Here is a 72,089-nt window from a genome sequence, read left to right as displayed (position 1 = left end):
TGTGCTTCCACAGTATTTTCATTTAGAGTTCATGCGACGTTGGTGTTTTTCATTTCTATTTTTTTGTATTTTACCAAGTCGGTTGTCGCGACCGACCTGCACAACTGCTACCGTCAACCAGGTCATGTCAAATTGGCTCCCCGCAGAGGAATCACCTCCAGTCTAAGTCAGTGTTAAGGTAAGAGTTTTTATTCACGCTGACATATACTTCGGATAAATTGCTTATTATATTAGTATTAAGATATTTTAGCCAGGTCTGTGTTTTCCGGTTAGCTAGGTTTCCCCAGTTAGAATTACGTAAGAAGTATTTTAGTACGTAAGGGGAATTCCGTCTCGACCGCGAATAACCGTGAAACGGCTGTGGGAAGTAGTTAGAATATAATAGCATTACAGCGTTATATAACACAACCCACCTAACACTTGCCTTTCGTACCGTGACACTATCGCAGATAACAGCGCGGCGTACGGGTAAGAATACTCAAACACGTATCGTTTCCGTCGTCGTAAGCCGCCGAGACAAACTGGTTTCACCGCCGCCGCCGAGTTAACCTAAGAGTAACCTAATCACGATATATTTAGACCGTACCGGCGACGCTGCAATAAGCCACACAGCTGATTAGCATTTTCGCGAGCGTAATCAAAACATCGCGCAAATTACGTTTTTTTTATATACGTTATAATATTATTTATTTGTTTTACTCTAATTTTTCGCTCACACCCACAACCGAATAATCTCGGAGCATCCGTCCCGTATAACAAGCACAGGCTACCGTCTACGCGATAGTTAACGTCCACATTTGTAAACTCTTGCAAAAGAAGTACAACATGTCAGATAAATCATTACAACAATTGACGACGGCGCAGCTACGTAGCGAGTGTACGGCCGGAGAAATAAGCATGTCCAGCTCTCTAAACCGGACATAATTCTCAGGCTCGAAGAATATATTCGGGAAGGAGAACAGGACCCCGGGAACGTTAGGTTCTATCCCGTGCAACCACCAATAAACATATTTTACATATTGGCGAACGATACGGGAGGGCAACCGGACGTTTCTCCAATGCTGGCAGACACGAGCGCCAGCCAGATATTCGGACAGCCGCCCGGGGGGATTTCGACAAGCCTAACAGCAAGTCAAAAACCTACGGGTAACCTGTCGGAATACTGCGAGAATCAGTCGACCATGCAACAGGGACAGTCCGCAGGGCCGGTAGAGAGCGACATATTTAAAACCGCGGCGGAACAGTTAAAGTTATTGACACAAACGTTGCCACAAACGAACGACTCAAAATCGTTCGAGGCACGTTTACGGGCGCTTGAGGCAAGCATGACGAGTTTCTTTACAGAGACACGTCGTGCAGCAGCACAGCAGCCTCACAACAACACAGTCCCACGGATCAACATGCACCCGTCACCGACACACGTAACAACTCGTACACACGATAATTACCAGTCGGGTAGGTCGTATGAGTACGATGAAGGCAGCGCTCATCATAGTGTTAGCCACGTTGCCGCCGCGAACAACCGACCGTTTTTCACGCGCGAAACTCAGAACGACTATACGGGTCACACAATACGAGCGCCACATTACACGACATACGAAGCACGCACACATGAACGTTCGGTGTTAATACTGTACGAGGACTTGCGTACAGCAAGAGCCTCGTTACCCGAGTTCACTGGAACAAACCTACGGGGTCCTCGGCCCTTGTTCCAGTTTTAAATAGCAAGGAATACATTAGGAAATTGTAAATTCATCGAATCGAATAAAGGAAATGTGAAATGGGCACATATTTTATATTTACATAGTGTACAAAATGACATAACTTTTAAATTTAGTAATAAAATTAGTGCAGCTCATGTTCATTGGTATAATAATACGATGAAAGTAAAATATGCTGCTCAAACGTTAAGTTCTTCTACAGCTGATGCTTTAGAATACTCAAATAAAATTAATGTAACTGGTTTTGCTGATGTTGAAGCAACTGTTGAGTACTGTCGAGTTGTTGACAGAGTTTTTGATTTTCTTAATTCAAAAAGTTTATTTTCAAAAGGTTTAAAATCTACAATTTTTAGAAATAATATTAGCTCTCTTAAAACTATTATAATCCCCTTAATTAAATATCTGTACTCTTTAAAATTTAATAATATTCCTTTACATAAATCAAATAAAAAAACTTTTATAATTGGATTTTCTGTTGCTGTTAAATCAGTTTTCAGTATAGCAGAAACAATATTTTCAGAACATTATTCATCATTAAATATGAATTATATTTTAACATATAAATTTTCACAGGACCATCTTGAGTTATTCTTTGCTCAAATTAGACAACGCTATGGGTCAAATAACAACTCTAATGTGATACAATTTAAGACAGCTTTAAAACAGATTTTATTTAAAAATTATATTAAGTTTAAATCTAATGGAAACTGTAACGTATTTGATGACTATGTTTCAGGAGGGATTTTTGAGTTTAAATGGATGGTACAGAAGGCAAAACAATATTGATGAGATAACGTGTAATGAAGAATTGGATGAGGACATTTGTAATAGATTAGTATTACTAAATACTTTAAATACGTCATTAGCTGAAGCCAAAAATAATATTTTATATTATATACTAGGATATATCATCAGGGGAATTGTAAATAATTTGAGTTGTAATTCATGTATTACATGTTTATTTCCAAAAATATCTGAACATAATTATAGTCATTCATCTGTTTCTCGATTTCTAAATTTAAAAAATAAAGGGGGTTTAATATCAGGGTCTGAAGATGCATTTAAAATTATTGTAGAAACTGAAAAATTATTTTTATATTATACTCACAATTTAAAAAGATTAAATTTTCTCAACTTAAATATTATAATACTACGTCAAATCATCAATAAATTTTCTTTAGATCACAACATTTTTCAGGACTTAAATTGTGAAAATATTTCCATATTAGATAGACCACACAAAATTGTTCTTATTACTTTAATTACTAACAGATTTTTAAGTATCCGTCTCAAATCTTATGGAAAAATGTTTTCTTCTAATATCTTAAATCCACATTGCAAGCGTCATACACTAACTAAACAAATATTATTTTCACATCAATAATGCACTTACACTATTTGTCTATGAGTTTTTATTAAATTATTTATTATTCTATATATCTAATAAATTAAATTTACTAATAATTGTAATTGCGTAATTTGTCTGATGTATATATATTGATCCGTCAGAACATCTAGTTATTTCCATACCTAGAAAATAATCTAAATTACCCTGTGTAATCTCAAACTGTTGTTCAAGACCTTGTAACAATTTATCTGTTTTTATTTTGTTGCTCGACGCTATCAAGCCATCATCAACAAAAATAGCTAAAATTAATGTCTCATTATCATAATGATTAAAATAAATACATGGATCCGATGTACTTTGTTCTAGCTTGAACTCTAATAGAAATTGCTTAAATCTATTATTCCAACATCTTGGCGATTGTTTTAACCCATACAAACTTCTATTTAGTTTGCATACCCGATCTGTCGAATCTTCGAATCCAATAGGTTGACTCATATAAATGTCTTCCTCTAGATTACCATATAAAAATGCCGTTTTTATATCAAACTGTTTTAAATCGTAATTTTCTGCTGCTGCAACAGCTAAAATGATTCTGATTGATACCTTACTACTGGCGAAAATGTTTCCGTATAATCAATACCATATTTTTGTCTTGATCCATTAATGACTAACCTAGCCTTAAAACGATCATTATGTTTTATTTTATAAACCCATGAGTTGTTTATAACATTTGCTCCGACCGGCTTTGATACCAAAGTCCACGTTTCATTATCACCTAATGATTTAATTTCATCGTTCATTGCTTCTACCCAATTAGTTGCATTTTTGCTTGAAATGGCTTCACTATAATATGTTAATGGCTCATTTTCCACATAATTGGTAATAAATGATTGTGCAACATACCTGTCTGGTGGTTTTAATCTAGTTCTATCACGTAGCTGCATTTGATGCTGTTCTTGTTGACTTTCTGTGTCGTTTTCCACTGGTTCTGTTTTGGTCTCATGAACCTGTTGTTGATTTTCATCATACACTGTTTCTTGTTGATTCATCTCATTCTTAAAAATAATATCTCTAAATATACTTATATTATTTGTAACCGGAAACCATACTCTGTAACCTTTAGTATTATTGCTATACCCAACAAAAATACCCTTTTTGCTATTAACATCCCACTTTTGCCTTTTCTTTTTTGAAATGTGAGTGAATACTTCTGTTCCAAATACTCTCAAATGACTTATTTTTGGATCTTTGTTAAAATAAAGTTCATACGGTGTTTTCCCTTTAACTGAAGATATACCAGTTAAATTCAATGTATACACAACTGTATGAACACTTTCTGCCCATAATGATATATCGAATTTCTTTGAATGTATAATTGTCCTTGCAGCTTCAACTATTACCCGATTATCACGTTTAATTTTTCCATTTTGTTCTGGCGTGTATGGGATTGTTGTTTGATGACTAATTCCGTATTTCTGCAAAATACTGGTTAGGTCATTATTGTAGTAAACCGACGTTTTTAGAATAAAAACGTCGTTCTAAAGTCCAGTGGCCTATAACTATATCACGCCACCGAGTCGGACCACTAATGCCGTTTCCTGATTGGATTAAACACATCACGCCACTTCATAGACGTAGATCATCCGATTCTCCATCACGGCATGTTCCATATAAATATGAGTCCTCATCATAGATTTAATTAGAGTTAGTTAAGAGTCAATTAGACTTAGTCAGTGTTGTCACTTGCTCTCCGGTAGTTAAGTACTTGTGCTTACGCTAACGAAAGCCTTTTCATTTATTATTTTAACAAGTTAATAAACGTATCAATTATCTTATTAATCTATTGTTAACTTATATACCTCATCTCTCCAACCTACGACGGAACGTGCATTTGTCGTAAAAGAAGCGTGCAGTAACTATCACTGGTTACTACATAAAATTTGGTGTCAGGTGTGGGGTCATACTTAATCAAACGAACATTTTTTTTGAGTCAAATCAAAAAATAAGTACTTTGAGACCCACCGACGAAACCACGTTCACGACAGGAAGGAGAACAGAGAGAATTCAAGCAAACGGTCTAGTCCATTGAGGACAGAAATCAAATTCCAGAAGGACGGAAGTCAACTTTTCAAACGATCCACGGTTAAAAATGCAAGCTCTGTAAGTCATTTGAATAATATATTGTTATAGTATATTGTATGTCTGACAGAGATACCACAAATTGGCAAGTAGTATCATATAATCCTGAAACATTTAAAATAAAAATGGTTAACCCAGAAAAATTAAATTTACAAGGGGCAACCGCATTGGTTCCTGCTTTTTCGGGAGGAACAGAGTCCGATTTAATTTCTTTCGTGGCTAAATGCGAGTTCATTTTTAATAATATTTCCGATGCTATTAAACCTAATATATTAGAAGCGATACTGGCACAATTAACGGGTAAAGCATTATCGGCCGTGAGGTATAAAAAAATTACTACCTGGGATGAATTAAAAAAATTATTTAAAACCGTTTTTGGGTCGACACATTCAGTGTCTTACTTACAAGTACATTTAAGTCAAATGCGTCAGAACGCAAATAAATCAGTTTAAGATTTTTCTATTAGAATTGAAAAAAAAGCCCATGAATTAATGAACGCGTTAACGGTAGGTAGGGACGCAATAGAATCAGAAATAATAGCGCAAACAGTGCGAGCTCACGCACTAAGCGTATTCATAGCGGGTATCCCACAAACTATCGGTTTATTATTAAAAGCGCGTAACATACAAGGTTTCGAAGAAGCCGTTTTAATTGCAATGGAAGAGGAAACAACAACAGAATTTTATAATAGCATAAACGGGTATAACAAAACACCGAATTATAAAAATAATAAGTTTGATAAAAAAAATACTAGAGATAAAAGCTCGATTAAATGCCATCGTTGTGAGAAATTTGGTCATTATGCTAATGAATGTAGAACAAGCGAGCATAAATTAGCTACTTTCAGGAATCCGAATAATGGACAAAGTCCAAAGACCGAATTTAAACGCGAATATTCTAGTAAATTCTGTAAATATTGTAGAAAAGCGAATCACGATATAAGTGAGTGCCGTAAATTAAAACGTAACGAACAAGATAAAACCGCAGAAGGAGATGGTCAGGAAAATCACGATAGGTCTATCAGTGAAATACAATCGGAAAGTAACGTTCGTATTATAACACCAATAACACAGGAACATATTACGTGTTTTTCGGATAAATTTGTTAAAAACGAAATTAAATTTTTAATTGATAGTGGTTCGGAAATGAACATTATAAAAATTTCAAGTTTAAAAGAACACATAATCGTGAATGAAAAAGATAAAAAAAAGATTAAGGGCATTAATGCAAGTCCAGTAGAAAAAGTAGGATCTGTGGTAATTCCAATTTACATTAACAAACAACTTTTTACAGTTAAATTCGATATTGTATACGATGATTTTCCAATACCTGAAGCAGGTATAATAGGCATAACATTTTTGAAATTAAACAAAGTCGTCTTAGATTGGGATAAGGAAATATTAATAGTACCAGAAAAAAAAGAAATCGATAATAGCGCGTTAATTATTCCACCGCGAAGTAACTGCGTTTTACAAATTAGAGCGGACGAACAAATTAAACACGAATTTATTACGATAAAAAAATACGAGATTAACGAGGACGTAATTATAGCTAATAGTATCAGTCCAGTAAAAGGCGATAAAATTATAAGTAATATAGTAAATATATCGGAGCAACCATTTATTATCGATCAATTAACCACGAGTAATCTAAAGTGGGAACCTTTTAATGATTGTGTTTTTATTGCTAGCGAAGAAAAATACGCGGATAGTAAAATTAGTAAAATGAAGGAAACTATTAAAACGGAACACCTTAACAACGAGGAACGTGATAGTATAATAGACCTTTGTAGCCGTTTTTCTGATTTATTTTTCTTTGAAGGTGATCAATTAGGTGCTACTGATATAGTTACGCATAAAATTAACACTCCTAGGTGCGTTAAACCGATAAATATACGTCCATATAGGTTACCACATGCATATCAAGATGAAATAGAGAAACAAATAAAAGAAATGAAGGAAGCTAATATTATACGTGACTCGGTATCACCGTTTAATTTTCCTTTGGGAGTCGTTAAAAAGAAAAAAGATGCAGAAGGGAAACAAAAAATGCGAGTATGCGTAGATTTTCGGAAACTTAACGAGGTCACTGAAAACGTAGCGTATGGGTTACCAAATATTCTAGAAATATTGGAATCATTAGGTTCATCAAAATACTTTTCGACTTTAGACCTTGCGAGCGGTTATCATCAAATAATGGTAGATAAGGGGGACACGCATAAAACAGCTTTTTCTACAAAATCAGGTCATTACGAATTTTTGAGATTACCATTTGGACTTAGTTCAGCGCCTGCAACGTTTACACGGGCCATGAAAGCAATTTTAATGGGTTTAGAGGAGTTATGTACGGCGTATCTAGATGACATCGTCGTCCATGGGTCAAGTTTACGCGACCACCAAAATAAATTAGAACAAGTATTCACACGTCTGAGATCGCATAAACTTAAGTTACAGCCAGCGAAATGTGCATTCTTACGTAAAGAGGTGGTATATTTGGGGCATTTGATTAGCGAAAACGGGGTAACACCAGATCCGAATAAATTAAGTTGTATTAAAGATTATCCGAGACCTTTAACTGAGAAGGACGTTAAATCCTTCTTAGGTTTACTTAATTATTACCGCCGATTCGTGGACAATTTCGCCAAAATTGCTAAACCTCTAACGAACTTATTGAAAAAGAACACACCATTCGTATGGACTGACATGTGCGAAGACGCTTTCCAAGAATTAAAAAAAGCATTAATGAACCCACCTTTGTTAGTATACCCTAACTGGGAGAACGGGAATTTTAACTTAATGACGGATGCAAGTCAATATGCTATTGGGGCCGTCCTTTCACAAGGGGAGGTACCAAAAGATCAACCAGTAGCTTATGCAAGTAGAACGTTAAATAAGGCCGAAACAAATTACAGTGTAATTCAAAAAGAATTGTTAGCGATAGTATGGGCAGTTATTAATATTTTAGGCCGTACCTATACGGAAAAAAATTTAAAATAATAACTGACCATCGACCATTGACATATTTATTTAATATAAAAGATGTTTCATCTCAATTAATGCGCTGGCGTTTACAACTCGAAGAGTACGATTACGAAATTGTCTATAGAGCGGGACCACAGCATGCAAACGCGGACTGTTTATCACGTATACACGTAGTTACAAATAATGAGCCAATTAACGATTTCGATGAATTTAAAAAGGCGGAAATAAACCGATATTTAATTCTAAAATAAAAGAAATAGAAGGCAGTATTAAACACGCAAAACCCGACGAAAACGTAATTTTACCTATAACAAGCGATAAAATAATAACGCATCCGGCGATAAGAAAGATTATTGGTAGTAACAATTTGCTAGGTCAAATAACGTTTAATGAAAGTAATTTTTTTGTTGTTAAACAATTAGACAAATTAATAATATTTTACAATTTAAAAAATAATTATTATACAGAGATGAACGCAGAACAATATTATAACGCGATAGCCGAAATTAAAGTATTCTGTGTCGGTGAACAAATTAAACAATTTTCAATCATTAGATTAGAAGGGTTAACGACATTGACCTGTTTCGAGCGCATACGCGCAATGTTCCGTTTTGTTTTTAAAAACACTGATATAGAAGTAACGATATATAAAGAACAATGTTTTACGGAAGACGAAAAAAATCAAATAATTAAAGAGTATCATGACACATTGGTAGGGGGGCATCAAGGTACTTCCCGTACAATAAAAATATTAAAAATGAAATACCAATGGAGAAATTTGAAACAAGATGTAAAAAATTACATTAAAAAATGCATTATTTGTCAGGGAAACAAATCGGGTAAAAAAACAAAACAACCTATGTTAATTACTTCTACCGTATCTACTACGTTTCATAAAATATGTTTAGACATAGTAGGACCATTACCCGTAACAAGTTCAGGTAACTCGTATATTTTAACTATACAAGATGAATTGTCGCGTTATGGCGTAGCCATAGCGTTAGCCTCCACAGACGCAACGACAGTAGCACAAGCATTTGTAGAATGTTTTATATGTATCTATGGTATACCAGTTACTATTCTAACAGATTGTGGTACCAATTTCTTATCAAATTTGTTTAAAGACGTTTGTAAATTATTGAAAATCGAAAAAACTAAAACAACTCCGTGGCATCCCCAATCAAATGGTTATTTGGAACGATCACATTTAACTTTGAAAACGTACTTACGCAGTTTTGTAGACAAAGATAATAATTGGGCCGCGTTAATTAGTTATGGTATGTTTTGCTATAATACCACGGTGCATACTTCAACAAATTATACTCCATACGAGTTAGTTTTCGGGAAAAACCAATAATTCCGACACGTTTTTTTCAAACGACTGAACCACAATACAATTATGATAATTACGCATTAGATTTAAAAAGAATAATGCAAGAAACACATAAGATAGCAAGGGAAAATCTATTAAAAAAGAAAAATTCCAATAAGCAATATTATGACCAAAACGCATTATGTTTTAATTGGTCAGAGCCATACGAGGTGATAATGATTCACGACAATGAAAATATAACAATAAAGAAAGGGAGGAAGGACTACAGGATCCACATTAATAATACAAAAAAATATTTCGAGACCGATTTATGAACACTTCAGGTGTCATAACATATTAATTATATATATAGCTGTAGGATCCTCTAAGTTTTTTTATTTGTTATAAGTAGTCATGGTTATATCATTATCATTAGTATTATTTAGTAAATTCGTTTATCAGGTATGATATATCGAAATATGACATCCGAAGCTAATATGAGAAGCTTTCTAGCGTATCATTTTATTTAAATCAATCTAATATTAGAAATATATAAAGCCGAGACCGATATATTATTCGACGTCATACAAGCAGTCAAAGTAGGATTAATACACCCAAGCTTATTAACCCCCAAAGAGTTACTAAAACAGCTTTTAAATATTAAGGTAGGGATGCCAAGTGGTACAGACTTACCCATAGATTTAAATGAAAGTAATGTACAAGAAATGATACCCCTCTCAGACATAACGATATATTATTCAAATGACAAAATTGTTTTTATTTTAAATATACCTTTAGTACATCAATACGAATTGACACTTTTTCAGCTAATACCTTTACCAGATTGTAATAATAATAATTGTGTTTATATATAAAACCTAATTATAAGTATTTAGCTGTAAGTAAATCTAAAGAAATGTATTCAGTCTATGATGAAATTGATCAAAGCCTTTGTAAACATGCCGGCGATTTCCTTTTATGTCCTGAAATTTATCCTTTACATCCTAGAAGCGGACGTCCTATATGCGAGGTGCTTTTACTACAAGAGCCAAAAGAGGTTCCAGACAGATGCGAAATCATGCAAGTGCAGTTGCGAGCAAATCTATTTCACAAATTGAAGTTCAAGAACGAATGGATCTATGCTACTCCAGGAGAAACCATATTCATTACATGCGACCAAGACAAGAGAAGTACAAATCATTTCCTAGAAGGAGTAGGTATACTATCATTAAACGAAACGTGTAAAGCCTATGCGTCACGCGACCTATTGATTCCACATAAAGTCGAAGCAGATATTGAACTAATTGATTTTGTACCAAATTCTCAAATTAAAGAACCTGAAGATCGATATGCTAGGTTAACGACTAATATTTTGGAAAATAAGCATATTCGAACCAACCAGATGTTCGATTTAAATATAGTCGCTAAGTCAACATCAGAAATTAGGGAAATGGTGATCAAAGATGCCAAAACAGAACAAATACGAAATAGTAAACGCAGACACGACTATTTATTATATGTAATTAGTACAATAACAATTATCTGTATTGTTCTAACTATAATAAGATGCACAGAAAAACAACCATGGTGCACAATAAACGGTAACAGGAGATCCAGTCGAAATATCGCAACAGACCCAGAAGTAGAATTATGGAATTTTCAAACTCCAGTACAAGTCGAAGAACCATACCAGACAGAACCAAACGAAGACGTTCCAGCAACTAATCGAATACAGGACCAGATCAAGGACGACATCATTCCATTGCCATCCGCACCTCAGATCAAGACAAGGTATTCCGTGTACCCCCCCGATGTGATACGGAGTATCGTCTTATAGGGGAGGAATGTAGTAAACCGACGTTTTTAGTATAAAAACGTCGTTCTAAAGTCCAGTGGCCTATAACTATATCACGCCACCGAGTCGGACCACTAATGCCGTTTCCTGATTGGATTAAACACATCACGCCACTTCATAGACGTAGATCATCCGATTCTCCATCACGGCATGTTCCATATAAATATGAGTCCTCATCATACATTTAATTAGAGTTGGTTAAGTGTCAATTAGACTTAGTCAGTGTTGTCACTTGCTCTCCGGTAGTTAAGTACTTGTGCTTACGCTAACGAAAGCCTTTTCATTTATTGTTTTAACAAGTTAATAAACGTATCAATTTTCTTATTAATCTATTGTTAACTTATATACCTCATCTCTCCAACCTACGACGGAACGTGCATTTGTCGTAAAAGAAGCGTGCAGTAACTATCACTGGTTACTACATTATTAACGAATTCTAAACCATTATCCGTTCTTAAAACCTGAACTCTGAAACCCGTATCAGTTTTAACTTTTTGTATAACCGTCCTGATTATATTTTTGACTTCACTTTTATGTTTCAAAAAGTACACCATTCTGTAATGCGTATAATCGTTTTTTATTAATAAGAAATATTTTGACCCACCAATTGAGTCTTTCTGCATCGGTCCACACAAATCTGAGTGTAATATTTCTCCTACTTTATTACTACTAGTCGTACTTGACTTAAATGATAATTTACCCAACATACACGAGTCATAAAAAAATGTATTGCCCTTATCAAAAATCGTAATATTATGTTTTTCTAAGCAATTAATTACATATTGTATATTCTGATGTCCTAATCTTTCATGCCATAATTGCAGCGAGTTTTTAATCGCAATATTAACATGATGCACAGTATTATTTAATAGTTCGACTTTGAAATGTAATTAAAATAATTTTTCTTTCCGCTCAGCTATGTACACAGTATTATTGTTTCTAGTAAACATACATTTATGCTTATCACTAATCATTTTCAGTCCTTTATCTAAGGCCGAACCGCAAGAAAATAAATTATATTTTAATTCTGGCACTTGTAACACATTTAATAGATAATTCTTATTCCAATTAACTTTAATAAATGACCAAATTAATATTTTACCTGTACCAATTGCGTACATACATGTTCCGTTCCCAATCTTGACTTGAGTAGGGATTTCTAATTTTTCGTAATCTCGAAACCAATCATATTTTGCACATATATGATCTGATGCACCTGAGTCCAATATCCAATGATCATCATCTTTGATTGATACTAATGTTGACCCACTTATAAATGCGTTGTCGTCTTTATCCGACGATCGTTCTTGATTTTTGAGAAAGTTCCTGCATTCCCTCTTGATATGCCCAACTTTTCCACAGTAAAAACAAGGACCTATTTTTTTTGTATTATTTGAACTACTAAAATTATGTTTACCCTTTTTATGACTTCCACCTTTCCAACCAGCTTTATTCTAAGATTTCGTAGTAAATGCGTTTGATTTTTCTACATCAATACTGCAATCATTACTATGTTGTAGTAAACGAGATTCTTCCAATAACAAACGACCTGTTAAGTTATTAATCGTTTTACTCTCCGATAACATTGAATCCCATGCACTGTAAAAATGCTGATAGCTGTTTGGTAAAATCATTAAAATTTTTGATATTAACATATTATCTGAAATATTTTCACCTGCTAATTTTAAATCATTAGCTAATTTCACTAGTTTAGAGATGTGTGCTGCAATGTTATCTTTGGGATCCTTTACGTAACTAAAAAACTTTTGTTGAAGTAAATACTTATTTACCTCAGATTTTTGTTCGTAAACACTTAATAACTTTTCCCACATTTGATAAGCACTCTCGCAATTAATCAAATACTGCATTGGACCACTTTCTAATGAAGTTACTATTACTTTTTGACACTTTGTGTCTGCTTTTGTCCATGCGTTAAATTGATTTGTATACCGGCTTCTTGCCTCTTCATCGGATTCTTTGTCCGAAATTCTAGTTATCTTGGAACCGGGTTTCACCCATTCCCCTGTAACCAAACTTCTTCCTAACTCGTATGAGTTAATGATTATTTTCATCTGGAACTTCCACAATGGCCATCCTTCTGCGTTCGCCAACTTTGACACCTTGACCGAGTCCTCCATGACTTGATCAAATATATGAACTGCAAAAATGTACCTTAGTCTATTAGCTCCCCGTTAGAACCTGACAATTTCTAATGTTGAAATTTTTCTCTTGTTGTCCTGTAATCACAACCGATGATGATCTGGAGATCTAGTGATCTGGGGCCATAACCTGTTGAGTGAGGATTATAAAATGGATCGACAAAAGATTAAATATACAACACAATTAGTTATAATAAGAATACGTAATATTTCACTATAACTAAAACACATAACTAAGTATGAAAAGTAAATTGTCTTCTAACAATGTAAGTTCTATGCTTACGAGACATACATGACGTACACCTAGACAATACTAAAAAATGCCCGGCCCCATAATACACTCATACACAGCCTTATATACTAATGATCTGTTGACCCATGGCTCACGCCATTTTATAAGCTCTCTTACTAGCTAATATAATATGCCATATGTGGTGTGATTTTACAGATTGTAATAACAACTTACTATGTTGTTGTTATTGTACATTATAATGCTACTTTTATACAATGTTAAATTATATTCAACATGATACTTATCCGGTACACCAGACAACTATAATTGTTATGAAAATTCTAGCTGGAACGTTAAAAACGCAACACAATCAGCAAATGATAAAGGGGAATTTAGTGCTTTCATTCCATTGAAATATTAACTAGGTTTTTTTGAAGACTATAGAAAAATATTAGTTAATTCTAGATTGGAATTAATATTAACTCGAAGTCATAGCGATTTAAATGCATTAAGCTTGAAAAGTGGTATAAATATTATATTACTACAGCCAAAGTTGCTTTAAACAAAATAGTATGGAAGGTTCCACATATCACTGTTGACGATGGAGAAAGGTTGAAATTATTGAAACTTGTAGAAAAAGAAAAAAGTTTGTTTATTCCTTTCAGATCGTTTGAAACTTTTGAATACCCTGAACTAGGAACCGCTAAAAAAGTTGTATGGAAGTTGAAAACTGCATTTAAATTAGAAAAACCGCGAATTATAATAATCGAATTGCAAAAAGGACGTAAAAATACGTTAGAAAAAGACTGTACCTAGTATATTTGATCATTGTAATCTAACAAACATTAGAGTATTTCTGAATTCAATAGCTTATCCGTACGATAATTTGAATTTAGATTTTACAAAAAATAATTTTACCTTATTATATGATATGTATACATCATTTCAAGAATCGTACTACGAAAAAAGTATACGGAATCCGATATTGAGTCTTTCTACTTTTCTTTCAAACGCTCCAATTAGAGTCATTGATACTTCGACACAGAACGATTCAGCCACAGCCTCAGCAGTAGATGTACAATTAGAAATTGAAGCTTCAGAACCGCTCACAGGTGTAACTGCTTATTGTTTATTGATTCATGATCGTATTGTAGAATATGTACCTTTTACTAGAGAAGTAAGAAAACTTGTGTAAATACAATTTATAATAATAAAAAGTTTATTTAATAATTTGTGTTCTTTTCTTGAAATAATTATTTCAGTAGATAGACAATATATGTGTTAACACTGTATTGTGTTACACGGTAAATCTGAGTTAGCGTAACATTTTAACAAAAAAAAAAATATCAATTTTTTTTTTTTGTCACACAGTGAATGTATGTAGAAATCTCTTTGTAAAAAAGGTGCTCAGAACATACAAATATATACTACTATTATTGTAATCTTAAGTATATTATATTATATTAATTAATTTTAAAATATATAATGCAATAAAATTAAAAAAAAAAAAATTAAGCAGTATAATAGGTAATAGGTATTGGTTAATTTACATGAGATATTGCGTATAATATATTTAATTTTTTTTTTTTTAATTTCATTTTCACATAAAAATGATGAAAATAGAAGAATTTTTGTGAATAAATTTAAAATTAATAATAATAAATAACATAATACATTTAATAAATTCATATTTACCATATTAAGTTACTATAATAACATGTCCATCCAATCTGTATCGTAACATATTATATTCAGTCATAATACTTCTGCTTAAGTATACGCACACAGTAATGTAAGTAAGTATATATATATATATATATTGGTATATCCTCATAACAGTGTATGTATTGAAATGTCACACTTATAATCATAATCATAACTATACACTGTATAAACTCTTGTTTCTTATCCATATGTCAGTGTTGCCAGACGTACGGATGCGGTTGGGGGCATACGGTAATTCTCCACGGTGTACGGTCTGCGGACGGATGAATACAAACGATAAAAAAATACGGTAATTTGAATTTCTTTTCATATAAATTTTAAAATTATTGATACCCTACCATAAAAAAAAGTTTTAAAATTGAGATATTTCCTTATCCGTTGCGCATAACCATATTATAACGATATATTCATCAAAAAATTAATTTTTTTTCTTATCACTCCGGGAGAACTGGGGTATCACAATATTCATCTCAATCATATCGTAATACCATATTATACCATTTTTCATCGTCTCCTCCATACGATTTACGAAATGTAGAAAAATGCGGACCTCCATCGATGGATCCAATGATGGCTCCATGCCTCCACGTTATCCCGGTTGAAAATAAAAAAAATATTGTTTCTTGTTAAATGTTAGTTACTAAATACTGTATACTTGTATAATACAAGTATAGTTAATAGTTATATATTTATAATATAGTAAAACTATATATCATTAATTTATTAAAACTTACCATGGCCGATTCGGATGAAGAGATGGACATTAAAGTAAGAACACCTAGGGGAATACAAACTAAAAACTTAAGCCATAGAAAACAAAAGTTTAAAGATGAATGGCTTAATATGAAAAAGTTCAAATTTGGTTAAGACCTGTGAAGGAAAATCCATTAAAAGTTTATTGCTGTTACTGTCGTTTTGAAATGGTATCAGAACTTTCAACAGTAAAAAAACATATGAATAGTATCAAGCATAAATCAGCTATTAAATCAATAACTGCAACTAAAACCAATATGTTTTCTTCAATAATTCCAACTAGAAATAATGACCAATCTATTAAAAGAGCCGAAATAAAAATATGTGGGTTCTTAGCAGAGCATAATATATCATATGACAGATGTTTTAAAACAAGCTTTTCCTGACTCTAAAATTGCTGAAGGTCTTCATCTCGGTAGAACAAAAAGTATCAATATAGTAAAACATGTAATTGGACAAAATCACAAGGATGAACTAATAAATGATGTTAAAAATACTAACTTCAGTATTATCATTGATGAGAGCATGGATGTAGGGACTGTTAAAACGTTATGTATATGTGTTCGCTATTTTGACTATAAAATTAATAAATTAAAATCAAAATTTTTTGATATGGTTAAAGTATTTAAGGATAGTGATCCTGCGAATGAAAGAGCCACAGCAAACAAAATATACACTGAAGTTTTCAATTCATTTGAAAAAGAAGGTATAGCCTTTGAAAATGACATTGGTTTTGCATCGGATGGTTGCAATGCCATGATGGGGCGATGGAATTCAGTGTCCAGTCGCTTTAAAGAAGACATTCCTGGTATTATCATACAAAAATGTATTTGTCATTCTTTAGCGTTATGTTCAAGCGAAGCTTGTAAAGCTCTTCCACGCAGGTACCTACATTATATTATGAGTTTATAATATTATTATATAATGAATTTAATATTTTAGATTCTGAACGGAGTGATGAATGTATTGATTTTACAATGATGTGGGTTTTTTTTGTGTCTGTCGACAACATTTGGAGCAGTAAAAATTTGACTTCAGCCCCTCTTTGAAAAGGAAATTGAATCTAATTGGTACTTTGGAGGGTCAAAAGTTAAACAATTTTTTAAATATTTTTTAAATGTATCAGGAAAAACCCTAAAAAAATGAGGGAAAAACGGGATTTTTTACGCAAAACCAATTTTTGTCAAAATCGAATTTTTTATTTTGCTATAACTCAAAAACTAATCGATTTAAATACTTGAAATTTTCACCAAATGTTTATATTAGCGTTCTCCAAACACAGTTAAATTTTCAAAAAATTTTGACTTTTTTTGAACTATTTATAGACAATTGAAATTTTGCATTTTTCTAAGTATTTTTTTTTTAAATAACGATAAAAAATTTTTGGCTGACCAGAAAATCTTGAAAATTTAATACAAGGTTTCTTATAAAATGTTCTTGAAGTGATAAAAAAAAATCCGAAATTGTTGGTCACAATTTTTTTTTATAAGTGCTTAAAGTTCGAATTTATACGACATATGTCAAAATTGCGAAAATTTGCAAGTAATTTTGTGGTTGGAAAATCGTAAAAATTTTTTCTTTTATAACTAAGTTTTGAAAATTTGGTACAAGGTTCTCCATACATTTTTCTTCAAATATCTGTAAAAAAAACTTTACCGGATTCAGATAAAAAAATTTTATGAGTGTTTGAAATTTAAATTTTTACAAAACCGCGTTAAATAACAGTTTAGCCTCAAACGATTTTTGATACTTGTTATTATTCAAATAGTATAAGTCGTAAATACTTAAACATTTTACCAGTTATTTAGATTGTCATTTTCTTTACGTGATTTGATTTTCAAAATATTTTGACTTTTTTTGAGATATTTATAGATTTGTATAATTAATACAAAGTTCCTCATAAGTTATACTTATAGCGGTAAAAAAATTATAAGAATACATTTGCACAATTTTTTTTTATTAGCATTTGAAGTTCAAATTTTGACAAAAACTCGTCAAAATCATGAATATTTGCAAATTATTTTGTAGTTCAAAATTCATAAAATTGTTTATATTTATATCTAACGTTAAATATTTAGACTGACAAATCATCTCTGTTCAGAATCGTTTTTCGTTTACAATGATACCTATCATTGCATTCAAATTTAACCTACTCTAGTCCGAGGTCCACCCCACCCCCTAATGTACTGCAGAGCGGTACCCACTTGCCGACTTATTTTTAATTTATAATGTTCGTATGCTAGTGAATTAATCCCATACTTTGTTATAAAACATTTATCATCGTTACCATTTAGTACAAGCTTATTCATTGTTTTAGAATGAACAACATGTTTATTCGATTGAATAAAATTCATGTTTCTACAAGTTTGTTTATTATTAAGAGAGATATGGTTTATGTACGCATTTAATACTTCTATATAATTTTTAAAATACATATGTTGATTAATTACATATTTTTTCACACCTTTAGCATTTTTAACTTCATCGTTGTTTTCAGTCTTGTAAGCATATAATTTCGGTCTTAATGAAACAAATTCTTTTAAAATTTTTCCTCCTATTTCATCTTTAAAATAACCAGGTTGATTTTTATGATTTTCGCTAAAACAATAATGATCTTTTGGGTAGTTTGATGTATCCAAATACGGAAATAAATCATATCTAATATCATTAAAAAAAAATAAATGTTCGAATATTATATATCAGAGAATCTTTATCTGAGTACAATAATCGTATTTTATTATTATATTTATTTTTCATTACATTATAATGAAAATCATACATAAATGTTTTCGAGACATCTAAAATTGCAGACCCTACATAAATTGCTTTATCGAATTTGATAGTTTCCTTATGTTGGTGAATAGCCATAAGATTTTCAGAGTATATAGTTCTATCTTAAAAGTATTTTTCATCATCAATTTATTTGCTTGTTTATCTGATGAAACCAGTTTTAAAGAAACTCTAGTTCGAACATTCTCCATACATTTACCAAAAACGCTATTAATTAATAACTTCCAAAAATCTTTTTCAAATCTGTTTTTAGCTTCTCTCCTCATTCTCGTAAATAGTTCGATATATGAGGCCATCCATTTACTCTGTGAAAATTTGATTGCTCGATGAATTTTTACTAATTTAAGACCATTAGCAATTGCTTGTTTTAAATTTTTATAGTGTAATATATATTTTTTTTTTGATGATAAAGTAGTTAATAATTTTTTAACTTTTGAATTTGGAGGACATTCGTTTGAAGGTAAAAACGGGAAATCATTATGTTTTTCATGTAAATATTCAGGATAATCAATATCAACTTCTAATATATATCCGACTTTTGAATCATCAGGAATTTTAGTAACATCTATGTTCAAGTCATCAACCCATTCGAAATCTTTGAAAGGTAGCTCAGTTGACATCGACTTTCCATATAAATTTACACAATCAAGATATGTAATCCATGAAATTGATTTATTAGGATTATAGTTCAAACCTTTAATGTTTGGTATGTTTGCTTTAGCATATCTTTTAACTGATTGACAGATACCCCCTCTGATTGAGGGTTCAAAATATAAAAGCATGTTATAATCAGTTAATTTTTCTAATTTAACCTTAGTATATTTAAGCATACAATCGAAAGCAAATCCTCGAGCAATCATATAATGAGCAGGATCTAGACTAAGAGTAGATAAACATAAATCTCTAAAATTTTAGAACACATCCGTTAGTATGGTGACATCAGTTTTCAAATAAGGATCACTATACTCACCCAAAGTTTTAGTATTAAATACTTTCCAAATTTTTTTAGCATGAGAATAATCATTATTATTAATTTCTTCATCTTTTAAAGAGTTATAAAATGCAGATTTTGAAAGTAATCGAGTTTCGTGTAATTTACTCCAACCATCAATATACTCATAAGGGAAAACCCCTTTTCGTGTGACTAAATCAAATGTTTTATTAGAAAATAATTTTAAAGTTTATTTAAACCTTGATTTATCTTCAAGTAAATTTTCTGCAAGCTCGCTTAATGAGGACGCCATAAAACGGAATGTATCAACGAATTTTATACTAAATCTCAGAGCAACCTCTTTATCAAAATATATATATTTTTCAACAGAATTTGGAATAACATGTATATTCTTATCATCAAAACCAAGTTCTCGAATTATAAAGTGACTATCGTATGATAAGTTATGAAAAAAAAATGGAACAAATGATGGGTTGGTTATTTCAAAATTACATTTAAAACAAATACATTGTCTATATTTACCAGTAATATGACAGTGATCTCTAACTTTATATAATTTACTTTCTTCACAAGTTAATAAAACATATTTTACAAACCATTGCTATCTGAAATTCTTTTTCCTCCTTTTCAGTCAACGTAACCATTGGTACATTGATAAATATCAAAAAATATCAATAATATCAATCATATTACATAAACTTTTTTGCCGCATCAATATCTCTATAAAACATTATGTTTGTTGGAATTTTAAACTGTTGCATTAACTTTTCTGTGATAATATTATAGTCAACTTTTACATAAAATGGATAACTCATAATTTCATGTGTAATGTGATATAAGTTTTACTAGTTTCAGTGAATTCATTTGTCTGTTTAGGTTTTAAAATACATTCAAAGTCAGTATAAATAACAAATGGTATTCTAGAAGTGTTTTTATAATTTTTGAAAAATATGAATTTATTTTCTTTTCCTTCTTCAAACATTATCGGTCTTCCTAATTCATTCTTACTACACATTTTTTTATGTTCAGTTAATCCTGTTTCACCCCAAAGTTTACTTTTACATGGTTTATTTCCAAAAGTTGTAAAACACCTCTTGCAAATAATTAATTTAGAACAATTATGCGATGTTTTATGATTATTGACAAAAAATAGATCACAATGATTTTTTTTTTCTTTATTATTTATAAATAGAGGGAAAATAGTACCTTTATTATTTAAACTATAAACATTAACTGAAACATTATTTAAACGTTCAAATTTTTTAATTTGATTTATTGGTGTTGGAAAATCAATACATTAAAATCTAACCCACTCTTTTTTTCAAGAAAATCAAAATATTTTGGTTAAATCGTGATTTATTAGAACGCGTATCATATTTGGTTAGTATAGAATATTTAAAACAGTATTTATCTTTATTTTTAACGTTTATAATAGCCTTTTTTTTCGTATAAATTTAGGTAAATCTAAATATGCACCTCCTTTTAATGGATTTACTAAATTAATTCTCAACTGTAACCCATCTATTGAAACAAGTGTCCATCCTGAACCTTTAGCAATAAATTCAGATTCTTCAGCTAATATTTTATCAAACTTTGTGTTTAACAAACTAGCGAAATTGGATGAATTACATGCTAAAACATTCGAAGTTTTAAAAGCCACATCTTGTTTATCATGTATTATAGGACGTGTGTAAGTAGCGTCAACCTGTAAATTAAATTTGATCGACGTTTTAATACACGATTGTTTTAACTTTAAAATTCACCCATGTGAAATATAGTTAAAAAATAATTTGTAATCTATATAATTTTCACAATTCTTAATTATGAAAGTTTTTGAACCTTTTCTAAATCTTTCTATTTCAATAAGTCCACTTCCAATCGTGTTCATACGCTGTTTTTTTGTTATTATATTTCTGTTCATAATGAGACTGAAATAATAAAAAACACATAATATTTATATATAAATGTATGTTTTTTTTTGTTTTACATTTGTTTTACATTTTAAAATAAAATAATAAAAATAATAATAATAATAATAACATTCTTAAATAAACAGCGAGTACTTAGTTCTTAAAAAAAATTCATTTTAGATTCAAACAAAAAGATTCTGTTAATAAATTTAGACCTTCCAATAATGTACAATAATCGCTATGCAGATGATAAGCTAACGTCTGTTTTCGAAATCTAACATAATCATACAAATCATAATATTTATTAACAAATAATATTTCATTTCTCAAATTTATTATATTTTCTTTTAAGATTTTTATTTTTTTCATATCTTGTAAAAGTGTTTTAGCTAAGTATTTTTCATATCTTAATATTTACATTTTTCTTTTGATTAAAATTATGGTTTTTCTTTGTTCATGTTTACTTTGTACTTCCTTCTCATCATTATCATCGATTTCTTCATCCAATCGATAAATTTCAATTAAGATATGGTTAAGTAAATCCATTTTTTTTAAAAAAAAACATTTTTTTAATGTTTTGGAAAAGCTATTGTGAACAAACTAATACTTCTATACAAGTAGGTGTATAAAAAAGAAAAAATGGAAAATAGATTAAAGAAATAATAATAATTAAACTAGCTTTAATTAGGTTAAAAAAAAAAATAGATCTATTTAAACAAATTTATTTATTAAATCTTCTAGTTGATTATTCAAAATTAAGGAACGATAACGTAAACGTCTATTACATTGTAGACCAATATAATAAGAAAAATTATAATCGTCTAAAATGTTTCTTTTTTCATTTCTTAACTTGTCTATTTCAATTAGGTTTATTATTTTTTGTTTATATCAACCATGAATCTTTTTATTTAAAACTCTTATATTTATTTTTTTTCTTTCTTCATCTTGATCAACACTTTTTTCGTTTTCTAAAACTTTCAATTCTAATTCTTCTATCAAAGATTGGATATATATGATTTGAGGAGATTCCATTAAAAAAAAAAAAAAAAAAAAATCTGAAATTATAGGTAAATATTTATTCGTTTATTTTTTTTTTTTAAATATAAAAAAGGTAAGGTAAAAACTATATCTCATTTACACCACATCTAAAAAAAAAAATGTATTTTTTTTAATAATTTGTACCACTTTTCAAGTTTATAATTCACACCAAATAAAATTTTAAAAAGGGGCATTATCTAATCTGTACCTACCAAAATTATAATTATAATAAAATGTATATATAAGTAAAAACTATGTACATCAAAATCAGTAAATTGTTGTTTAGTAATAATTCATAAAACATATAAAATCAATCATACTTTAATTATAAATAAATGTATAAGTAAAACAAACTCTATATAATATATATTAAATAAGTAAATTCTTGTTAAGTATATTATACTATTTTTTAAAAAAATAAAACATAATTTATAATTATTTATAACAACTAAACTCTGTAAGAAACGAGAAAAAGCTAGTAACTATTTTTGTTTATATATATATATACCACAGAATATATTCCGTGTATATACCGCACATTTACTACAACTAATCTGATAATAATAAAAATAATAATAACTATAATTAAGTGTATAAGACGTAACAACACAAAATATTGTTTACGATGTATCTGTGTATATGTGGTTTGGAAAAAAACTATTAAAATATTTATTTTTTTTTGTAAAATGTGAAGATATAAAATTATACATGTAGTAATCCGGCATATTACATTACTATTTAATTACATCATTCCTGTTACCCTGAGCTGATATTAGTTGTTTAGATTTAGAATACTAAATATTAATATATTATATTTAATAATAGATAATTAGATAATTGGATTACGAACATGGTTTTAATAATCGTTTATATAGATTTTTAAGATTAAAATTATGTATTTAAATAATCGGTCATAGTAAACATGAAATAGAAACTTATAGTCGAATTTCCTGTTTACCATGACAAGTACGTATATTTTGGGGACTACGCCCAAATAGTTTAATATAAAAGGGGTTGTGGTAGTATTAAGAATTAGACATAGTTAAGCCTCACTCACGCATAGACCGATGGCGTTGTTCTATACTTAACAACACGTCGGCTAGCTTTTATTATATTCAGTGAATAAATAACTTTAATTTTAAATTTCTTACACATACGACAAAGTGGACTTCGTATAAATAACTTTTAATTCAAACGAGTTGTTTATTAACTTCAAACTTCCTACACTCTGAAGAAGACATACGACAAAGTGGACTTCATCGTTAAATCGTGCTGAGCCATCTTCACCAAGACCGGCTCACTACATACATATTATTATTATTATAAATGATTAATTAAAATAACATACTTTTAAATGTTGTACTACACACTAATCTTTTCGTACTATTCAAAATGTCTCATACTATACTCAATTTTAGGGCTGATACAAATTACATAATTTATTTCGTTTTCTGACGTGGCGTAAAAAAATACTAAAATTAATTTATTTATGTAACGCAAATACATGTTATATTTTTGATACAAATTACATATGTATTTAAATGAACCTATTTGTGGTGCAAATTATAATAGTCAACCGATTCAAATAATAAAACTTAAATTCTACATGATCATAGTAAATATTTAATTTAAAGCTAGTTAATAGTAGTAAAGTAATAGTATTAATAAGTAGGTACTTACATTTCTGTTAGCGTGGAGATGCTTGAAAAAAATATACTGGCTTCTAGTGTTTCTACTGAACTAGCTGTATTCATGATGGAGCTTATGATTTTTTATAGTCTAAACTCGCCACCTCTTAAAAGGGAATACGGTACATTGATCGGTAGAATTAAAATATCCGTCCCCGGTAACACATTGTATTAGATTCTATTTTTTCGATTATGAGAGGAACGTACCTTCCTAAATTTCATATAACCTTTCAAATCTGTCATTGAAATGTAGAAGTCAATTACATTCTATTAGATTCAAATCACACTTGTAATGCAAAAAATATGAAAATGTCTTAACGAATTTCATAAAACCTTACAAATCTACCATTGTAATATAGAAGTCAATTACATTCTATTAGATTCAAATCACACTTGAAATGCAAAAATATGAAAATGTCTTAACGAATTTCATAAAACCTTTCAAATTTATACCGTATTAGATATAAATCTGTCATTGTAATGTAGAAATTAATAACATTCTATTGGGCACAAATCCCACTTACAATGCGGAAATTAAATAGATTCTATTTTTTCGATTATGAGAGGAACGTACCTTGATAAATTTCATAATATTGAAATATTTTTTCACATTGTATTAGATTCTATTTTTTCGATTATGAGAGGAACGTGCCTTGCCAAATTTCATATAACCTTTCAAATCTGCCATTGTAATGTAGAAGTCAATTACATTCTTTTAGATACAAACCACACTTGTTATTACATTCTATTTTTTCGATTATGAAAAGACGTACCTAGGTCAAATGTTACAAAACCTTTCATATTTTATTCTAGTTAGTGTTTTAGCTGAACTGATTATTTTAGACTTAAGAGGAGGAGTAGAAGTGGTTACATATATAAGAGACTCATCGATACAGTATATTCAGTATATTCAACAGATTTTACAATCTAGACTTTTTTAATAAAATTAATTAAATTTTTTAAATAAAAAAAAATGTCCTGCTACTCTTTTAGAAGCGATGACGAGGAGTTGGTTGTAGTGTCCGAAGTAAGTAAAAAACATTTTTTGTTTTATTACAATAGATATAATTGTTTTAATTAAAAGACATTTTTTTTTTTAAAAAAATTATTAAATATTTTATGAAAAATTGATTTTGTAAACCGTCATCAGCTTATCGTTTATTTTAATTTATTGCAACAACATCTCAAAAAAAAGGTACATCGAAAAGGTTAGCTGTGAAACCGGAGAAGAAACCGGTATCGAAAAAGACGAAAAAGGTGAGTTATATAAGTTTATAACATATTACGAAAAAGTAAAAAAATATAATTTAATTATTATTTTATAGAGCACTGCTATCTGTTATACAGACAACATATTGGATTTAATAACAGATCCAACTATACCAACCGATGCAGAGAACACCTTGAATATAAAAAAGGATGATTGTTCATTAACGGTTAAGACACCTGTAGAGAATACGGCTGTAGATAACTGGACTATAGCACATTATAAATGTGCTAAATTTGCTAATGTTGCTCTGCAAGATAGGTAATAATAATAATAATAATATATATATGGACGGTGTTTGTGCAAAAGGGCTCAAGTCCAAATTTTTCATTTTTCATATTATACATTAATTTTATATGCAATTTTGCGCCGCGTCTACTGGTACCACTGGTTTGAACAGATGTAGAACCGTTATCAAGTTATTGTTACGTGCGTTTTGTCACAAGTCATAATAAATAAATTTTGTTTGTGAAAAAGGACATAACTGCATACGTAAATATTGGTTATCGTGTAAAACGACACAAGTCTAATATTTAATTGTGTAAAAGGGATCAAGTCTTTATATTAATTTTATACGTTATGTGGTTAAAACGTTTTAATAATTATTTTTTAACTTTTTTATTCAAAAAATGATTTCAAGAAGAGCTAAAAATCTTTTTTCACTAGCAAACAATAGTAAAAACTTAAAAGAAGGTAGAAACCAAGTTATGCACTTTACATTAGTGTCAATATTTCTATATTATATTATTTTATTTACCTACCTATGTTGTTAGTAAAAATTACACGTAAAATATTAATTTATAAGTTATTTTGTATTATTTTGTACTAAAAGGGAATGATAGTAATAGCAATAACTGTATGAAGAACCGTACAAAGAAAATATTGACTGTTAGACGAAATTTAAATGATGAGCTAAATGCTTCTAAGATATCCAACTTGTATGAAAGCAAACAAACAATTATGGTTATTCAAATTTATTTATATGATTAAAAATATATATGCCTATTAAGCAAGTTACTCATATTATTTTCATATTTTTTATTTTAGGAATGGGTTGAAGATGTTAATAATGTTAATAAATTAACTTCAAAAGATGTTAGTATAATATTATTTATTATGATAAAAAAACTCATGTATTTAATTAAAATTGAAAATACTATAAATAATATTCAATTTTATAATATTATATTATATTTCATGAATACATAATATTATTATGTTATGTTATTGAGATACTCAGTTAATTAGGTTATTAGATAGTAAATAAGTTAATATTTAAAATTTTAGGTTGTTGTCATACCTACATTAAAAAATTAATTATATTTATCTATTAATATTATATTATACCTCATTACTCATTAGTCCTTACTCACCAATACTCTTATTTTATTTTAAAACATGTTTTAACTATCAGGATTATAGCAAAATAAATGATCATCTGGAAAATACAAGTATGTATTGTATTGATAAAGTTTTAGAAAAATATAATGAAAATATTGAATCAAATTTTCCTGATGATATCTTATCCTTGTATAAAGTAAATATTCTTTTTTAATAAATAAATAAATTCTCACTCCTAGCTTTTTAATTTAACATAATATTGCTTTTATTGATTATTTTAAGAATGATGGTCTTCAAAACATTAATGCTAATCATGCTTACAATGCATTTAATGTTAATTTTGCGATTGCTGATGCTAAAAGTCTTAATAAGGGTTCAATTAATACAAATAAAAGTGTATCTATCAATGGTACCAATGAACACATGGTGAGTTTTTAAATCCAACTAAGCTATTTTATAATTATTTAAATAATATAGGTATCTACTTAATTATTTTTTTTTTTAGAGTGTAGATAAATTATTTGATGATGATATTGTATTAAGTGAATTGAGTAGTTTCAATAGTTTAATATTAGGAACTCCTGAAATCAAGGTAAATATTAAATTGCACCTATAGTATTATTTTTAAATATTATGTATTAGCTTTTTTTTTAATACTACCATGGGAATTTTTTATTAAAATTATATAGAATACATTCACAAATCAAAATCAAGTAAATAATAATATGTGCACAGATGAAAATATAAGTCATGTGTCTGGTACTGAGATATCTATGGATTTGGTTGATTTTACTGTTGAAAATTTAAAGAAAAAAAGAAAAAGTATAAAAGGAGATTCAAGGGAATATAGAGATTTAATAAAACATAAGAAAAATTCAGGAATAGAGTATGTGACAAACAAAGGAAAGATTGTTTTCGGTCGAAAGTGTATACCTTTGTCAAAATGTAGAGCTGATTGCAAAAACAAAATTGATCTTGAGTTACAAGATTAGTTATTCACAAATTACTGGTCAATGAAAAACTATAATAATAGAGTGTCATATATATCTGGATTAATAACTAGTAGCAACAAAAAAACACAAACTAAAAATGAGTGCACACCAGAAAAACAGAAAAATAGAGTAAAGGTTTATCATTATTCTGTTCCAAAAGATGGTATACTTATTTCAGTTAGTAAAATTTGTTTCCTAAAAATATTTGGTGAAACAGCCAAGTTCACTAGAACTATTTGTTCAAAAAAAGTTGATTCTCCTGTCAGTCGGTGTACACCTGATAAAAGAGGAAGGGCAGAACCTCGCAATAAAATAACTGCTGAAGTTCTTAAATGTGTTATTGATCATATAAATCAACTTCCAGCTTATGAGAGTCATTATTGCCGCCAAGAAACCAGTAAAAAGTATTTACCTCCATATTTCACGTTGCAACTTGCCCATAATGAATATATTAAAACGGTTGAACTGTTGAAAAAATGAAAACCCAGTAAGCCGCTCAATATACGTAAAATATTTTAAGTTGTCAGGTCTAAAAGTAAAAAATCCCAAAAAAGATACCTGTTCTTGTTGCGACAGGTTAAAAATCCAAATTAATAATACTAATTGCTCTAATGAACAAAAAACCATACTAACTAATCAACAAACACTACATCACGATGAAGCTGAAGAAGCTTTTAATTCGAAAAGAAATGATATTTCTACATCTACAGAGTCTACATGTGTTATTGCTTTTTATAAAAGACAATTATGGACATATAATTTCACTGTCCATAACACTTTTACCTCAAAAGCTGTATGTTATATTTGGAATGAAACATTAGCTAAACGAGGGGCAAATGATATTGGTTCGTCCCTATTTCATTATTTGAAAAGTTTGTCATCAGATATTTCGCATGTCATAATGTATAGCGATTGTTGTCCAGGGCAGAATAAGAATAGCATAATTATAGCCATGTGTATTTATTTTTTAGAGCATCAAGATAAAATAAAAACCATTGATCATAAATTTATGGTGCCTGGGCATACAAGGATGGAATGTGACTCTGACCACGCCCGCATTGAAAAAGCTCGTAAACGTTATCCTTTCCCTATAAACCATCCCCATGATTGGGCAAAATTAATAAGTTGGGCAGGAAAAGATAAATTTACAGTCGTTGAAATGAAACAAAATGATTACTTTGATTTTAATAGCCTGTTAAAAAATAAATATCAAATAAAAAAAAAAGATGAAGCTGGTAATGCATTTGTTTTTCGTGATGTAAAATGGCTTTGGTATACAAAAGAAAACAGTACTATGGTACAATACAAAAAAATCATTAAGAACAGAAGATAATTTTATTTACTTGAATATGGCTCGCAGAAAATATGTAAGAAGTTGTTTATTACCTCAAGCATATAGTACAACACTTGCAATATCTGAAGAGAAAAAAAAAGATCTTCTTTCTCTATTAAATTTAATACCAGATGTGTATCACGATATTTACAAAAGCATAAAATCAAAAACCGATGTCCAAGATCCGATTGTATCTTCTGAAGATGACAGCTCTTAAACTATTATTATTAACAATTATAATTTGTATTTTTAAATGTTCAAACTGTAATATTTTACTATTTTTTTTCTTATGAAGTCTTATTTGCTTATAATTTTATTTGTGTATAAACTATGAAAGTTTGTTATTTATTTTTATTTTTAACTATTAAACCTGAAAAATAAAATAATTAGGTACATTTTTGCTATGAAAAATATTGTTCATTTTTATTATAACTACCAATTTAATATCATTAATAAATAATTAATAAAAATGAGTTATTTGTTAATTAATTAATCATTTAGGCTTAGTAAAAAAAAAATTAAAAATTCTAAAACTATGAGAACACTGGATAAATCAAAATGTTATTATATAGGTACTATTTTATATGGCACATTGGTATCTTTTACATTTCTGTATATTGCGAAAAAGGGCACAAGTCGTAAAAGTGGTTGTAATATATTCGCGCACATGGGCATAAGTCAATTATAATAATGATACAAATACTTAAGGTAGGTATGTAATACTTAATAATTCAAAGTTTAGATGTTTAAATTACCTATTTGTAAAAAAAATCATTCATTTATTGTTTTAAATGGCCAATACACGTTTTTTACGTCTACTGTAAAATCGTGTTTTCTAACATGAGCCCTTTTGCACAAACACCATCCATATATATATAACTAAAGTGAAACATTTATAATAAAATTTAATTTAACCTAACCTAACTTTTTTAGATGGAAGCATGCTGAATGCTCACTCAAAATATCTCTCACAGAGCAGCATCCGGATGATTTAACTACAGCCAAAGAAATGGTTACGCTCATTCAATCTGTTTTCGACAAAATGATGCGACATCCCGACAAGAAGCTTTTCAGACACAGACCAAAAAAAATAAACTTATAAAATGTGTGTAATAGGATATGGTGTTGGATTAATTTTATTTAAAAAAAATTTTTTTTTATATTTATATTTATTTTTATTATTTAGATAAAAAAAAATATAATAATACATTTATAGGTTAAAATAAAAATAAAAATATTGAAAGTTAGTATATAAGTGGTATTAGTAAAATAACAGTTTTTTCAGCAAGACTGATAAATTAAAATAAATTAAGAAACTTTTTTTATATTACATCACTAAATCTTGTAATATCATGTTTGACAATGAATTAAAATGAAATTGTAAAAACCCGTACATAAATGAACAATCTTCACTTTGTATATTACTGTAGCTGAAATCATAATTTTGAATATATTGATTTGTAAATTCGTTTTGTTGACAAGATGATGGTAACCCATTTACGTCAGACTTTATTAACGTATAAGCTGTATCAAACGTTTTTTGGTATGATTCCAATTTTTTCTGTTTTTCAACAATATACAAGTCAATACAATGTTGTAATTGTTTCAAACGATGAAGATCAATATGAGATAATGTTATATAATTATCATTAGAATATAAAACTATAGTTGATTGGTTTACATTAACAGAGTAGAAAAAATTATCAGCTATCTTAACACGTTTACAACGAGTATGTAAATTTTCGATAATTGTATTAAAATTGTTTTCGCACATTAACTTACACCACTGATCAAGATCTAACGTTACAACTTTTTTAGTTAATTTACATTCTAATAATATAATAATTGAAATTTGCTTATTAATTATAAGTCCAACGGTTACACTTTTCTTACTAAAAGGACGAATATCGAACACAGATTTTGATACAACGATTGATGGATTCATATTGATAAAATAAAAAAAAAACAGTAAACAGTATTTTTTTTCTAGAAATATGAATATGATCACTAGACAGCTTAGCTCAAACTAACAAGTTTTCTTTATTCATACATGTTATATACTAAACAAATGTAAGGTTAAAAAAGAAAAAAAGAAAAAAAAACGTGAACGTATAGTGTCTAGTTGGATAAACAGTAGAGTTATTATACTTACCTACCTTCTTCTTGTCGTATCGGTTTTCATATTCCCTTCGCTCCCCAATAAGCCGCAATTTGTATTGCTTTGTCTGAAATTGTATGCGTCAAAAAGTCTTCCTTTCTACACTTATTCGGTAATTGTGGGCATACAAACAGATGGTCCGCATCCTGCTCTCCACCACATTCGCATTTCCCATCACCTTTCAATCCCCATTTTTTCATATTACTCGCTGTCCTTCCAGTTTCCGTTCGTAATCTATTTAGTGTCTTCCATACCGGCCATGGTAAGTGACTGCTGGTAACTTACCTACCTAATTCGATAGAACCTGAAAAATTTTTTTAAAAATCATTAACATATTAAATTTAAATTAGACGCGTTATCCTACTAGGCTATACGTTCACGAGGTATTAAATAAGTTATTAACACATTTAAGTTTATTAAATTCAGATTTTTTTTCATTGAAATATAAAAAGTTAAAAAAAATTATTTATTTAATTAACTAAACAACAGTATCATATGACCTAGATCCACAATCACAATCACAAATATCGATAATCTTACCATATTTTTTTACTACATTTTCAACAAACTGATTTCCTTTTGATAATAATACAAAAACACATTTCGGATTCCATCTTGAGTGTTCAATCGATGGATTATCTTCTTTTTCCCAACGATGCAATATAAGACCGCAGCAAAAACATTCAACAATATCTTTTTTCCCTGAATCTATAAAACCGCTTTCAGCTAAAGAGTATTTATCTTGAGATGAAGTCAACGGAAATAAATTGAATGTTTTCAATCTTGGTATAAATGTAGTGAATTCTGGATATGTAGGATATGCATTGCTTCGTACTAACGAAACAAGTGAACAAAAACTGTTGTTAATTTGTTGAAAATTCATTTTTTATAAAAAAATAAAAAAACTTAACTGAATTAAATTTGATTAAAAATAACAGAACCTGATTGAACGATGGTTGAATATTAACTGAACTGTCTGAACTAGAATGAATTAAATAAAACGATTTTTATCTATAATTTATTAAAATGAAATTACAGTGTAACTTGAATGTTTAACTTACAAGGGAAATAAATAGTGTTGAAGTGTGTATACACTGTTTAAACTTTATGTGTAACAGGGGAAATGATAATTAGTTTAAGGGGAAACTATACCTTAAATTTTAAAAATTTCTGCAGTAAAAAGTGCTCAAAACATACATAATGGTTTTTGAAAATCAGTGTTTTTTACTGGTATAGAGGAGAAAAAAAAAGTTTGAGGGAAAAAATCCCCCTTAAAATTTTGCAATCTCCGCAGTCAAAAGTGCGCAGAACAAATGTATACTACTTAGGGCGATAACAAATAGGTTTTATTGGAAGTCGGTACGGGAGTCTACCCGGCGCTACGTGGCAGCTCGCCAAATTTGTGCGTGTACCAAACCATTAAATAATAAAATTGATGTCCCGTTACATCCTAGAAAACCAACCCAACAATGGGAAGTGGTTTGTGTCGATTTAATGGGACCTTATCCACGCACAAGTCGGGGTAAGACCAACATCTTAGTAGTCACTGATTGTCACAGTAGGTGGGTCGAAGCGTATCCCTTGGTGGCGGCAACAGCCACCGTGATTACCAAAACTTTGGAAAGGGAGTTGTTTGCGAGATTTGGTTACCCACGAGTGCTATTAAGCGACAATGTCCCTCAGTTTACCTCGGACGTGTGGACAAAAGCACTCGCTCGATGGGGGGTGAAGGGTTGGACTACCCCAGTATACCACCCGAGGGCCAATCCGGTAAATAGGCGTAATCGGGAACTGAAAAGCGGCCTGCGGGCACTTCTGGTGAACGATAGTTATCGTTCGTGGGACCAGAAATTTTGTTCGGTTCTGTTTATATTGCGCAACCGGAAGAACGATAGGACCGGCATTTCACCGTCAGTTTCGGTGTTTGGACACGAAACCAAAAGTCCGGGAGATTGGGCCCTAATCTTGAGGTCCGATAGTAGGCCACGGGTTCCGGCAACATCGGACATCAACACGGTTGCTGGTAAATCGAAGGAGAACCGGCGAGCGTTTGCCGCCGGGGACTAGGTTTTCGTTAGAGCACACCCACTCTCCAAAGACGATCAGGGTTTCCATGCAGGGTTTGTCACGAAGTGGATGGGTCCCGTCACACTTAAGGGAAAACTGGGGAAAGGGGTTTTCTGGACAGATCAGAACCCACCGCGCACAGTGCATGTCTACAGTTTGAAACCCGCGTACACGAAGTGATACTCGTTCCGCAGTCAGCCAAGTCGTGCGAAAACAAAAGAAAGGGGTATTACGGTGGCTCACCGGAACCTGCGTGGTGGTATCACAATTAACTTTGATTATTTTTTTATTTTTTCTAGTTTCTTTTGATACATGGCTGTCCCCGTATAGATGTCACGCGGAGGCGAGGAAGCTCTGGCGGGCCGGGACAATCGGTGGCGGCCGAGCCGAGGCCATATGCGGTTGAGCTTGGAGGACTTGTTGTGGCAGACCACCTCCCAACTCGACATCTTGCGGCAGACCAGATCGACGCTGATCGGGCTGGGAGCAGAGTTCCCTCAGGACGCACCGCAGGGGCTGTCGGTACAGCAGAACGGCGACGTGGACACGGCGGAGCTGCGGGCTAACCCTCGTCTGTAGGCCCTAGGACCCGGCCTCCAGTCCCAGATACGGGAACGGCAGCCGGAAACCCTGGTGGACTCTTTGCCCCAGGAGAGGACCCCGACCGTGGACGAAGATGCTTGTCAGGCCCCCTCCAACGTTCGTGTCACACAAACCAATGGAGGTGGGCGGTGACGACATCCTTGTCGATATCGAGGCCCTATACCGGGAATAGTCCTCTAAAGTGGGAAACTGGGCGGTAATCGTTCCCCATCGCTACTGTAGGTGTCCGGGGCACCCGATGGCACCGCACGACTCTAGACAAATGTAGTGAGCCGGTCTTGGTGAAGATGGCTCAGCACAATTTAACGACGAAGTCCACTTTGTCGTATGTCTTCTTCAGAGTGTAGGAAGTTTGAAGTTAATAAACAACTCGTTTGAATTAAAAGTTATTTATTCACTGAGACAATGTATATAATAAAAGCTAGCCGACGTGTTGTTAAGTATAGAACAACGCCATCGGTCTATGCGTGAGTGAGGCTTAACTATGTCTAATTCTTAATACTACCACAACCCCTTTTATATTAAACTATTTGGGCGTAGTCCCCAAAATATACGTACGTGTCATGGTAAACAGGAAATTCGACTATAAGTTTCTATTTCATGTTTACTATGACCAATTATTTAAATACATAATTTTAATCTTAAAAATCTATATAAACGATTATTAAAACCATGTTCGTAATCCAATTATCTAATTATCTATTATTAAATATAATATATAATATCAGTATTCTAAATCTAAACAACTAATATCAGCTCAGGGTAACAGGAATGATGTAATTAAATAGTAATGTAATATGCCGGATTACTACACTCCTCCCCCTTAAGACAACAATCACCGATTTTTGCATATTCAATATGAAGCTTTCATTTTTGGGTATAGTGGTACTGATTGTTCACCTGGTTCGTCATTGTACTGCTCCATGGCTAAATGTGGTTGTGAACTTGGTATTGCTGAAACGTTTTGTTCATTTCGAAAAACTACCGAAGTACATAGGTTCCTGCCTCTTCGTGTTCTGTATAGTTGTAAAAAGTGTGTCATAATGTTAATTATAAAAATTAAAATTCCGCAACCTCCAATGAAAATTGTTATTACTAAAACATAATCATATATTGTTATCTTCTGTTTAAGTTTTTCTAAATCGCTTATATTACTGTCTAAAAATTTTAAGTAATTATGTGTATTTGAAACTGCGTTTAAATCGTCCATTTTGTTGTTTATAATGTTTTGGGTTTCCATTATTGCTAAATTTGTTACTTTCATAGATGGTTTTAGTACAGAGTTCGGTATAAAATCTGGATAAGGTTCTTGATTAACTCTTCCTGGAATTAATACATTTCGCGTTGCATATCCTTTGCATTGTTGAGTTTAAGCGTACAATACCTACTCCTTCTATTGTGTGGCTGCTCGATTCCTTATCTGAGTCGCAAGTAACGAAAATTGTTTCTCCACTTGATGCGTATAACCAAGCGTTTTGGAACTCGAGTTTGTGAAAAATAGTTGTATTTATTTGTATTTAGGTTATGATAACGGCGTGAAACGAAATAACGGTAGGCGCGCGGCGTGTCACGCTGGGGGTGCTTTTATTTATTAGAAATGCTTAATGTGCATCCTACGTTACATAATAAAATAAAGTAATATGGTCGGATTACTACACTCCTCCCCTTTAAGACAAAAATCACCGATTTTTGCATATTTAATATGAAGTTTTCATTTTCGGGTATAGTGGTACTGATTGTTCACCTGGGTCGTCATTGTACTGTTCCATGACTAATGGTGGTTGCGAACTTGGTGTTGTCGTAACATTTTGTTCGTTTCGAAAAACTACGGAAGTACACCGGGTCATTCTTCACCGTGCTCTGTATTGTTGTAATAAATGTGTAAAAATGTTAATTATAAAAAAGAAAATTCCGCAACCTCCGATGGAAAATGTTATCACTAAAACATATTCATATATCGTTATTTTGTGTTTAAGCTTTTCTAAATCGCTTATGTTATTGTTTAAAAATTGTAAGTAACTATGTGTATTTGAAACTGCGTTCAAATCGTCCATTCTGTTGTTAATTATGTCTTTGGTTTCCATTGTCGCTAAATTTGTTAGTTTCATTTCTGGTTCTATTATTGAGTTTGGTATGAAATCTGGGTAAGATTCTTGATTAATTCTCCCTGGAATTAATACATCTCGTGTTGCGTATCCTTTGCATGTGGAGTTCAGGCGTACAATACCTACTCCTTCTATTGTATGGCTGCTTGATTCTTTATCGGAGTCACAAGTAACGAAGACTGTCTCTCCATTTGATGCGTATAACCAAGCGTTTTGAAACTCAAGTTTGTGAAAAATAGTTGTATTTATCTGTATTTGTCGTATTTCGCAGCTTTTAGGTACTTTAACTGGATCTTGTAGTAATTGTATTTCGCATATTGGTCTTGTGTTTCTAGGATGTAAAGGATTAATTTCAGGACATAAAAGGAAATTATGAGCTGATTTACATGCTGAGTAATGAAATTGTTCATAAGTTGTATACAATTCTTTCGTTTTGCTAATTGCTAAAAAGTTATAACTAGGCTTAATATAAATACAGTTTGTTAGTTTACATACAGGTTTAGGTATTAAATGATATAATGTTAGTTCATTTTGATATACTAAAGGTAACGTAATAATAAATACAATTCTGTTATCGGAACAATATACTGTCAAATCTGAGAGTCTGAGCAATTCGTAAGCGTTTACTAGGTCAAGTTCGATTGGTAGTTCCGTTCCTGATGGTAAAGATACTTTGATGTCCCTTAGTTGTTCTAAAAGGTCGTTTGGTGGTAACAAACTTGGGTGCATTTGTCCTACTCTAGCCATTTGAATTGTTTCCAAAAGGGTGTTTGTTTCATAAATATATTTAGTAAGTACTAAGTTTGCGAAACTAAAATGAATCGAAAGGTAATTTTTCATAAACTGGTCAGTAGTCTTATTTTTAAGGTCGTCTGACGTTATCTCTACTTTTTTAATTTTTAAATCCTCTTGATCTTGTTTTAAACGAATAATTTTTATTTGTTCCTCGATAAGTTTAATTTGGTTATCGTTAGTACCCGTAAATCGATTAATAATTGTATTAAATTTGTTCATACAATCTGCGTTGCATAACCCGAACAAGAGTCGCGCCGTTTTACTTATTTTATCAACGATGCTACGTCTGGTTTTAGTTTTGAAACCTATTGAAGAAAATACTAGATCTTTTTTATGTTTAATCTCGTTAAGAAGTTTTAAAGTAAATGGTAGAAAGTCCCCATAGTGGTTGTCTACGTTATTTTTAATTGATGCACACATTACTTCAGTGTCATTTATAAATTGGTCAATTTTCCCCCAACGTTGCTCATATGTTGTTATGTTAACGTATGCAGTTAATTCCCAAGTAGTGGTTACTATTTTAATTGGTCCTCGATTTTCGTAATAGATACCCGATTGTTGTGAGAGTTTGTCGTCAGTAAATCGTTGAGTGTTCACGCCAACATAAAAAAATGTCAGTGTAAATAAAATCCTGAAACAATTTAATGTGTTAGGAAAAAAGGTCTTACCATTCTTCTGTTAAATAATTAACTAAGTTATTGTATTTGATACGTCTAATAAGTTTGTCAAAAATACATTTCGTTAAAATTACATCGGTACATGGGTCATGTAATTCTATTGAAAACTCGTGTTTAGCACCGCACATTAGCGTATGCGTTTCATTTAAATTAAGTTGTCTACCGGCTTTGTCTAAAGTGCCTACGGGCGATTCATAAATTATTGTTTTATCCCGTTCATCGATTAAACGTATTATGTAATTATTATCTAAATGAACATCGTACATTGTTATGTTAAGTAGCACGTGCTCAAGGTTAAGTTTGTTTAGTATCTTCTTATCGGTCACTCCGTTCCACGTAACGAAAACTGGTTCCGTTTTATTTCTATTGACGTATGTGTTGATGAAATCTGTGTTCAATGTGTTATTAGTTGCGTGCATACTGTCGTATAGTTGCGCTAGAGTAACATACATTAGTTGTTTGTTCTTCTCTTTAAAAATCCGAACAACAGAAGTAGTATATTTTGGGGGATTCTGACCGCTGATCCACCGCATCCACATCCCACATCCCACCGCATCCACATCCCACCGCATCCACATCCCACCGCATCCCGCATCCCTCCTCGCCCACCGCGTCACTGCACCCTCACCGCATCCCACATCCCTCCTCGCCCGCCGCGCCGCCATATTCCCTACGTAACCGACATATCGTACAAGCATTATCATTTTCTTATCACTGTTATCAAGCATTTATCAGTTATAAAATGTTATCACATATTATCAATCATTTATCAGTTATCAAATTGTTATCAATCATTTTTTATCAGTTATCATATATTTAAAAAATATAATATTCTGCGTTAGAATCGATCCGGGAGGGTATGAGCGTATCATTTTACCACCTTCCCACCTCGACTCTAACCCATTGAACAATATAGTCAATACTGCTATATTTAAATACACGCTAAATAATATACATAATCATATAAATATTCTATAGCTACCTCTTATACTTAGGAAAATCATATACAAAAAATGTAATTAAATTTAGACTCAGTTATATATTTATTACCACCACCACCCATTGAAACTATTACATTTAAATACACGCTAAATAATATAATCATATAAATACTCTATAGTCTCCACTTATAATTTTAGAAAAATAAGTGAATATACTTTTGTATATATATTCGCTCGAGTTGCCAGGACGTCGCCGACTCTTAATAGCCACAATGGCCATTTATATTGAAAGACACTTAACAATAATAGGTATATTATCCGTATTCAATTAAATACCTATTCACATACCACCTGGACATTAGTGATTGAAAGACATTTAATAATGGTAGTAATAATCACAAATAAATGTCTTCTTAATGTGCCCTACCGGTCGTCAGGATGTCGTGGAATCTTAATAGCCACAATGACCATTTATAATGAAAGACACTTCCGCCTTATCGGCATTAAGAGACATATCCTTATTCAATTAAATATTCACTAATAGCTCTGATTATATTCTGACAGCTTAAGTTTCCCGTCATTAAGATATTTATTTAACAAAAAGCCTAAGGATTTCGCATACTCTTAATAATATTTTAATAGTATAACTAGTAGTTTAAAAATGTATTATGTTTAGCAATATTAATTGATCTTTAATAGCGGATACATTAGAATACACTTAAATATCGTAGAAGAGACAATTCACATGACTATTATACTAATGTTGCAAACTACGCTGAAACAACTGACACTTGTCTTTAGTCCGTCTGCCACCTTAAACTGGTGTACACGTATTTTTCGCTCGCTCCGTCTTTTTAAATTTTAGTGAGTTTTTATTTTCAAAAATAATTTTAAACATGGCTGGTTCTATCAGAAACATGGAAGAAATTTACAAGAAAAAGAAGAATTTTACCTATGTTCCACCAACACCACCTGCCGAACTCATCGACTGCAGTAATTTTATACTTGACTTCACTGGCCGTAAGTTTTTGAATGTAGGACTTGATTCGGAAGACAAGTTCAATATCATAGTCCAAATAATCACACCGTCGCGGTACGTAAATATGCCATCCGATTTTTTACGACGTATATTCTCGCTGATGGGAAATATACTGTCATTCGTACTCGACGTACCTCAAAAATACAAGCGAAATCTTTTTGGAAACAGATAATATTTCGCTATCTAGTATGGTGTATCAAGGGGAAAATATGCTTGTAATCGAGTCGAAAACTGTAAATGGTTGTCGTGTTTTGCTAAATCGTACAGATTTAATAAAATTGCAATATTTGGAATGGTCTATTGTCGAAACGGTCATACGAAAAACCAATATCATACGACCACTTGTCTTAAAACAGTTTGAAATTATTGGAAATTATATAGACCGGGAATTTACCAATGTACAATTGCCACCGAAAACAATCGAAGAAATGATTATTTTTATTAAAAACCTTAAGGCTGAACACATCATAAAGAATGTCGACTTAAATTTTGCTAGCCAGCTGAAAATGTTTGCAGCACCAAAATTAGCTGAGCAACGTTTAAGATGGAGCCGAGAAATATCACCAGAGGTAATTAAACCTTAATATTCTATAGAATAGTTATTTTATTTTTATTATTTTTAGTTATTTGTTGATCCAATTTCGTCATTGTCCCCGGCCATTATTCCGAAAAAATATTCATCACCGTCTCCGCAATATAACGATGACAACGATGCGCAGCCGGCCCCACGACAATCATTCTCACCGTCTTTTTTCGATGGAGAATGTTCGCAGATAAATCCTACACAGGCAACATATTGTGTACAAAATCAGGAATCCAAGCCGAAGGTAATTTTTGCATTTTATTTCGATGATATATATATATTAACAAATTATTATTTGTTTAGCCTACCAGTCTACCATCGTTCGACTGTTTAGACAACACAGCTGATGGATTTGATTCGGACAATTTTACGCAAACACCCCTATGGTATAATAACCGAGTAATGCATTCACCACCAAGCATTGCTGTTGATGAAAACGACGGTCCAACGCCTTTCAACAAATCACCATCTATTCCGAAAAAATATTCATCACCGTCTCCGCAATATAACGATGACAACGATGCGCAGCCGGCCCCACGACAATCATTCTCGCCGTCTTTTTTCGATGGAGAATGTTCGCAGATAAATCCTACACAGGCGACATGGGCACCAACCAAGCCGAAGGTAATTTTTGCATTTTATTTCGATGATATATATTAACAAATTATTATTTGTATAGCCTATTGATGATTCTGAGAGTCTACCACCGGCGATCATAGACAATCATTCTACAGGACATGATTCGGACAATTTTACGCAAACACCCCTATGGTATAATAACCGTGTAAGACCCCCACCAACGAGCCTCGCAGTTGATGAGAACGACGGGCCGACGTCTTTTAACCACTCGCCATCTATTCTAGACAGCAAGCCCACGAAAAAGCGGAGTGCAAAACGGAAACTGTTTTTTGAATAATATTGTTTATTAATGATTTATGTAAAATAAAAACAAGCGTGATACTTAAAAACTTTTTTTTTATTTATTAGAATAAGTTTGTATAATAAGGTTTACAATTTATACTTAAAACAAGGTATTAATTACAAGGTATAAAAATAATTATAAAATATATACAAGGTTTACAATTTTCTAACATCACCGCTAAACGGGTTATAAGTTATAATCTGGTCATGTAGTATTAAACAATAAGCTGCAGTCTTCTCAGGAATTACTGTATCTGTTTCAAATTCTATTCGTAGGTCTATGGTCGATGATTTAACGTTATCATTCTGATGCGATAAATCGACAACGACGATTGGAACATATGTTTGAAAAACATTTTTTGATAACAATGGTTCACAATAATCTCTCTCGTAATATGATTTTTGAAAGTCTGTATAAGCCTTATACAGTAAGCTGGTGGTATTTTTTTTTAAAATCGGCTCGAAAGTCTTCATATGGAAACACTTCAGAATTTAAGTGTACCTTAAGATTTTTTAGTTGGCAGTGATCGAAGCGTCCAGCGTCGAATTCTATATTTTTTTTTCGATCTGTTTGTAATCCAAACAAAATAAATCTAGGTTTTTCAAGCAAGCTGCTAGACTTTATCGTCCATGAATGTGAAGTATTTCTAGGGAGTACCGGATATTCACATAGATCCCAGGTTCTGAACGCACATGACAAGGTTTTGCGCGAATCCAATACTTTCAGCAGTTTTAATTTTTCTTTATCAGTGACTTTGATTATAGGCATCTTCCACGCCACCTTAGTCAGTTCAATAGTAATTTTTTTATTTTTCTCAACGTGTTCGGTGGCTCCGGCACCCACAACACGTATTGCGTCCAAATCAGTAGACGAGCGATTTAAAATCAGTTGTTGATTGCAATTAAGTAATATTTTTTTATAATCTTCACAAAATCCGAATAAATGTTTTAGAGGGATGCATCCGGCAAATACATTGTCGGTCATAAAATTTTTATTATCTTCACCGTCCATTTCTGTATCCCAAGCACAGTTGTCTAATGTATTCAAGTCATTTGGTGTATATGAACAGTATGCTTTCAAACAAGACGACACTCCGGGTGATTTCAATTTTTGTATTTCTATTCCGTTATTTCATATCGCATCTCGGAGAATAAAAATGCCAATCCATTATTTGAAAAACGTACGTCTCCAACAGCATCGGAAGGTTTTTGTACATTCCCTTCAATGTAAAGAAAACTCTCACACGGTAAAGTGTAAGAATCCATATTCTGGATATTTATTCTAATTTCATCGTTGTATGAAAAAGACGTGTTTGAATATGGTGTAAACGAATGATATTGCATTTGTGTTATTTTACAATCATCGACATAGTCAGCAGTCACGTCTAAATATGAGTCTTCCATCATTGTAACGAACGAAGAAAATTTAAATTATTTTTCGTGAGCTTGATTTTGTTTATTATCTTCTTCACTGACGGTTTAGATGTAGGCTTCTTCACTGTCGGTACTACACTGACGGGTTTTTTGATGGGAACAGTTTTATATTAATTTGAGTGCCATATCACTGTGTTATTTGTAAACGAATTGTAATCGGTTCTCCCGTAGATTTATTAGAAAATCGTTTTGATCTTTTAGTACAATATTTACTTTACTTATTGAAGTCGTGTTTAGTCTGTAAAACACTGGGTGTCTAGGTACCTCAACGATCTTATAACCTGCAGGCACAGTCGGGTAAAGTTCATGTATGATCTGACTCGGCGTTCCGTCACAAAATGAACCAACAATTAAGTTGCACTCTATTTTTATACAGTTTACTTTCATTATGTTGACTGTATTTTCAGATTCGTGAGTAACACCGGTAGTGTATAAAACGTTTCTAAAACCCAACAATTTAGCAACGCTGTTTTCGACTGAAAAGTCAATCTCATGGCTACAGGATATCATACACTTTAATGTATTGCTGTTTGCTTTTAATTTAAAATGAGTAACATAGTCGGGCATAAATTTGTTTATAACAGACTCTAAGTCATCCAACTCGTACGAACCAGTAGGTATAATTACGTTTTCAATTTGTCCAATCATATTCCGAAAACCTATGGTATTGCAACCAGGTTCTATGTTTGGAATTGAATTATTCGTCTGCAAGCTCAAAAGACAAATCTGCGCTGTTTTCTACTTCTATAGGTGGAAAAATATCGCATGACAATTCACTCGAGTTTCCGTTTAACGTTATCGTGTACATGTATAAATTTTAAACAAGTGTCCACAGTTTGTAGTGTTATATTTTTGTTCTCTGCTATAATTATAATTAATAGCGCATCCGTGAAAATAGTTCTGTACTTCGAGTGGTGGTGGTAAATTTCCAAAACTATCGTAATATTCTACTTTTTTTCCGATTTTTTTATACGCTACCCAATGAGTTCCTGTACTATTCGCCGTATCCAAGTTGATAATCCCAGATTCTAAGTGTTTAGGACGAACTGGCAACTTATCTCTGGTAAACACACCGATGAAATGAGGTATATCACGAGCGAATTTTAAAAGTTCGTAATCGTACAACGCTCTATTGGGTAACGTGGCTATTAGTTTTTTTTCGTTCGTATACCCCCTCCAGTTTTATTCGGTGTTACTATTTTATATGAGTTGCCTTTATATGGCGCGAGATATACTCCATTACCTAAATGTGATGGAGTTTTTCTATTAAACTCATTAGCCATCTTAACAACGTTAGCAACACCACCAGTTAGAGCTCCCAAAGCCGATAGACCGGCAAAAATTGGAATGAGCGGCAACACACCGCCTTTTTTCGGTACTGTTATTATTCTTGGGGCTTTTGTTTTCTTAGTTTTAAATGTTTTTCGTGCGACAGCTACACATTTTTTGCTCAATTTCAACAAGTTTTTTTCACCTATATTTTTCTTGATAACATTTTTGGCTGCTTTTATCGCCGCTTTGTATCCACAACCACCACCGATTTTTCGTTTTGTCTTCATGGCAGTAGTCACGCCCCAAGCTACAGCTTTTTCTTTTAAACTAGAATCTTTTGCCTTAAACCTGTCCCAGGCTCTTTGTTCTAATATACGGTCAGCTTCGTTACGATCTGTGATAGAGTTACTACGCTCGTATGCTATGTCGTGGTCTCTACAAGCAGAGTCCAGTAGGTTTATACCTTTATCACCTCGAGTTAATCGTTTTTTTAAATTTGTACCCGGTCCACAGTATTGATAACCTACAAAAAAAAAAAAAAAATATTATTATTATGATAATATCGGATTTAATAAACTTACCAGGCACGTGAAGTTCGATCGGCAGTTTGTTTATAAGTGTGTTGATAAGACCACCACCTTTATTCTTGTTGCTTCTTCGAGCGGGTGACATCGTGCACTGATCGCATTTTCATCGTTACAAAGATATTTATAATGAAATTCATCAAGCAAGAAATAAAACTAACAGTTGAAAACGTGGATCCACCTACATTGTTTCAAGAACATAGGCATGGAGCGCTTCTACCTAATACGATACGTTCACTCATTGTGGGACCTTCCGGCTGTGGAAAAACGAATTTAATCTTTACTTTATTAACAAATATAAACGGAATAAGATTTCATAACGTTTACATATACTCTAAAACATTAGATCAGCCTAAATATAAAATGCTTGGAGATATTTTATCGGGTACTGATGTTGGATTATTTACATTCTATGAAAATGAAAAAGTATTGCCACCTGAAGAAGCATTACCAAACTCTGTGTTTATTTTTGACGATATTATTTCGGAAAATCAGAAAATTGCAAGAACTTACTTTTCCAGAGGTCGGCATAATTTAATAGATGTATTCTATCTGGCTCAGAGTTATTCAAAAGTACCTAAACAACTCTTGCGTGATAACGCTAATTTTATTGTATTATTCAAACAAGATGAGACCAATTTAAAGCATGTATACAATGAGCATTGCTCTGGTGATATGTCGTATACAGAATTTAAAGACTTTTGCACTTCGTGTTGGGCGTAAGGGTAGATTCGATTTTATCGTCATAAACAAAGACTGTGAACGCGACAACGGAAGATATCGTCATGGTTTCGATACATTTGTCATTATATAATACGGTGTTTTATGAAAATTCGTCATTCGCAAACATGGACGCTAATGGTGAAGTACTCGGAGAACTGATTAAAGCCAAAGAAAACATTAAGCGAAAATATTCAGAATTAAAACATGGAAAAGCCGAAATTCATTCACTGGTATCAGATACGTTAAGTCCGATTATCGAACCATTGAACGACCTAAAAAATTATAAGCCTTTACAAGTTCAATCTACTCAGGTTCCACCTACTCAGGAAGCAGATGATTATCAAGATTTTGAAATTACCGACTGGTTTAAATCTTACGATATAGACAAGACGTACGGGCCTAAAATAAACACAAACGGAAACATGTATTTGGGAAAAAAAGAAATTAAGCTTGTCGATAATACATTGACTATTGAAGACTCATCTTATCCGATAACACCAGGACTAGGAAATTTAATATTTTCGAAATCTCCGAAATTATACACCAACAAAGATTTAAAAACTTATAAATCTATATTAAATCAAACATCAGCCCATTTAACAGCAGATGGTTCGAAAATTAAAAAAGGTGGAAATAAATACGCTGATATAATTCAAAATCTATTTCCATCTGGCAGTGGACTAACTGTGAAACTACAAAAACATAATTTAGTATACTGGAATGATCCCAACGAGCTAGTCGATCGTTTGCGATTACTTTTAGCTTCTAAAGCTGCTGGTAATACAGGTGTTTCCAACGAAATACTTTCCATTTTCGAAGAATTACGTGAAGCAGGCTTAATAAAACGTATACCAAATGTCTAAACGAGATATAGCCATCGAATTACACAAACCGGCTAGAAAAAATTATATTAGACGAAGAATAAATGTGTACGGTAAAAATGATCTATGGCAAGCTGATTTGGTTGAAATGATACCATATTCGAAAAAAAAATAAAGGTTACAAATATATTCTATGTGTCATAGACTGTTTTACGAAATTTGCGTGGGCCATACCATTAAAATCAAAAACCGCTAAAGAGGTTTCCACTGCAATGTCTAAATTACTGCTTAAACGCTCGCCAAAACTATTACAGCTCGACAATGGTAAAGAATTTTACAATTCTACATTTAATGCGTTGATGGAAAAGCACAACATACATAAATATTCGACTTACAGTACTATGAAAGCGTGTATTGTAGAACGATTCAACCGCACATTGAAAGAAAAAATGTTTAGAGAGTTTACGGCACGTGGCTCTCACGAATGGGTTTCTATTTTATCTTCATTGATTAACGAATATAATAACTCAAAACATAGAACTATAGGAATGACACCAGTGCAAGCTGATGCAAATCCAACGTCAGTAGAAATAATGCAACGAAAAATTATTAATCGAAAAAATAAATTTAACGTTGGCGATAATGTCCGTATAAGCACGTATAAAAGTGTATTTGCAAAAGGCTATTTACCGAGCTGGTCTACAGAAATATTCAAAATCGTTAAAATTAATGAAACATTACCTACTACTTATCAGCTGCAAGATTATACTGGAAAACCGATTGCTGGTTGCTTTTATTCAGAAGAAATATTGAAAACAAATTATCCAAATGACTATTTAGTCGAGAAAATTATCCGTAAGAAGGGGAAGCAAATTTTTGTGAAATGGCTTGGCTTTGATAGCACTCACAATAGCTGGATAAATACAAGTGACATTAGAAAATAACTTCAGTCGAGTTATAGACATGAACGTGTTTGGTAGTTCTCAGTCTAGCGAAACAAAAAAAAATATTTCAAATCTCGAACAGTCGTTTTCGTCTAAATTAGATAAAATCGAGCATTTACTCGAAGAAATTCATAAATCTGTACAAATTCAAGAAGAACAAACGGAAACAATACAATTAACGTGTGTACAGATAGCTGAGCATATGACAAGAGGTGAAATCATTACAATCAATCAAAGAAAGTATAGAAGTGTTAAAAAACACAATACCTGCTATACTAAGTCGTCTCAATACTATTGAAACGTATTACAAAGACAAGGCATAATGTCTTCGGCCATCTTGGACATGCAATGCGTACTTGGTGTCAACAATAAATACATGGTTAAAGAGATGTCTATAGTGGACACGGCAACATGGACGACCCAACACTGGATTTTCAAGAATTCAAAATCTATACAGGACAACAAAAGCCGAAAAACCAACAAGTGGCTGGAGCGTAATTACCATCAACTAGCTATAGAATACGGTGATATCGAGTATGAAGAACTCGGAAAAATATTAAATTCATTAAAGTTCAACTGCATTTACGTCAAAGGAGAACAGAAAAAACAAGTTCTTATGGAATATATACCGCACGTAGCACTCATCAACATTGAAGACTTGGGCTGCCCTCGTTTGGATCAAATATGCGATGACGAAACTTTACCTTGTTGTATTTTTCATATGGAATTTAATCCTAAACAGTGTACATTTTATAAAGTTTTTGCTATAAGAAAATGGTTTGTAAATAATTCTTAAAAATTTAATTGTAAATATATATACAATATTTTTATTTTGTCATGTAATAAACATAATAATATTTTAACATTGGTTGTTTTTTTATTTTACCTAACATTTTCAATATATATATATATATACAAGGTATTTTTACAATATAACAAATATACATGGTATTTTACATGGTATTTTACAAACTAAACATTAATCTATATCAAGTATTTTACAAACTATATAACATGCAAATATTTACAATAAAACTATATACAGGTTAAAAATTATGTTATGCAGTGTAGAAGCCCCCTCATTAAACCTTTCTCTTCCTCGTTCCAGTTCTGTCCTTCTTCTTCTAATTCAGGCCATTCAACAGTCTACTCAGATTCAAGTTCGTCTTCCCTATAAAATTATAAATATAAGTAAAATAATTTGAAAATATAAAATAATTTAAAACTTACTCTAAACTATAATGACCGTGAGCTAGGGTATGGATTTTGTCTTCTAGTACTATCCTCTTATCGTCATAATTATTAAACGTTAATTTATTTGATTTTATTGTCATTAGTTGATGTTTGAAAGAGCGGATAGTTACATTTTCTCTCTTAACATCCATCTCGTCCTCACCAAACAAACACTTTTTATGATCGTTAAACGTCATATGATTCTTTACAACATGCCTTCTAATTCCCTTGGCTTTGATCTTCTCCCTACCATCCAAAATGTAAGCATATGACTTAGCTCGCAGCGCGCAAAACTCGGTCATTATGAGCCCATCCGTTTCATCAGAAAAAAGACCTGGTATTTTCTTTCGTTCAGCAATGTAACATGGATGGTCTTCCGGTAGGTTGGAAGTATCCATTCGGTTGAGCAAGTTGTTATTATTCTTGAGGTCTTTGTAGAAATCGTCGGTTTGGATATAATATACCAATGAATCTATAAATTATGAAAATTATTATGTATTTATCGAATTAATTAAAAAAAAAAATACCTGTATCTGTATACATAAGCTCGATTTTATCACCATAGTGTTTTTGCATCACATTATAGTGATAATCATACATTAAACTTTTACTTATGTCGAGAACCGCGAGACCTATGTACATTAAAAATCTCAATAATACATTTATATATATTATTAATAGAAAAATTACCAATATAAATAGGTTTGCAAAATTGATGATCTTATTTCCAATGTTACAGCATTTAGGTTTTCAGAATACGTAGTACAGTGTTTAAATGTCGATTTGTTAATTAATTTCTGTAAACGTCTATCACACGATACAAGTTCCATTTCCATGCGTTTACGAACGTTTTCCATTGTTTTCCCTGTATGAAAATCATATGATAAAGACAATACCTAATTATAATTATTATTTTTTCTATAATAACATACCGAATACAGCGTTGTTTAATAACTTAAAGAAATCCTTCTCAAATTCATTCTTTGCCTTTTTTCGCATCTCGGTATTCAACGCAATGTATTTGGCTAACCAGTCAGACTGGTTAAATTGAACAACTCTATGCACCTAAAACATAAAGGTTATAATTATATGATGAAAAATATAAAACATGTAATATAATATTTACCTTTTCAACTATGAGACCCTCGTTCAAGGCTTGTTGGAGGTTGCGATAGTGAACAACATAATTTTTTTTCGGTTTAAACGTAGCCATGAGTTTCTGCACTTTTGAGCCTGATGGTATACTGTTTTGTGGTAAAAATGGTAAGCTGTTGTGTTTATCGTGAAGTTCTTTTGGATAAGTTATATCAACTTCATAGAACCGTCCTATGGGGGAAGTCGCGTTCAAATCAGCTAATCCGTTAAGAGACGGTTTGACCCACTTGAAGCCTCCATAGGGCATGAACTGGGACATTGCCCAACCGTAAAGATTATTACCTAGGGTTTTAAAAGTATAAAATTAGCTTTATAATGATAATGTAGGTATAGATTAACTTACAATCCTGATAAACAAGCCAGGATTTTAGGTCTGCTGGGTTATAATCAGGTGTTTCTCATTGTTAGGTTTTGCGTACCACATGCTGGCCTGTGTAAGTCCTCCTCGAATACCTATAAAAGTGTTATCGTATTATCGTTGGAATAAAAATAATTTCCAATATACTAACCATTTTCAATCATTAATAGCATTTCATAATCCGTTAGTAAATCCAGTTTTATTGCGGTGTATTTCAACATTGCATCGAAAGAAAACGCCGGTGCTGTAAAATAGTATGATGGATCCAAATTGTATGTGTTCAAACATAAATCCCGGAAATTTTCGAATACATCCGCCAGAAGCAATACATCAATTTTAAGGTAAAGATCTGAATACTCGCCCAACGTTTGACAATTGAAATGGCTCCATACGTCTTCCGCAAACTGATATTCAGTTTCTTTTATGTGTTCTTCTGTTAAGGTGCTATAAAAGTCCTCTTTTGCAGGTAATGTTGTTTGTTCAAGCTTAGCCCAATCATCAGTGAAGTCATAAGGATATACACCCTTACGGGTGACAAGCGGTAGATCATTATTGGAAAAATGTTTTGCGGTTATGCGGAATTTTTCAAAGTTTGGTGTTATTAGATTGGCGGCGAGAGTTGATAAGCTTGTAGCCATAAATCTGAATGTATCCACGAATCTGATCGTAAAATCGTTACTTATGTATTTCGAAAAAGTAACGAATTTCTCCTCGCTGTTTGGAATTACTTTTATTCTATGTGTATCATAACCAAGTTCTGTTACTATAAAATGAGCATCGTAATTGGAAAGATTATGAATGAAAACTGGTACGTATTTCGGTTGTTTAAGACTTAAATTACATATATTGCATAAAGTCTGTCTAAATTTCCCGGTCAAGTGATCATGATCGCGAATACGGGTGTAGTTATTAACATCGCATTTGCATAGATTGCAGTGCGTCGCTGCTTCATGAGCTTGTATGTCGTCTGCGGACATATTTAGCGGCATATTCGTCTTCAGTAACTTTTCAATCTTCAACGATATATCCGTCACGGTATCGACGAAATGTCTCGCCACATCAGGCTGACTCTCGCTTCCTCGGTAGATCACTGGTTTTGTTGGAATATTGTGTTCACTCAATAGCTCTGTCGGTACATCTTCACTCGCCTTCACAATGAGACCATAGCTCATAGGACGGTGTTTTTGTATGATGTTTTGTATTTTTACCCTTCATCTCATCCGTCTTTACAAGCAGAGCCTCAAAATCGGCATATATAACAATAGGATGCCTCTGTGCGTTTTGCCAAGCGTTAAATTCAAGAACTGTACCCTCTTCAGGCATCATCGGTAATATTAGCTTATGTGCACCGCATATAAGCTTATGCTGAGTTAACGCCTCCTGTCCGCTCAACTTGTATTTATGCCGCCTGTCATCGAATGATGTGAAACACCTTTTGCAAAACACTACTTTCTCTTTATGTCCAGTCTTTTGAGAGCGTATAAGGCGGGAAAAATTTGAGATGTAGATGTAGTGCGACCCGCTTTCGTCGTCCGTTACCAACAACAGATCAAAGTGGTTGGCTTTCTCCTCATCAGCGACACGTAGCGGGTACACCTCGTACGTTGGATATTTACGCGGTGGCTGTAACTTTTTGTCTAACCCATACACATTCACAGTGACGTTCGGATTATTTTTTTCAAATTTAGAAATATCCGATAGTGGTGTTGGAAACGAAATACCATCAAAATTATATTTTCCTTCGTGGTGTGTATAGTTTTCACCGACACAATATTTATATTTCTCTGATAAATTCTCTGCCACATGCCTCGCAAGAATCGCCCACTTGAAACATTGCTGGTCATTGTTTTGTGGGTTAATGGTGGCCCGTTTCCTATCTATACATGCCGGTAATTCAATATATGACGACCCAGTCATTGGTGTGTAATTGTATATTCCTAATAATAAGCCGTCTATGGATTCCAAAGTAAAGCCACTACCGCGAGAAACATAAGCGTCTTCCTCAGCTAATAATTTTACGAACGCTTGTTCTACTATTGAGTCGATATCCGTATACATAAAATTTCTCTGGCTGAAGTTTTAAACGCACGGTTCTCGGCTGAATGAATCTCTACGTTTGGCTGGCTGTACGTCGCCTCGAGCTTAAGATTAAATTTAATCGCCCTTGCTGAACGCGTGTTTTTAATATTTGATTTAGCTCAGGCTCGATCGAGCGGAGAAAGTCGGGATAATTTTGAACATTGTTTATATTTTTGACATAAAACCACACGATTTTTCGATTCGCAGATGAGGAAATTTCTGTGAACCCAGGCGCCTTAACCATGTTCATACGAGCTTTTTTCGCCCTAGCACTCGACGTGGTATTCGCGATGGAAGTACGTCCCCTTTTAACGGATGTAGTGTAAGAATCTTTTTAAAAAATGAAAAAACCTAATTAATTTGAGTTTGAAAAAAAAAAAAAAAAATAAACTAACCTGTAATAGCGTTCTGTTTCTCATATTCGTCCATTGCAATCATACACAAATCATCCTCATTTTCAAATTCGTCCATAACTGCCATGCAAATCTCGTCCTCGGCTACCATGTTCGAGCAACCGGCCTGGATATCGGGAACGAAAATTTGAGGGGCAATCTGGATCTGTGGAGCAATGCGAGGCGCGAACTGTATGACACTCTGTCGTACTGGTTGATATTCGTCCATTATACACAAATCATCTTCAGAAAAATGTTGGTTTTGTGTATTATTCGAATTTTGAGCTGATTTGAGGGCCTGCTGGTTGATCTGGCACTATTATGTTCGGGGCAATCTCTATTTCACCTCGTTGTACATCTTGTACTTGTGGAGTCGTGATATCACGTCGTGCACGGTTGTGAGTGTTTTTCATATGGCGAACAAGGTTCGATTGGTAACTAAATGATTTAGCACATTGCACGCATGGAAAGCAGACTTTATCATGTGTTTCTTATGCCTGGTTAAACTGTCCTTGCGCGAAAACTCAGATGGGCACTGTTCGCATTTAAACATGATGAAACGAAAATTTAACACTTGTACTAAAAGTCGGAGCGTGTAAACGTGTCGGAACAGACTAAACCGATTCAGCTATGCTCAGTGATATATATAACCGATAATCATAAAAGAACTACTAGTTATACTATTAAAATATTATTAAGAGTATGCGAAATCCTTAGGCTTTTTGTTAAATAAATATCTTAATGACGGGAAACTTAAGCTGTCAGAATATAATCAGAGCTATTAGTGAATATTTAATTGAATAAGGATATGTCTCTTAATGCCGATAAGGCGGAAGTGTCTTTCATTATAAATGGTCATTGTGGCTATTAAGATTCCACGACATCCTGACGACCGGTAGGGCACATTAAGAAGACATTTATTTGTGATTATTACTACCATTATTAAATGTCTTTCAATCACTAATGTCCAGGTGGTATGTGAATAGGTATTTATTGAATACGGATAATATACCTATTATTGTTAAGTGTCTTTCAATATAAATGGCCATTGTGGCTATTAAGAGTCGGCGACGTCCTGGCAACTCGAGCGAATATATATACAAAAGTATATTCACTTATTTTTCTAAAATTATAAGTGGAGACTATAGAGTATTTATATGATATATTATTTAGCGTGTATTTAAATGTAATAGTTTCAATGGGTGGTGGTGGTAATAAATATATAACTGAGTCTAAATTTAATTACATTTTTTGTATATGATTTTCCTAAGTATAAGAGGTAGCTATAGAATATTTATATGATTATGTATATTATTTAGCGTGTATTTAAATATAGCAGTATTGACTATATTGTTCAATGGGTTAGAGTCGAGGTGGGAAGGTGGTAAAATGATACGCTCATACCCTCCCGGATCGATTCTAACGCAGAATATTATATTTTTTAAATATATGATAACTGATAAAAATAAATGATTGATAACAATTTGATAACTGATAAATGATTGATAATATGTGATAACAATTTTATAACTGATAAATGCTTGATAACAGTGATAAGAAAATGATAATGCTTGTACGATATGTCGGTTACGTAGGGAATATGGCGGCGCGGCGGGCGAGGAGGGATGTGGGATGCGGTGAGGGTGCAGTGACGCGGTGGGCGAGGAGGGATGCGGGATGCGGTGGGATGTGGATGCGGTGGGATGTGGATGCGGTGGGATGTGGGATGTGGATGCGGTGGATCAGCGGTCAGAATCCCCCAAAATATACTACTAACAGATTCTACCGTTTTTCTAAACTGGTCGTGGTCAAACTTAATTACTTGGGAGTCCTTTGTGAATACTAATGGTTCTCCCTCTAATTTCTTAACCTTGAAACGTTCTAAACTATTTGAAATTAAACTATTTGAGTTTCTTGCATTACTCTTTTTAGATCTAATGCGTAATTTCCGTAATTGTATTGTGGCTCGGGTTTTTTGAGAAAAGTGGTCGGTATATTAGGTTTTTTTCCAAAAATTAATTCGAATGGTGTAACCCCTGTAGAAGTGTGAACGGTCGTATTATATGTGAACATTGCGTAATATAACAAATTGTCCCAACTATTGTCTTTGTCAACGAAACTTCTCAAGTATGTTTTCAAAGTTTTATGCGATCTCTCTAAATAACCATTGGTCTGTGGATGCCACGGGGTGGTCTTATGTTTGTTGATGTTTAACAGTTTACATGTTTGCTTAAAAAGGTCTGATAAAAAGTTAGTTCCACAGTCCGTTAAAATTGAATTCGGTATTCCGTATATATATACAAAATATTCGACGAAAGCTTGTGCAACCGTTGTTGCGTCCGTGCTAGGTAGGGCCATGGCCAGAGCATAACGACTCAACTCGTCTTGAATAGTTAATATATATGTATTTTGCGACGGAGTTATGGGCAATGGTCCTACTATATCTAAACAGATACGTTCGAACGGTCTATTAGCTGTTATCGTTATCATCATTGGTTGTTTAGTTTTACTATGCGATTTTGTTTTTTGACAAATGTCACATTTACGTATATAATCTTTGACATTCCCCTTTAAATCTTTCCAGTGGTAATGTAATTTCATTCGTTTAATGGTTCTAGAAACTCCCAAGTGCCCCCCTAATGGAGTGTTATGATATTCGGCAATGATCGATCGTTTTTCTTCATCAGAAAAATCCTGTTCCCTATACACAATAATTTTAACATTTGTTTCTTTAAAAATGTATTTAATCATTTTTCTTATTCTCTCGAAACTGATTAATGTTGTTAGGCCTTCCATTCTTATGGTTGAGAAATTGTCTATTTGGTTATCTATACAGAACCCCTTAATGTCAGTGATTATTTTATAATACGCTTGGGTGTTGAGTTCTTTATTATTACTGGGTACTTCAAAAAGTATGATTAATTGATCATCACATTTATTTATAATAAATTGTTTCGTAATGTCGAAAACTGGATTTGGAATGTTTTTGTTTATTAGAATTTCTCGTATTGCCTTATGAGTTATAATTCCGTTATTGGGTATTGGTAAGAACAGGTTCTCGCTTTGCGTAGCGTTTAAAATACTTCGGAAAAGTTTGAATTTATTATAACGTGTTTTTCTCGTGATTCGAAGTCTACGAAGGTAGTTTCGCTATTTACCATGCGTATGCTCGATAAGCAGTCGGCATTTGAGTGTAATGACCCTGATCGATAAATGATCTCGTAATCGTATTCGGATAATTGGAGGCGCCATCGCATTAATTGAGAGGAAGCGTCCTTCAACCCGAACAAGTAGGTAAGTGGTCAATGGTCAGTAATAATGGAAAAATGTCAACCATAGAGATACGGTCTGAAATGTTTTACGGCCCAAATAATGGCCAAAAGTTCTTTCTGTATAACGCTGTAATTAGTTTCTGCTTTATTCAATGTTCTACTAGCATATGCAATAGGTTTTTCATGCGATGACTCGCCTTGGGATAGTACTGCACCTATAGCAAATTGACTTGCGTCGGTCATTAATTTAAATTTTCCTTTCTCCCAATCTGGATAAGTTAGCAAAGGTGGATTTATGAGTTTATTTTTTAATTCTTCGTAAGCGTTATCGCATTTGTCCGTCCAGCAGAACGGTACGTCTTTTTTAAGTAAATAGGTCAGTGGTTTGGCGATTTTTGCGAAATTATCTATGAACCGCCTATAATAATTTAGTAGACCTAGAAAAGATTTAATATCTTTTTCATTTTTCGGCTTCGGATAATTTTTGATACATTCGATCTTACTTGGATCGGGAGAAATCCCGGTCTCGTTGATTACATGTCCTAAATACAATACTTCTTTTCTTAGAAAAGAACATTTATTAGGTTGTAATTTAATTTATGTAAACGTAATCGATTAAAAACTTGTTTTAATTTTTCTTGGTGGTCCCGGAGGTTGGATCCGTGCACGACAATATTATCGAGATATGCCGTACATATTTCCTCTAAACCAGTTAATACAGCGCGCATCGCTCGTGTAAACGTTGCTGGTGCTGAACTTAGGCCAAAAGGCATCCTAAGAAATTCATAATGTCCGGATTTACTAGAAAATGCGGTTTTATATGTATCCTGCGGGTCAATATAGATCTGATGATAGCCACTTGCTAAATCGAGTGTTGAAAAATAGTTTGACGATCCTAAAGAGTCAAGGATTTCAACTAAATTGGGTAAGCCATAAGCTTCGTTTTCGGTTACTTCGTTAAGTTTCCTAAAATACACACATATTCTTAATTTTGGTTTTCCATTTTTGTCTAAATTTTTCTTTTTTACAACTACTAACGGAAAATTAAATGATGATACCGAATTTTGTATAATTTTATTGTCTTTCATTTCGGTAATTTGTTTTTTAATTTCTTGTTGGTATGCCCAGGGTAACCGGTAAGGTCGAATATTAATTGGTTTAACACAGCGAGGTGTTTTAATCGAATGAGTTACTACATCGGTAGCGGTTAATTGGTCTCCTTCTAAGAAAAATATGTCAGAATATTCTATGCATAAATTTACTAATGGTTCACGTTCCTCTACGTTTAAATGGTCGGTATTAATAAGTTCCGTAAGTGTACGAATGCGTTCTCGCCCACTAGTCCCCTGGTTATTGGTAATAGTTAATACTTGTTCTTGATATGGTTCCCATTTCAAATTACTAGTGTTTAATTCTTCGATTATAAAAGGCTCTTCGGAAATGTTGATTATATTGCTTATAATTTTGTTATCTAATACTGGGCTCAAGCTATTAGCGATTATAACGTTTTGATTTAATTCTTGATTTTTAATAGTCACTAATTTATGGTCAATAAATTCGTCCGCGGAGATAGCTAACACACAACTGCTACGCGGTGGTATAATTATGGGTTGAGCTGTAGGCGGTTTACATTGCGGCATCATAAACATATCCCGGCTAAAATCTAACACTACGCGGTTGTCCTTGATAAAATCTCTGCCTATAATACCTGATTCGGGTACTCGGAAATCGTTAGCTACAACATCGAATTTGACGTAAAAATCCGCTCCTTCTATATTAATAGTTGTTTTTAATGTCCCGAAGGTGGTTACTGGGTTTGCCGTAATACCACTAATTGTACGTTTTTCACTTTCGTTTATTACAATATCTTTTTTTAATGCGGATATTTTAATGAGGCTCATATCGGCTCCCGTATCCACGAATAATTTTATTGTGGTAGGTTCAAAACTGGTAGAAATGCACTTAACGTCTTCTCTTTCCATATATGTAATAGTTCTGACATTATTTTCGATTTCGCCTACGGTACGATTTACATTGTTGTTTTTACTAGTCGAAGCTTCGCCCTGCTCTTTTCTTTTTTTTTCATTATATATTCTCTTACGACATTCACTATTGATGTGATTCTCTTTTTTACAGTAATGACAGACTTTAACTTGATTTACGGAATTTTTGAAATTTTTATTTTCGGTCTGGTTTTTAAGACTTGTTATTTTATGTTCACTAGTTCTACATTCGTTACTATAATGTCCGTATCTACTACAACGGTGACATTGAATTTTACTTTTATCGTTAGATTTCTTTACGTATTTATTTCGATTGTCCGTTTTATATTCAGGTTTTTCATTAAGTTTTTCTTCCTCTTCTGCCAAAAATACGGCTTCCTCAAAAGTGGGTACTTTTGTGGCTTTCAAAATTAGACGGATATCGTATTGAATACCGCAATAAATATGGCTAATGTTTGAGTTTGGATTGTTTCTGAAATTACTTTAACTTCCGCTGTCGTTTTATTTAAAGTTAGCGCGGTGGTTAATTCGTGGAAAATTTTTTCTACTCTGTCCGCGTATTTTTGTATCGATTCTTTTTCATATTGCTTAATTTGGTTAAATTGTTTTTGTAAAAATTGTACGGAATGGGTTTTACCAAAAATAGTAGTTAGATGTGCTTTTAGTTCCTCCCTTGACGTTATTTCCCGATATCTAACTGCGTCACTTGCTTTATCGGTTAACTGAGAAACTATTGCGTCGAGTATCATAGGTTTAATTTTTTCGTCTACATGCTCTAGTACAAATTCGCATCGATTAAAATAACTGGTGAGAAGACTTTCGGATCCCCCTCCAAAACTAGGTATTGCTTTCATAGCGTCCCCGAAGTTAAGTTTGTTTGCCATTTCGATTTCTTCTGGTAATTCAGTAGTATGAAAAGTTTGATTTAAATCGATTAAGTCACTATCGTTTCCCCCTGTAAATGTAGTATCGTCTGTATTGGTGATTTCTCCTGTGTCGTTAGTAGTGACGGATGTACCTAAATTTGAATCTTTTGATTCGTCTAATCCTCCGTACTGCGTACCTTTCCTAGTAGTCATCTACTGGTCATTTATAAAAAGTTCCCTTAGGCTCTCAGATAGACGGTAATAATTGTTCAAATAACTTACAATTTTTTCATATTGTCTGAAATGTCGTTGGGCAGTTGTTCCTTGAAATGCTGGTTGAATGCTCTTAGAATGCTCTTTTGAATGCTGGTTGAATGCCTTTAGAATGCTCTTTGAATGCTGGTTGAATGCTCTTAAAATGCTCCTTTGAATGCTGGTTGAATGCTCCTGAAGTCGATTTGGAACAGTGGTTCGTCCAAGGGTCTCAAACTACTGATTCGGATGTGTTCTTTAGTTGAGAACGGCCAAATATGTTTCGTTTGATATGAAGACCCCACACCTGACACCAAATTTGTAGTGAGTCGGTCTTGGTGAAGATGGCTCAGCACCGGTGGCGCCGAACCTATAACCCAAGAGGGGCGACCGCCCCCCCCTTTTTTGGGTGGGTGGGGTCCGTGGGTACCCAAAAAATTATTTATGTACCTACCTAAGTTATAAATGTATAATTATAAGTAGCAGGAATAATCAAAGGAATAAACAATGATACTGTCTGATAAATAACATACGTAGTGTACTATTTGTTTTAATCTCTTTGGCCTATTCGCAACATTGTAATCAGACTACGGCGACGACTACATTATAAAAAAATAGTAAGTTCCAATAAACTCGTAAGTCGTAGATCTAAAGACCAATCGGCAATCACTGCCATGCGTCATGCGTATGTGGATATTAATATCAGGCTTTGTATAAAATCACAGATATCTATACTATATTGAAATCAGCTGTGTATAATATTGGCTTTAATAAATGTTCAGCCATAGCTACAGACGAGGCCCCATCAATGACTGGTAAAAAAACTGGATTAGTGGGTCTGCTTCGAGAGAATGGTGTTACTTGTCCGACAATACATTGTATCAGGGAGCTTTATGTGAAAAATCAGTCAAGCAGGATCAAGTTTTTCAGACCGTGATTAAAATTATAAATATGATTAGAGGTGGAAATCGATCCCTTTTACACAGGCAACTTAGGCAGTTTTTAGTGGACACAGAGGCTGAGTATGGAGACTTGCTAATGTACAACCATGTAAGGTGGCTGAGTGCAGGAAAGTGCATGGAACGATTTTTTGCCATAAGAAAGGAAATCCCTCCATTTCTTAATAAATACGTTTCATCCGATACAACTGAACTGAAAGAGAAGTTTCAGGATCCAGATTTTGGATATATGTCAATTTACCGTAGCTAAATTCATCGCGCGTCAAATGATCACGGTCAATTCATCGCATGTTAATTTATCGTGGTCGCAATTAATCGCACGTCAATTTATCGCCAAATTTTATTATAAATTTATAATATTTTATTATTTAAATAATCACAAAAACATTAATCACAATAAATATTGTTTGTCGTTTACATAATATACATTATTTACAAAATTTACAATTGCAATTGAAAATTATGAGCTATTCCTTGTAAATAGTCGTCGAGAGATCTATTTTCAAAATCATAGCATATTTGCTTTAGACGTTGAGCTTTATCTTGATACTTTTTTTTTGCTGGTGGACATTCTCCAGTTATATATTGTTCGATTTTTATTTTATTAGTGTTTTCCTCTTTTTTCAATGCTAATATAAATGTCCATATACTTGGATGACATTGATTTAAGATCGATGTAAAACAATTGTGCCATCCTTCAACAGCATTATTTGTTCTTGGTAAATCTTCAGAAACCAACGAATAGCAGTTCCAAATCGAAATTTTAAAAGTAGGCAATCGCCTTTTTTTTCGCCTGTCGGTACGTCCTATCCAAGTATCGTCAAAATAATTAAGAATTGGTGATAGTAGTTCGTCATTTTCAATAAAGTATTTAGTGTCCAACAATTTTTCATAAGACTCAATAACCTTATTTTCTGGTACATAAGCTAAGCTTGGTAGTTTACGAATCTGTAGCGCAATAGTTACGTCATCTATATATTTTTTTTGGAGGCCTGCGGCTTGAATTTGTCACCAAATACATTGCGACAAATGAAAGAAACAACCTTTTAGTTTTGCTTCAGGAAATTCAGAAGTTATTGCATTCATTGCATCTTTTTCAAAGTCGACCATAATTGTCTTAGGACTTAGATCAGGCTCAATTGTTTTTAGTGCTTGAAACATACGTTTATAGGTGTTTTCTTTTTTATTTGGCAATAAGATGTAAACAGACGGTAACACATTAGAATACTGAACAGCGTGAATTGTATATAATTGATAAAATAATGATGGTGCACTAGAAAATGTGCCATCACAAAACCAATTGTCGCATTGTGTCATAAGATACAATAAACGTGTTGTTGAAAAAATTAAAATTCGTTCAGTATTAATACCACTATCATATTGCAAAAAAAGATTTCCATCTATGGTTTTTGTCATTTCATCGGGTATGATAAAATTTAAGTCTGTCGGGTTGTTGGGCAACTGTAATTTTTGCTTACGTACACGTTGAATAGTACGTTTAAGTATATTTATATTAGGTAACTGCCCAGACGATTCAATAGGAATTTGATTAAGTGCTGAACCTATTACCGATTGTGTACTCATATCACTATTATTACTGGCTATATCTTTTAGTTTATTAAGTGTTTTTTTTACCTGAATTTCTGATGAATTTGGAACTTGATTATGGTCAGTGTCTTTTAATATTTTCCCTTCGCTTAAGTGAAGTCGTCCGCGACATTTATTTTTATAGTACTGATTACATTTCCATATGGATTTCGTGTCATTTTATTTTTCTTTTAAAAAAATGTGGCCATCGTAGCAAAGCAATCCTTCCCTTTCTCAGTTTTAGCATTTGAAAAGTCATAATAGAATAATTTATATATAATAAAAATTAGCGTACTCGATAAATACACGACGGGTAAAATGACGATTTGACAGTTGTCATAAGACTGAGGCTAGCATTAGCAGAGATCATTAGAGTTCAAAAACCTTAAAAACGATAACACGCGATAAATTGTCGCGCGATTTATTTATAACGCGATAAATTGACGTTGCGATAAAATGACCACGATGAATTGATGCACGATGCATTTAGCCGCGATGAAATGACGTGACACCCAGAATTCTTAAGACAGTTAGCTTTTATAACAGATCTGACTTATCACCTTAACAGTTTAAACTTGAGTCTTTAAGGAAGAAACCAGACGGTTTCAGATTTGGTCGGAATAATAAACGGATTCCGGAATAAGCTAAACGTGTTTAAACATGCTTTGGAAAAGAACAACCTAACACCCTAGCTGCCTGAAACTAGCAGAAGAACCCAACAGTGAGAAAAATATTGACTTTTCATGCTGCAGTTCTCAAATTCAACTAGTTATTAATGAATTCAATACACGATTTAAAGATATTGAAAGTCTCGAAAGCAGTGTACTGCTTTATAATAATCCTCTTGGAGCATTCATTGAAGATCAACCACCTGACTTACAACTTGAGTTATGTGACCTTCAAGCTGACATGTTCCTAATCACCAGACAAGAAAAGGGACCTGAGTTTTTTAAATTGCTGTCTAAGGAGAAATTCCCAAACCTGCGAGATTTTGGACTGAAAATGACATCAATGTTCGGAAGCACATATATATGTGAAAGTGCCTTTTGCTACATGAAATACATTAAAAACCCCAACAGAAGCAACCTTACCGATTCTACCTTACGTCATCTCATGAGACTGTCTACAACTGAACTGGCAGTGGACATTTCTTCATTGGTGGATGAAGCCGATAGACCACAGTCTTCACATTAGATATATTTTCATTATTATTACAATGTTTGTCTTAGTTCTTTAAAAAACTACCTCTACATTTTCTGTATGTATAAAAATTGAGATGTTGAGCAATAAAAGAAATAATACTACTTTTTGTTTTAATTATTTTTATACCTCTCATTTTTTGTTGGTACTTTAATAAAATTAGTGTATGCCCTCAACCAGATCAGAGGTTTAAGTTTTGGCCCTTGAGGCTTGCAAGTTGGACACCCCTGGTTTAAAGGCTAAAGCTAATATACCTGTTACGACTAGGACTGTAATACGAAAGTAAAAACAATAATCTTTTGTTTTAATTTAAGTTTTCCGTTTTTTTTATAAGAATAATTGTTTTTAGGACACTGTAAAGAGCCTAATGGCCGATTGCGACATCATAACTGTTTCGGACGAAGACGACTCGCCGACTGTCCCTTCTATGGGTCTAGTCTTGGTCGGGGGGATGGGCGCACTCGTCTTATCTTTATTTTTATATATATTATATTAAAAAACGACGATCGTCGATCGCGATCGACCATACCGCCCGCCTTAAACGATTCTTTAACAAAAAATTAATAATTATAGAATAACAAAATATATCAAAATAACATAATATTATATAAGAGAAACAAACATTTTAAATCATAAAATCATAGAATAACAATTTTTATATAAACTAAATTGCAACATAAGTAATTTTAAATATTTATTTTTGATCACATGGAACACAATTACCTTCGAAAGGAAGTGGGCATAGATACCTAATAGCACGACGATATATACCACTGGGGGTCTTTACGGTAGCAACCCTTGGAACACCGTCCCCATTTACATCCACGTGGAGAGCTTGAACAAGACCCAATTTCCACTGAAGAGGTGGGCTGTTATCATCCTTCACGAGGACAATAGAACCGATTTTTATCCTTGGACCCTTATCGACAGACCACCGTTTACGCTCCTGAAGCTGTGTAAGATACTCGCGGCTCCAACGGGACCAGATTTGCTGGGAAACCTGCATGACTCTGCGCCATCTAGTTAATCGATTGGTTGGTAGGTACTAATGATACATCAGTTTCGGGTAAAGCGGTTAAAGCGTCGCCAATAAGGAAATGACCAGGAGTTAAAGGAGTGAGATCCGAGGGATCGAAAGATAAAAGAACCAAAGGTCGTGAATTTAAGCATGCCTCCACTCGTATTAAAATAATATTAAGTTTTCTCGTATGTGAAGTTTGCGTTGCCTAAGTGCGAAATAGATGATGTTTAATGGATTTATTGCAGACTCCCAATAATCCACCGAAGTGAGGGGAGCGAGGTGGTATAAAGTGCCAGCGGATACCTGATTCAGATAATACATTCTGCTATTTTGATTGGTATTCTTCGGTATGAATCAAGTTGCTTAACTCTTGAAGTTGACGATTTGCTCCAACAAAGTTTTTTGCGTTGTCTGAATAAATATCCGTGCATTTTCCTCTTCGATCGCAAAATCTTTTTAATGCACTTATAAACGATGCACTTGTTAAATCCCCAACCAGTTCAATGTGCACTGCTTTCGTTACAAAACAGATAAATACACAAATATATCCCTTGCTGAGAGCCGCGTTTCACCTTAGGCTTGTTTTTATCATTAACGGCCCCGCGAAATCGACACCACAGACCGAAAAAGGACGACTTGATTCGATTACCCATGGTAGGTTACCCATTATCGGTTGGAAAATTGTAGGCTTAAGACGAAAACATCTCATGCACTTGGATAAAACTTTGGGCTCTATATTTCGGCCATTTATGGGTAGTAAATGAAGAATTGGACTATTTGGAGGAACAAGCATCGGATTTTTTTGAAATTTATCGAGCTGACTCGCGTTCTTTAGACGTCCTCCAACTCTGAGAATGTTGTTTTTATCAAGGAAAGGACGCAACCGAAAGATATTACTTTTCAGAGAACATCGTCCGTTTTTTTTTAAGTCAGAAATTTCGCTAGACCAATTTTCATCTTGAACAAATCGAATAACGCTATTGATCGCAGTATTTAAATCATAGGGAAGCAGAGGACCCGTTTTTTTGTCTTTAGGATGAGCAGTGTTATAAATAAATCGTAAACATAAAGCTACTATACGTAAAAGCCGACTCCAAGTTGAATAATGAGATAAAAATGTTAGTTTTGGTTCTTCAGACGTAAGCAAACAAATTGTTCGACGTTCTTCAATTGTATTAAAGTCGATTTGTTTTTTATTTGTATGTGGCCATTTGGATGAATCCCATTGAAGACAATTAGGACCTTCCCACCAAAAATTATGGTTTAATATTATTTGAGGTTCTCGTCCACGAGAAATAATATCAGCCGGGTTGTCTTTGGTGTCTACGTGCGCCCATTCGGATGTCGATGTTGTTTCTTGTATTTCGCCAACCCTATGAGCGACAAATGTCTTCCACTGCACCGACGGGGAAGAGATCCAGGCAAGAACTATTGAAGAATCCGTTCAGAATGTTCTTTGACTGATATTCATTTTTAGTTTTGTAATTATTTTGTCAGCTAAACGTGCCAAAAGGACAGCTCCGCATAATTCCAGGCGTGGTAACGAGATCGATTTTAGGTGCGCCACGCGTGATTTAGCGCAAATTAAACGAGAGCTACGTTTGCCTTCATTGTTTAATGTTACGAGATACAAACAAGTGCCAAACGCTTCAATCGACGCGTCCGAAAATCCATGCATTTGGACATCTACAATTTGCCCAGGAATTACGATACATCGCGGTATAAATAAATTGTTTAATAATAATAAGCTTTCACGAAAGTTGTACCAATCCAACATCGTCTCTTCTGGCAATGTTTAATCCCATCCGATGCCCATCGCCCATAAACGTTGCATTTTTATTTTTGCTTTAATAACTACAGGACTTATTAGACCTAGCGGGTCAAAAATAGTCGCTATTTCTGATAATATTGACGTTTGGTTACAATAGTTTTCTTTCGGAAAGTTTTACTTTATACTTAAAAATGTCACCTGACGGATCCCATCGAAGACCTAAAATTTTGGCTGAATTTTCGGATAAGTCCAAGATTAATGTCGGATCGTTTTCTTTGTTTGCAAGACCGGTAAGAAGTGCGGGATCACAAGCTGTCCATTTCCTAAGTTCGAATCCACCCTTTAGTAACACTTCTATGATATCGTCCCGTAATTTTATTGCCTCCTGTAAAGACTCGGCACCACCCAGGTAATCATCCATGTAAAAGTCTTGTTTAATCGCGTTGCAAGCGTCTGGATACACATTTGATTCTTCGTCTGCTAAACGATGTAGACACGCGGTCGCAAGAAACGATGCAGGAACTGTGCCGTATGTTATTGTATTTAACTGGAATCGATGCAGTTCTTGATCGGGGTTTGGTCTCCAAACTATTTGCTGAAAGGTTCTGTGATTTGGAGAGACCCATATTCGACGGTGCATCTTGGAGATATCAGCAGTCATTGCATATCTATGTTTACGAAAACGAGTTAATAAATTTATAAGATCCTCCTGAATGCAGGGGCCCTTTAGCAAGACATCATTTAAACTGACTCCCGATGTGGTCTTGCATGATGCATCGAATACTACTCTTGATTTAGTAGTTACGCTGTCCTCTCTCCAAACCGCGTGATGAGGTAAATAATAACTTTCTTTGATGATTGAATTTGAACACGGCTTAACTCTAGTCATATGTTCCAAATCTTCATATTCTTTCATAAATTTCGAGTACTCAATTTTGAGTTGAGGGCTGGATAATAATCTTTTTTCAAGACCGTGGAAACGCCACGTAGCTGTTGACTTAGAATCACCTAATTTTGATGCTTTGTCTCGAAATGGCAGCTGAACAACAAACCTGCCTTTTTCATCTCGTTGCACAGTATTTTCAAAATGTTTATGGCATGCCTTTTCTTCCAATGTGAACACTGTCTTTGAAACAATTTCTTCTGTGCGCCAAATTTTTGAAACTTGTTCCTCGAGCTTCGATAAATTTGTACATAATGCGACGGTTGAAGTTTACTGATATCTTCACGTGCTACTGTTGATCCAGCTACAATCCAACCAATTGTGTTTTCTTGCATAATTAAATTGGATTGAGGAAGCTTAAACTGATTTGCACGTAATAAATCATAAAATACTTCCGAACCTAAAATAGCGTCGATTTTTTGTGGTTCACTATAATACGGATCAGCTAATTTAAATTCAGCCGGAATTTGAAATCTAGATACGTTGATTTTAGATAACGGAATGTTCCCAGTTAAGCGTGGTAATATGTAAAAATCGATATTTACTTTGTAGTTGGACACACGTGATTCAATATTAGCCGATGCTACATACGATGCATTATGGGCTGATTCGTTTATACCAATTATTGTACACGAAACGCGTTTTTATTTAATTTTAACGTTTGAGATATAGATTCAGAAACTAAAGTTACTTTGAGATCTCGAGTCTAGTAATACACGACATACTGTTGATTCCCCACGCGCGTTTCTCATGATTACAACTGCAGTTGATAATAAAATTTGTTTATTTGAACTTTGTTGGGATGAATGAGCACTAATAGATTCGAGATTGTATGAGTTTTTTTTCCTTTGACTCGTTCGGGACAGTATTTGTTATTCGGGACGACGTTGCATTTTCGGAACCGCCCGCCGTGCTCAATTTAGACTTAGGTAAATGTAGCAAACTATTATGCACTTTCATGCATTTAGCACATCGCCGTGAAGTACATTTTTCACCGATGTGATTTCGAAGACAGATTTTACAAAGCTTTAATTCGCTTATTCGTTAGTAGTATACATTTGTATGTTCTGCGCACTTTTGACTGCGGAGATTGCAAATTTTTAAGGGGGATTTTTCCCCTCAAACTTTTTTTTTCTCCGCTCTACCAGACTGCGGTGATTTTAAAATTTTTAGGTGGATTTTCCCCCTCAAACTTTTTTTTCTCCGCTGTACCAGTAAAAAAACACTGATTTTCAAAAACCATAATGTATGTTCTGCGCACTTTTGACTGCGGAGATTGTAAAATTTTAAGGGGATTTTCCCCCTCAAACTTTTTTTTTCTCCGCTGTACTAGTAAAAAACACTGATTCTCAAAAACCATAATGTATGTTCTGCGCACTTTTGACTGCGGAGATTTTTAAAATTTAAGATATAGTTTCCGCCTTTAACCAATTATTTTTTCCCCTAATACACTAAAGTTTAAACAGTGTATACACACTTCAACACTATTTATTTCCCTTGTAAGTTAACATTCAGGTTACACAATAATTTCATTTTTTTTTTTTTAATAAATTATAGATAAAAGTCGTTTTATTGAATTCATTTCAGTTCAGACAGTTCAGTTAATATTCAACCATCGTTCAATCAGGTTCTGTTAGTTTAATCAAGTTTAATTCATTTAAGTTTTTTTATTTTTTTTTTTATAAAAAATGAATTTTCAACAAATTAACAACAGTTTTTGTTCACTTGTTTCGTTAGTACGAAACAATGCATATCCTACATATCCAGAATTCACTACATTTATATCAAGATTGAAAACATTCAATTTATTTCCGTTGACTTCATCTCAAGATAAATACTCATTAGCTGAAAGCGGTTTTATATATTCAGGGAAAAAGATATTGTTGAATGTTTTTGCTGCGGTATTATATTGCATCGTTGGAAAAAGAAGATAATCCATGGATTGAACATTCAAGATGGAATCCGAAATGTGTTTTTTGTATTATTATCAAAAGGAAATCAGTTTGTTGAAAATGTAGTAAAAAAATATGTAAGATTATCGATATTTTGATTGTGATTGTGGATCAAGGTCATATGTACTGTTGTTTAGTTCATTTAACTTTCTATATTCAATAAAAAAAATCTGAATTTAATAACTTAAATGTGTTAATAACTTATTTATACCTCGTGAACGTATAGCCTAGTAGGATAACGCGTCTAATTTAAATTTAATGTTAATGATTTTTAAAAAAATTTTTCAGGTTCTATCGAATTAGGTAGGTAAGTCACCAGCAGTCACTTACCATGGCCGGTATGGAAGACACTAAATAGATTACGAACGGAAACTGGAAGGACAGCGAGTAATATGAAAAAATGGGGATTGAAAGATGATGGGAAATGTGAATGTGGTGGAGAGCAGGATGCGGACCATCTGTTTGTATGCCCACAATTACCGAATAAGTGTAGAAAGGAAGACTTTTTGACGCATACAATTTCAGACAAAGCAATACAAATTGCGGCTTATTGGGGAGCGAAGGGAATATGAAAACCGATACGACAAGAAGAAGGTAGGTAAGTATAATAACTCTACTGTTTATCCAACTAGACACTATACGTTCACGTTTTTTTTTCTTTTTTTCTTTTTTAACCTTACATTTGTTTAGTATATAACATGTATGAATAAAGAAAACTTGTTAGTTTGAGCTAAGCTGTCTAGTGATCATATTCATATTTCTAGAAAAAAAATACTGTTTACTGTTTTTTTTATTTTATCAATATGAATCCATCAATCGTTGTATCAAAATCTGTGTTCGATTCGTCCTTTTAGTAAGAAAAGTAACCGTTGGACTTATAATTAATAAGCAAATTTCAATTATTATATTATTAGAATGTAAATTAACTAAAAAAGTTGTAACGTTAGATCTTGATCAGTGGTGTGTAAGTTAATGTGCGAAAACAATTTAATACAATTATCGAAAAATTACATACTCGTTGTAAACGTGTTAAGATAGCTGATAATTTTTTCTACTCTGTTAATGTAAACCAATCAACTATAGTTTTATATTCTAATGATAATTATATAACATTATCTCATATTGATCTCATCGTTTGAAACAATTACAACATTGTATTGACTTGTATATTGTTGAAAAACAGAAAAAATTGGAATCATACCAAAAAACGTTTGATACAGCTTATACGTTAATAAGTCTGACGTAAATGGGTTACCATCATCTTGTCAACGAAACGAATTTACAAATCAATATATTCAAAATTATGATTTCAGCTACAGCAATATACAAAGTGAAGATTGTTCATTTATGTACGAGTTATTACAGATTTAGTGATGTAATATAAAAAAAAGTTCTTAATTTATTTTAATTTATCGTTCTTGTAAAAAAAAAAAAAAATGTGAAATTAATACCACTTGTATACTAACTTTCAATATTTTATTTTATTTTTTTTTGTTTTTTATTTTATTTTTATTTTAACCTATAAATGAATTATTATATTTTTTTTTTATCTAAATAATAAAAAATAAATATAAATATAAAAATTTTTTTTATTAAATAAAATTAATCCAACACCATATCCTATACACACATTTTATAAGTTTATTTTTTTTGGTCTGTGTCTGAAAGCTTCTTGTCGGGTGGTCGCATCATTTTGTCGAAAACAGATTGAATGAGCGTAACCATTTCTTTGGCTGTAGTTAAATCATCCGGATGCTGCTCTGTGAGAGATATTTTGAGTGAGCATCAGCATGCTTCCATCTAAAAAGTTAGGTTAGGTTAAATTAAATTTTATTATTAAATATTTCACTTTAGTTAAATATATATATTATTATTATTATTATTATTATTATTATTATTACCTATCTTGCAGAGCAACATTAGCAAATTTAGCACATTTATAATGTGCTATAGTCCAGTTATTATCTACAGCAGTATTCTCTACAGGTGTTAACCGTTAATGAACAATCATCCTTTTTATATTCAAGGTGTTCTCTGCATCGGTTGGTATAGTTGGATCTGTTATTAAATCTATATTTTGTCTGTATAACAAATAGCAGTGCTCTATAAAAAATAATAATTAAATTATTTTTTTTACTTTTTCGTAATATGTTATAAATTATATAACTCACCTTTTTCGTCTTTTTCGATACTGGTTTCTTCTCCGTTTTACAGCTAACCTTTTCGATGTACCTTTTTTTTGAGATGTTGTTGCAATATTATCCTATAATTAAAATAGACGATAAGCTGATGACGGTTTACAAAATAAATTTTCATAAAATATTTAATGTCTTTTAATTAAAATAATTATATATTATATTATAATAAAAAAAAAAAAAATAAAAAATAAATAAATGTTTTTTTTTACTTACTTCGGAAAATACAACCGACTCCTCGTCATCGCTTTTAAATGAGTAGCGGACATTTTTTCAAAATTAAATTAATATTAAAAAAAAAAGTCTAGATTGTAATCTATTGAAGTAAACTGAAATATACTGTATCGATGAGTCTCTTATATATATATTATATATAACCACTTCTACTCCTCCTCTTAAGTCTAAAATAATCAGTTCAGCTAAAACACTAACTAGAATAAAATTTGAAAGGTACGTCTTTCAATTCGAAAAATAGAATGTAATAACAAGTGCAATTTGTATCTAAAAGAATGTAATTGACTTCTCCATTTCAATGTCAGATTTGAACGGTTATATACAATTTAGCAAGGTTACGTAAATTTAGCAAGGTAAGATTAAAATTAAATAATTGGTGATAGTAAACATGAAATAGAAAGTACGTATATTTGGAGACTACGCCCGCCCAAATAGTTTAAATAAAAGCGGTGTGGTAGTATTAAGAATTAGACATACAGCTAGTTCATATGTAGAAATCCTGCATATTACATTACTTCATTCCTGTTGCCCTAAGCTCAGTGGCGTCACGAGGCTATTTTTTTGGGGCAATTGCCCCAAATAATTTTAGATGGGTGGGTGGGTAATTTTGTTAGATCATAACAATATTTTTTAATTTAACTATCATTATTGAATAAGTATACAGAACTACAGAAGTCTAGGATTCTTCAGAGTATATTCGTATGTCGTATCTATTTAGCGTGTAGACGGTGTATTTAGTTTATCACGATACAATTATTATACGATATTTTTAGAAATAGATGGATAATACGTTATTTTAATTTACGTTATCTTAATATAACTACATAATACAATATATTCGTCATATATATGTATGTGTATGTATATATATATATGATAAGCTGACGAGTGACAATGCATTAATATCAAGCTATTTTAAGATGTTAGTGTTGTAAGTGATAGGTAGTATTATATTATTATGTGGGCTAGGAGCTACAACTGTTCTAAAATCAAACATATTTTATTTCTATCTTCAATGTACAAATTTATAACCACATTTCAGTGTGGTGTGTATCTTTTATTGTTTATCCGTTTTTTTCATTCACAGACCACAGTACTGTTCTGTACTGTAACGTCTGTAACTTGTGGTGTTCATACTTTCATAGTGCAGTATTTTTTTAACTTTTTGTAATTTACGTATTCAAAATGTCGGAAAAATTAATTTGCATTTGTGGTAAAAAACGGGAGCAGTTAAATTCTACCAATTGGAAAAGACACTTAGACAATTGCAAGGTACGAAAAACTAAAATGAGTTCAAGACCAATTTCTTCCTTTTTTCCCACACCAAAAAAAATTCGAATGGATACAGGAACAAGTCATTCTTGTTCAGATGGTAAGATTTACTTGAATAAATAATTTGTAACCATTTCAATAT

General features: G+C 32.5%; 4 protein-coding genes and 5 pseudogenes across 8 annotated transcripts in view; 4 read left to right on the top strand and 5 right to left on the bottom strand.

Annotated features, from left to right (window-relative positions):
* The first annotated feature begins 16,207 nt into the window (after positions 1-16,207).
* On the top strand, positions 16,208-17,137 carry LOC114119277 (E3 SUMO-protein ligase KIAA1586-like; annotated as a pseudogene).
* A 21,605-nt stretch (positions 17,138-38,742) lies between these two features.
* Positions 38,743-40,891, top strand: LOC126552259 (uncharacterized; annotated as a pseudogene).
* On the top strand, positions 40,876-41,472 carry LOC126552232 (uncharacterized). The gene is made up of 2 exons (XM_050206929.1): positions 40,876-41,128; positions 41,184-41,472. The coding sequence occupies exons 1-2, from the start codon at positions 40,907-40,909 to the stop codon at positions 41,418-41,420; spliced, it is 459 nt and encodes a 152-aa protein (XP_050062886.1). The 5' UTR covers positions 40,876-40,906; the 3' UTR covers positions 41,421-41,472.
* A 374-nt stretch (positions 41,473-41,846) lies between these two features.
* On the bottom strand, positions 41,847-42,437 carry LOC126552258 (uncharacterized). Its single transcript, XM_050206956.1, has one exon. It carries the CDS (start codon positions 42,435-42,437, stop codon positions 41,847-41,849), a length of 591 nt encoding a protein of 196 aa, XP_050062913.1.
* A 5,743-nt stretch (positions 42,438-48,180) lies between these two features.
* On the bottom strand, positions 48,181-49,865 carry LOC126552216 (uncharacterized; annotated as a pseudogene).
* Positions 49,866-49,941: 76 nt separating this feature from the next.
* LOC126552221 (uncharacterized) lies at positions 49,942-51,121 on the bottom strand. Its single transcript, XM_050206920.1, has 2 exons — positions 50,101-51,121; positions 49,942-50,044 (listed from the first exon to the last, which is right to left on the bottom strand). Exons 1-2 carry the CDS (start codon positions 51,119-51,121, stop codon positions 49,959-49,961), a joined length of 1,107 nt encoding a protein of 368 aa, XP_050062877.1. The 3' UTR covers positions 49,942-49,958.
* Position 51,122: 1 nt separating this feature from the next.
* Positions 51,123-52,698, bottom strand: LOC126552257 (uncharacterized; annotated as a pseudogene).
* A 7,515-nt stretch (positions 52,699-60,213) lies between these two features.
* LOC126552256 (uncharacterized) lies at positions 60,214-61,618 on the bottom strand (annotated as a pseudogene).
* A 9,600-nt stretch (positions 61,619-71,218) lies between these two features.
* The window catches only part of LOC126552210 (zinc finger MYM-type protein 1-like), a 4,970-nt gene continuing 4,099 nt past the window's right edge, over positions 71,219-72,089 (top strand). For all 5 annotated transcript variants that reach the window (XM_050206910.1, XM_050206907.1, XM_050206908.1 and 2 more), the window contains exon 1: positions 71,219-72,047. In XM_050206910.1, coding sequence (XP_050062867.1) covers positions 71,861-72,047 — 187 coding nt within the window. In that variant the 5' untranslated portion in view covers positions 71,219-71,860. The remainder of the gene's footprint in view (positions 72,048-72,089) is intronic.

This window comes from Aphis gossypii, chromosome X (assembly GCF_020184175.1).
Source record: "Aphis gossypii isolate Hap1 chromosome X, ASM2018417v2, whole genome shotgun sequence".
Lineage (NCBI taxonomy): Eukaryota > Metazoa > Arthropoda > Insecta > Hemiptera > Aphididae > Aphis > Aphis gossypii.
This window is presented reverse-complemented; position numbering and strand designations above follow the sequence as displayed.

Coding starts and splice junctions, on each gene's coding strand:
- LOC126552232 (XM_050206929.1), top strand. CDS start 40,907: ATGCATTCACCACCAAGCATTGCTGTTGATGAAAACGACGGTCCAACG. Junction 41,129..41,183: donor GGGCACCAACCAAGCCGAAG/GTAATTTTTGCA, acceptor TTATTTGTATAG/CCTATTGATGATTCTGAGAG.
- LOC126552258 (XM_050206956.1), bottom strand. CDS start 42,437: ATGGACGGTGAAGATAATAAAAATTTTATGACCGACAATGTATTTGCC.
- LOC126552221 (XM_050206920.1), bottom strand. CDS start 51,121: ATGAGCTATGGTCTCATTGTGAAGGCGAGTGAAGATGTACCGACAGAG. Junction 50,045..50,100: donor GCTATTAATGATTGAAAATG/GTTAGTATATTG, acceptor ACACTTTTATAG/GTATTCGAGGAGGACTTACA.